The sequence below is a fragment of the Lampris incognitus genome, chromosome 5, assembly GCF_029633865.1.
Source record: "Lampris incognitus isolate fLamInc1 chromosome 5, fLamInc1.hap2, whole genome shotgun sequence".
Taxonomy (NCBI): Eukaryota; Metazoa; Chordata; class Actinopteri; order Lampriformes; family Lampridae; genus Lampris; species Lampris incognitus.
Window position 1 is genome coordinate 21,279,127 of NC_079215.1, and position 52,283 is coordinate 21,331,409.

General features: G+C 45.4%; 3 protein-coding genes across 4 annotated transcripts; all 3 read right to left on the reverse strand.

Moving 5' to 3' along the window:
* Window positions 1–14,527: 14,527 nt before the first annotated feature.
* LOC130112900 (nucleoredoxin-like protein 1) lies at window positions 14,528–17,764 on the reverse strand. Its single transcript, XM_056280423.1, has 3 exons — window positions 17,529–17,764; window positions 15,034–15,123; window positions 14,528–14,900 (listed from the first exon to the last, which is right to left on the reverse strand). Exons 1-3 carry the CDS (start codon window positions 17,762–17,764, stop codon window positions 14,528–14,530), a joined length of 699 nt encoding a protein of 232 aa, XP_056136398.1.
* Window positions 17,765–22,474: 4,710 nt separating this feature from the next.
* Window positions 22,475–24,941, reverse strand: LOC130113468 (nucleoredoxin-like protein 1). Its single transcript, XM_056281081.1, has 3 exons — window positions 24,706–24,941; window positions 24,460–24,549; window positions 22,475–22,888 (listed from the first exon to the last, which is right to left on the reverse strand). The coding sequence occupies exons 1-3, from the start codon at window positions 24,939–24,941 to the stop codon at window positions 22,519–22,521; spliced, it is 696 nt and encodes a 231-aa protein (XP_056137056.1). The 3' UTR covers window positions 22,475–22,518.
* A 4,203-nt stretch (window positions 24,942–29,144) lies between these two features.
* On the reverse strand, window positions 29,145–37,482 carry LOC130112821 (procollagen galactosyltransferase 1-like). Of its 2 annotated transcripts, none has more exons than XM_056280317.1 (12): window positions 37,185–37,479; window positions 34,855–34,965; window positions 34,627–34,744; window positions 32,368–32,502; window positions 32,011–32,215; window positions 31,736–31,855; window positions 31,471–31,547; window positions 31,267–31,373; window positions 30,352–30,484; window positions 29,888–30,015; window positions 29,554–29,760; window positions 29,145–29,426 (listed from the first exon to the last, which is right to left on the reverse strand). In XM_056280317.1, the coding sequence occupies exons 1-12, from the start codon at window positions 37,400–37,402 to the stop codon at window positions 29,156–29,158; spliced, it is 1,830 nt and encodes a 609-aa protein (XP_056136292.1). In that variant the 5' UTR covers window positions 37,403–37,479; the 3' UTR covers window positions 29,145–29,155. The 2 variants fall into 2 exon arrangements, with proteins under 2 accessions (XP_056136292.1, XP_056136293.1); XM_056280318.1 differs by having other exon boundaries at window positions 29,265–29,421; window positions 37,185–37,482.
* Window positions 37,483–52,283: the final 14,801 nt, after the last annotated feature.

The following is a 52,283-nucleotide window of genomic DNA, read 5'->3' on the forward strand; positions in this document are numbered from 1 at the left end:
CTCCCCTCACCACCACACTCACTCTCTCTCTCTCTCTCTCTCTCTTCTCTCTCTCTCCTCTCTCACTCTCTCTCTCTCTCTCTCTCTCTCTCTCTCTCTCTCTCTCTCCTCATCTCTCTCTCTCTCTCTCTTCTCTCCTCTCCTCTCCTCTCCTCTACTCTCTCTCTCTCTCTCCTCTCTCTCTCTCTCTTCTCTCTCTCTCTCTCTCCTCTCTCTCTCTCTCTCTCTCTCTTCCTCTCTCTCTCTCTCTCTACTCTCCTGCCTTTCTTCTACTCGTCTTTGCCCGGTGCCTGGAATGAAATATTCAGCAGGGAAAATGCCTCTCCTCTCGTGTGCGGGCGATACTACGACGAGGCAGTCAGTAGATGTCAACCGACAACCGTCGGCCGTCCTCCTCTGGAGCTGGCCGGCTGTGTGTACTCCGATATTATAAGGATGGACTTCACGCCCTCTCCCGCTGTCCCCCTCTCGGCTCGTTGGCTCCCCCGTTGTGTGTGTGCGTGTGCGTGTGTGCGTGCGTGTGTGTGTGTGTGTGTGTGTGTGTGTGTGTGTGTGTGTGTGTGTGTGTGTGTGTGTGTGACTGTACGTCACGTTGGTATCATCATTCCCACGTATTTTAAGCCCAGCGATGATGTGGGCTTTATATAGGGCCTGTGTGTAATTCCCCAAAAAAATAAAAAATATGAGGGAGGAATTAAAAAATACGCTCACGAAAACCGTCTCGACTGATCTGTTTCCCCTCCGTTGATTTGTGAAATTGCCAAGGCGGCTTAGTTGTTATTTGCCATGTCGGTCATATGCCCCCAACATCGCTCAGTTGCATCCTTTGGCGAAAAAAAGACGTCGACGACAGCGGCCGACGGAGCATCCTTGAGGAATCATGACGAGGAGCGGCCGAACGTCCGTCTGAGGGAAAACCCGCCGCCGCCTGAACAGGCGCTAGGCTAGCTGGCGGAAAGGTGATTAGGAGCAAAACGAAAATAAACCGACCATTAAGAGAAATGGTTTCCCGCTCACGGCCTCGCCTCGCATCCGTCGCTCTGTCGATTCTCCTGGCGCTCTCTCCCCTCTCTCGCTCTCTCTCTCTCCCTCTCTCCCCCTCCATCCGTTCGTCCGCTTGTTGCGCGTTCTGCCGCTCGAGAACGCGCAACGTGTGTATGTGCGCGCACGCGCACGCGCGTTCGTGTGTTTGATAGCTAGGGCGAAGGAAGGGGAAGGGAGGGGAAGCAAAGGGGAGGGGGAGGGGAGGGGGGAGCAAAGGGAGGGAGGGGGCTTTCAAATACATGTTGTACCTTTGTCTGAGTGAGCAGCGCTAACCTGCCGTAGAATAATACGGCTTTATTCTCCGCCCTGCCTCTGCTTTACATGCTTTTGCCTCGGCATTTCATTTCCTCCTCCGACACCGAGATGAGGGCCACACATCATTTGTTGCCTGCCACCCGCCAATCCACCCCCCCCAAAAAAGAGATTTTGTGTCGGTTTTGGACACATGTCGTGACTAGCTTACCATAAAGGGGGGGCTGATAACAGATTTCACTGTCCATCCATCCATCCATCCATTATCCAAACCGCTTATCCTGCTCTCAGGGTGGCGGGGTGCTGGAGCCTATCCCAGCAGCCATTGGGCGGAAGGCGGGGGGACACACTGAGACAGGCCGCCAGGCCATCACAGGGCACTCCGTGGTCGAGTCTATGTAATTTCAAGATTTCACTGTATTTGTTAAAAAAAGTTATTCGCATTGTCGTTTTTTGGAAACAACTCGTTTGCCCTTAACAGTAGGGTACAAAATCATTGATATGTGTGACAGAATCCTAGAACCACCTTGGTCGTACACACGGTTGACAAATTATTTAATCGCTCAAAAATGTCACAACACATACAGCATGATCCCCTACTGGATTGTAATGCTGACCAATTCCAAGATCACAAAAAGGAGACGTAGAAGAACGCAGCTTTTCAGACAGAGAGAGCGAGAGACGGACAGACATACAGACAGAAAGACCGATGAGGATTGCATTTGGTTTACTTGTCGATGCAGAGAATTCTCCATATGTGAAATGTCTGAAATGTCTTCGCATTGCACATGTGAAGTGTGGAAAGGCTGATATAACGTGGCACAGAGCCAAGTTACTATATCAGCATCTAAAGGGAAAAGAAACAGATAAAATAAAGTAGAGAGGAGGCACGTGTTTTCTCATACTTCAAACAATTTGATTATTTTTTCCTCTGATGTCTGGATATCCATCCATCCATTATCCAAACCGCTTATCCTGCTCTCAGGGTCGCGGGGATGCTGGAGCCTATCCCAGCAGTCATTGGGCGGCAGGCGGGAGACACCCTGGGCAGGCCGCCTGGCATCACATGGCTATTCTCTCTCTTGGGTACCCAAAAACAAGGGACAATTCAACAAACAGTTTCTTTCTTCTTTCTTTCTTTTTTTTTGAGGTATTACACAAAGCCATTGATATCACATTAATGCTTATGACACAACCAGTGCACATCATATAACACAAAACAAAACCCATTAAAGTGAATATCATGGCTAAACAGAAACTGGTTAATGGGGGCTATTTTAAACCCTTGATTTAACACCACATGCAATAGTGACAAGATTTGAGTGACTCAAAGACATGAAAAGACGGCCTGCAGAGTTGCTTTAACAAACTGTTTTGGGTTGATTGTTGTTGGGGGTATCTGCATATTGTTAAACTGGAGCTATGTTGGTCCAAGTAAAACCCGCTGTTCATGTATTAGCTATATCTAAGCTAGTTACATAACTTCTGCTGTTTAAAGTTTGGGGTATACTGACTATTTGGTAAAATCCTTGGTTATTGTTTGGCTAAGGTCACACGTGCGAATGCAGGTGAATGACCATCTTTTTTCCCCCTCCATTCTTTGTTGAACACATTTTCATATACAACGGTTACAAACAAAGACATAGACAATAGAAAGCAAAAATAAAAAGGAGACAAAAATAAACCAAAAAGATTACATTTTACAATGCCATAGTTTGTGTTATATGCAGCATATTAAATTTGCCTGGTAACTTAAAAGTCTTAATAGCGTTTTTGTTTTTGAGATTAAATAAAATGGTGCTATTTGTTTAAATTTATTAATAAAGTGCAGGAAATTTGGCTTGGTTCCTGGCCATTTTTTTCTTTGAATATGGAATTTCTAAAATAATAACTAGTCGTTTGATATACAGCATGTTGTTTCCAGTCTTATCTTTACTAAGATATAGCATTACATCAACTATATCTGTTTCAATATTCCTCTTAAGTCTCTTTTTTAGAAAGTTGGCTACATCAATCCAGAACATTCCTGAAAGAATAGATGGGTAATATCTCTCTTTTTCTTGTCCACAAAAATCACACTTATAATCAATACCTAGTTTAAATCTTTCTAACACAAGCTTTTTCGGGATAAAGTCTATGCAATATCTTGAAAGGCACTTCCCTAAATTTGTTATTGATACAGTATTTATCACAAATTGTCCATGCTTTCTTCCACCGTATATCGTTAAATAATGAGGACCAAAAATATCTAGATGATGGGACAGTGACACCACTAAGTGTTTTCTTACTATTTTTGTTAGAGCACTTCTCTTTCAATATATTGGTTTCACCAATATAAATATTTTCCACACAATCTTCAAAATGAAAAGGTATGTCTACCGCACCAGAGTTTCATAAAAGTATAAAGACACTTTCTGGTATAGCATCGAAAACAATAGCATACTCCTTTGGTTTTATGGGTATTTTGAATTTATCAAGAAATTCTTTATACGATAATAAATAACCATTTTGAATAAGTAATTGGTCAGTATTCCATTATTAAACCATGTGTGATAGAAAATAGTCCTATTTTTTACATCGGATGTCTTTATTGTTCAATATGAAGTACCTATGGGGCGAAAGGTTATGTTTGTAAGCTAATAAGCAAGCTGTCAGTGCTTGCCGGTGAAATTTTGCCAACTTAATAGGGATTTTATCAACAGAAAAGTCACATTTTAGTAGGAATTTGATACCACCAACGGGATCAAACAGGTAATTAGGGAACATATTCCAAATAATCCACTTAACTTCAAATTAATTATTAAGAGAGCTAAAATCTAGAACTTCCAGACGTCCACAGTCTTTGGTGTTACAAAGGACTTCTTTTTTTAAATAATGAAACTTATTCCTCTAAATGAAATTTAAAGCACCTTGTCTAAGTCCTTAATAACATTCTGTGGAACATCAACTGACAAAGCATTAAATACAGATCTGGATCTTCCTTCTGCTTTGGATAATAGTACCCGACCATATAAAGATGAGTCTCTCACTAACCAGTGATTAAATTTCGTCTAAATGTTTTTTGACAATTGGTTTAAAATTCAAATTACTCCTTTGTTGTTCATCTTTGCATATTATCACTCCAAGGTATGTTACCATATCTTCGACTGGAATTCCATGTATGTGTGTCATATCGCATTCTTTAAGTGAAAACAAGACTAATATTCATTTTTAAACCCAAGACCACACTAAATTCTTCAATACATGCCACTGCTTTTTTGATCTAATTTTTAAAAATAATGTAGTTTCATCAGCGAGTTGACTTAATTTTAATTGTTTCCCTAACACTGAAATGCCCAAAAATGTATTCTTCTTAATGTGCATTGCCATTACTTGTGTTACTAACAAAAATAAAAAAGGTGAGATCGGGCATCCCTGTCTTATACTTCAACCGATGTTAAGTCTTTGAGCGGTTCCATGAGATAGCTTCACTTGGCTGTTATATCCGTACATAAAGTCTGCATTGCTTTTAGAAAAAAAAATTGCCGAAACCAAAAAAGCGAATAACTTCAAAAATAAAGGCATGTTCGACTGTATTTAAATCTTTGTACAAATCAATAAATAAAATGAAACCATCATCAGGGATAAGGTAACTATAATCAGTCAAAGCTAGTACTAATCTGACATTATTGCCGATATGTCTCCGCTGCATGAATCCAGATTTTTCTTCATCAATTATCTTGTGTAGCCCTTTCTTCAGTCTTTTTGCGAAGATTAATGCAAATACTTTGGCATCATTATTTAATAAACTAATTGGTCTCCAATTATCTAACTATAATTTATCTTTATTGGGTTTTGGAATAAGTGTAATTACTCCTTGTTTTAATGATGCTGGGAGTTCACCAATTTCAATTGATTCTTCAAACATAGCAAGCAGAAAAGGAGCTAGCGCTGTACTGAATTATTTATAAAACTCACCGATCAACTCGTCAGAGCCTGGTGGTTTATTTTCTTTAAGGCTTTCTTTTTTTAATACAATTAGTTATTTCAAATAAAACCCGGCCACTGAGGATGCACAAGCCAGTGCATTCTTAGTACCGGTCCCAAGCCCAGATAAATGGGGAGGGTTGCGTCAGGAAGGGCATCCGGCATAAAATCTTTTCCAAATCAAATATGCGGATCATAAATAAGAGTTCCATACCGGATCGGTCGGGGCCCGGGTTATCAACGACCACCACCAGTACTGTTAACCAGCAGGATGCCGGTGGAAACTATGCTACTGTTGGGCGAAGGAGAAGGAGAGGGGGTAGGCATGTCCAGAAGCAGCGAGAGAGGAGGAACGGTACGAGTGTGGAGGTGAGAGTCGGAACTTTGAATGTTGGCACTATGACTGGTAAAGGGAGAGAGCTGGCTGATATGATGGAAAGAAGAAAGGTAGGCATACTATGTGTGCAAGAGACCAGGTGGAAGGGGAGTAAGGCCAGGAGTATTGGAGGTGGGTTTAAACTCTTCTACCATGGTACGAATGGGAGGAGAAATGGGGTGGGGGTAATTCCGAAGGAAGAGTATGTCAAGAGTGTGCTGGAGGTGAAGAGAGTGTCAGACAGAGTGATGAGTATGAAGATGGACATCGAAGGTGTATTGCTGAATGTTATCAGCGCATATGCCCCGCAAGTTGGGTGTGAGATGTAAGAGAAAGAATTCTGGAGTGAGTTGGATGCAGGATGTGACGCACACGGAAATCCGTTTGTTGCCCCCCCCCTTTATTGGTTGTAGTCCGTTTGAGTGATTGTCTGTTTTGCGACGGGAAAGTGTACGCTGAAGTCCAGAGAAAGATGAATAAATATTTTCATTTAATTATCTCACTTATACATTTTATCATAGTTTTATGGACGAATACGAAAGAAGAACATGACGTACAAGTTATATTTGTCTACCGCAAAGGTGAGTTAATGTTACTGGTGTGGTGACCCACATCTATATATCGAGAGACATTCACCTAAGAGGACGGTGTACCTTTAAGGGAAGAGGCGAGGCGTCAGATAATGCACTTCCGCTTCCGGTTCACAGTCAGTTCAGTGTCGTTGTCGAACGTATGACATGCAAAGTTGGAGCTAGTAAACTACCTCGACTACGTCTACTCTCACGTCTCCTGTCTCGTTGTTTTCTAACTCCACATTGGTGACCCCGACGTGATCTAACTACTAATACGAGTATGTCTGACAACGACGACGCCGGTGCTAACAACATGGCTATTGCTAACGCTAGCATTTACACCGCTACTGTGAAGCTACCCGACTTTTGGCAGCATAATCCACGGCCGTGGTTTCAACATGTGGAAGCCCAGTTCCAGCTGAGAGGGATAACGCAGGATGCAACGCAGTACTTCCACGTAGTGGCGGCGTTAGACGCATCGACAACGGCGCGAGCAATGACGCTGTTGGAAGCTCCGCCAGCTGCTGGCAAGTACGATGCTATAAAGACATTCCTCCTGAAACTATTTGAACTGTCGGAGCTGGAGAAGGCAGACCGTTTACTGTCCCCGAATGGCAAACCGTCTGAGTTAATGGAAAAAATGCTGTCTGTGCTGGGATCGGCTGATCCGGCCTTTCTTTTCACACACATTTTTCTGAGGCAGCTCCCCGCACCTGTACGCACAGCACTGGCCAGTTCTCCTCTCGCCGCCTCCAAGGACTACCGTTCTCTGGCTGCTGAAGCAGACAGGGTTTTCCTGGCCAACCGGCAACAGTTTGTGCATGCCCTGCTACCCCACCAGACCGCCCCACCACCACCTGTGTACGACTATATGGACACCGCGGCTGCGGTGACAGCCCGCCACCAACCTGACGACGGGCTCTGTTATTACCATGCCAGGTTTGGGGCAAAAGCAAAACGGTGTCGCAAACCATGCTATTACAGGGTTCAGGGAAACGCCAAGGCCGGCGCTCGTTAACGGCTATGGGCGCCGGCCGTGACTGCAAGCTGTTGTTCATCAGAGACTCCTTGTCGGGCCGGCGGCTGCTGGTTGACTCTGGCGCTCAACGCAGCATACTACCAGCACAAGCTGTGGACACGATGACCGACAGTCACGGCCCCCAGATGGACGCCGCCAACGGCACGTCCATTCGGACGTACGGTATCAGACATGTAGACGTGTGTTTTGGCGGCCGACGTTTCGGCTGGGACTTTGTGATGGCTGCTGTATCCACCCCGCTCCTAGGTGCGGATTTCCTCTGTGCTTTCAACCTGCTGGTGGATGTTAAAAACTGTCGCGTGATTGATGCCGTCTCTTTTGCGTCATACCCCTGCACGCTTGGGGGCGCTGGAGCGCTGTGCCTCGCTAACACACTCTCCACCGGGGATCCATACCAACGCCTGCTCGCAAATTTCCCCGAGCTCACCACACCCACCTTCTCCTCGGCGGTGGCCAAGCACGGCGTGGAACATCATATCACCACAGTGGGCCCCCCAGTTTACGCCCGGGCCCGACGCCTCGACTCGGCCAAGCTCGCAATAGCCAGGGAGGAGTTTTCGACTATGGAGCGCCTCGGCATTGTCCGCCGTTCTGACAGCCCGTGGGCTTCCCCTCTTCACATGGTTACTAAGGCCGACGGGGGTTGGCGCCCGTGCGGGGACTACCGTCGCCTAAACAATGCCACGACCCCCGACCGGTACCCCATACCGCACATACAAGATTTCTCTACCCATCTGGCGGGCGCTGCCATCTATTCCAAAATCGACTTAGTGCGGGGGTATCACCAAGTGCCGGTCCACCCACTGGATGTCCCAAAAACGGCTGTCATCACACCCTTTGGGCTCTTTGAGTTTTTACGTATGCCTTTCGGCCTTAAAGGGGCGGCGCAGACGTTTCAGCGCCTTATGGATTCTGTGCTCCGCGACATGCCATTTTTGTTTGTGTACTTAGACGACATCCTCGTGGCCAGCGCGTCGGCGGAGGAACACATGACGCACCTCACACAGCTGTTCGACAGGCTCAGCGAACACGGCCTCATCATCAACCCAGCTAAGTGTCAGTTCGGGGAGTCGTCCATCACCTTCCTCGGGCACCACATCACTCCACAGGGGGCCGTTCCCCTCCCTGCCAGGGTTGAGGCTGTCACCATGTTCCCCCGCCCCCGCACTGTACAGTCGCTGCAGGAATTCCTGGGCATGGTGAACTTTTATAACCGTTTCCTGCCCCGTGCCGCCCACATCATGCGTCCCCTGTATGAGGCCCTGCGGGGTAAGAAGTCTAAGGACGAGCTGGACTGGTCTTCGGGGATGGACGAGGCTTTTGTGGCCGCCAAGACCGCGCTGGCCAACGCTGCGCTGCTAGCTCACCCGTCGCCTGCCGCCCCCATAGCCCTTACAACGGATGCCTCCGACTACGCCGTGGGGGCCGTGTGTGAGCAGTGGGTGGAGGGGGGCTGGCAGCCGTTGGCGTTCTTCAGTAAACAACTCCGTGAGAGCGAGCGCAAATACAGCACCTTTGATAGGGAACGACTGGGTCTCTTCCTCGCAACCAGACACTTTAGGTTCCTATTGGAGGGCCGACAGTTCACCGCTTTCGTGGACCACAAACCGCTGACGTTCTGTATGGCCAAAACCTCAGAACCGTGGTCTGGGCGTCAGCAGCGCCATCTCGCGGCGGTTTCCGAGTTTACCACGGACATACAACACGTGTCGGGCAAGGATAACTTCGTCGCCGACTGCCTTTCACGGGCAGTTGTTAACGCCGTTCACTTGGGACTCGACTACGCCGCTATGGCAGCGGACCAAGCCAAGGACGCGACCGTTCAAGACTACCGGTCGACCCCTACGGCGCTACGGCTGGAGGAAGTGACGTTCGACGCGGCCAACACCACCCTCCTCTGTGACATCTCCACCGGTCAACCGCGCCCCCTGGTGCCTACTTCCTGGCGGCGCCGAGTTTTCGACACCGTCCATGGCCTTTCCCACCCGGGAGTGAAGGCCTCGACCAAGCTGGTGAGCGTCAAGTTCGTTTGGCCTGGGCTCCGTAAGGATGTTAGAGCCTGGGCCGGCTCGTGTGTGGCGTGCCAACGCGCCAAGGTGCACCGCCATACCAAGGCCCCTTTGGCGCCGTTTGTGGTTCCAGAGAGGCGGTTTGACCACGTCAATGTTGACCTGGTGGGTCCCCTGCCCCCCTCCCGTGGTTATACGTTCCTCCTCACTATTGTGGACAGGGCCACCAGGTGGCCAGAGGCTATTCCCTTGTCCTCCACGACGGCAGCAGAGGTAGCGCGGGCGTTCATCGGCTGCTGGGTGGCCCGTTTCGGCACGCCTGGTGACATCACGAGCGACCGGGGCTCCCAGTTTACCTCGGAGCTCTGGACGGCGGTCGCTGAGCACCTGGGGATGAAGATCCACCGCACTACGGCGTACAACCCGCAGAGCAACGGACTTTGTGAGCGGTTCCATCGGGACATGAAAGCCGCTCTGCGGGCAAGCCTCACTGGCTACGACTGGATGGACCGGCTCCCGTGGGTCATGCTCGGCCTGCGTTCGGCCCCGAAGGAAGACCTCCAGACCTCCTCCGCTGAGCTGGTGTATGGCCAGCCCCTGCGGGTTCCGGGGGAGTTTCTTCCGGATGCTACGGCTCCCTGGTCGGCCGCCTCTCACCTCAGTGCGTCCCGGAGCGCTGCCGGTGCCTTCGCTCCCGTTCCGATGTCTCAACACTGCCTCCCCCGGTCCTACGTCCCCAAGGATCTGCCATCAGCGAGGTATGTCTTCATTAGGCACGACAGCCATCGGTCCCCGCTGCAGCCCCCATACGACGGGCCCTTCCGCGTCCTGGAGGCGGGGGATAAGAACTTTGTGGTGGACATGGGGGGCAGGCCGGAGCGGGTCGCTATAGACCGTCTCAAGCCCGCTCACTTGGACATTGGGGAGCCAATGCAATTGGCCCTACCCCCGCGGCGGGGGCGCCCTCCTAGGTCGGCCCCGGCACCTGCCTCTGTTCCTGCTTCGGCCCCGCCTATGGCCCGGGTTTCGGCCCCATCTGTTTCCCCTCCTGTGAAGCGCAGCCGTTATGGCCGCAGGGTCCGCCCTCCGACTCGTCACCTGTTTTCCCCGTGACTTTGCACTATGTCATTGACTGTTCTGTTGTAGAGTCTATTTTTATGTTCATGACTTGCACTTTTGCTGTTTTGCATTGTTTTGTTTACGTGAATTCTGGGGGGGCCTGTGTGGTGACCCACATCTATATATCGAGAGACATTCACCTAAGAGGACGGTGTACCTTTAAGGGAAGAGGCGAGGCGTCAGATAATGCACTTCCGCTTCCGGTTCACAGTCAGTTCAGTGTCGTTGTCGAACGTATGACATGCAAAGTTGGAGCTAGTAAACTACCTCGACTACGTCTACTCTCACGTCTCCTGTCTCGTTGTTTTCTAACTCCACACTGGTAAATTTTCTATTTATTTGCGTTCAACCTCCCGACTCACAGCTAGCCAGGCAGCATTTCTCATGGGGGCAGTTTGTAGTTTTCACGGGCAATGTTGTACGATACCGACTGGCCCAGCAGACCCAGCAACAACCAAACTCTCCTCCATCTTGGCTCTCTAAGAAAAATGCAGCCAATTACAGCCAAGTGGGGACAACCACACAAACTTCTTTGCTATTGGTTGAAGCTGCGGATTCGCAGGTCAACGTTCATCAAAGCTGAACTCCACGCGAAGCGAAGTGGCAAATTGCTTTCGCCATCGGAAGCGAATTTGCCACTTCGCTCGCATAGAATGGAAGTGAACGGGAGGCGAACATTCGCCAATGTTAGTTTCGCGCATGTGTGACTGTCAGGGGCGTCGTGGGGGGGGCACCTAGTGTAATGGTTATGAAGTTGCTGTGTTTGAAATGCAGTGTCTAGTTCTAATTAACATCCCATGGTGTTTTGGGAAGGTACACTGGAGGTTACGTTTTGCAGTGTTTCCTTATTTCGCCAGGTTTGGTCGTCGGCCTGTAATCTGCTGATCTGTTGTTGATTGCTAATGCCTTGTTCAGACCTGTGGGGGGGATGGGGTGTTGCCTGCAGTCGGCCATTAGAATATCGGACTTGGCTGCAGCAACATCGTGCCCGTGTGTTGTTTCTTTCTATCCCCCCTTACAGGTAAGAACGATAGTTGTGATGTGTTTCACGGTGGGTATATGTTTCCTATGCTACAAGGAACACGCAGGGAGTAAAATATCCGTGTCTGCAGTAACTTTAGCATCGGAACGTAGTTTGGCTAATCTGGAGATGTTGCCCTGCTGTAGCATGCTAGCTGTAGCTTGTTAGCTCGCTACCTTACATAGGCAGCAGTGCAGTAGAAACGTAATGGTCGCCATTTAGTGAGGAAGTATCTCATGACAAAGCGTGTTTGCTCTGCATTCATTTTACATGATATGGTTACAATAGTAATGCTAAAGTGTTGCAGTTTACGAAATATATCAGTTGAATGTGTGAATGCAAAAGTACTCTTATTCGTGTAACCGGTTATTTTTTCGCCCGGTGCGGGATTCGATACGGGATGTACTGCACTACAAGGCGACGTCACTAACCGCTTGACTAAAGGGTCAGACCCATTAGCTGGGGACTAACGTGTCTTATTAGTATAGTAGTTTACAGTCGTCACCCTCTCGCGGAAGCGCGCCCTCGCGCTTTGTCATTCCCGCGCTCCGAAGAGACTTCTGAGGATCTGCACGCTTCCGGATCCCACCGCTGCCACCAATGTAACCGGTTATTTTCTTGCCCGGTGCGGGATTCGATACGAGGTGTACTGCACCACAAGGCGACATCACTAACCGCTTGACTAAAGGGTCAGGGTTAAATGCATAACAGTAGTATCTAGTATTGGAATAATGCACACATATTAAGCTGTTTATTTTAAAGGTGCAATAGGTAATTTTCTAAGTCCGTTCAAGGTGATGATTCAAAGTCAGTTTAAAGCTATTGTAAAGATATTCCTTTTCTAATACTGTTTTAAGATGCTGTAAAGATATTCTGGTTAAATGTCTAATGCAGATATTTTTCTGATTTATATCCAATGTGTTTTCTGTGTTGTTTAAGGTAACATGAAGACAATATTGGTATTTTTCATTGTGACAGTTGGCAATGCTATATTTTTATAATTGTGTACTTTCTTATAGGGACAATGCAATGTTTATTGAGAAGCTTTGTGAAAATGTAAATATGAATGTTTTGGAAAATGCATTACAATATCGGACTTGGCTGCAGCAACATCGTGTCCGTGTGTTGTTTCTTTCTATCCCCCTTACAGGGGCGTAACACTAGCAGGGCTCAGAAGGGGGGGGCTCGGGAAGCCTGGAATTAAAAGTTTGTTTTGGTTTGCAAATTTATATTTCTAACTAATTAGTGTCACAACTTCGGTTAAAAATGGCTCAAGACATCGGTTGAGGTACTTAAAGAAAATAGTGGAGGCTTTCTGAGGCCACTCTCCCCCCTCTCTGAGGCCCCTCTCACCCCTTACAGAAGGTGCAAAGTGGTTTAGTCCGCCCCTCACGAGCATCTCTCAATGCAGCTCATCTAGTCCTTATTATGTTCAGTCAATGACCACACCGGGAGCCACGTTTATAACTTATACTTAACCAACATCAACTCGCGACACTTTACACCTTGCTGTAACTCACACTGCCCCCTGCTTTTCTTAAAGGCACAGTAACTGCTGGCGCTTAACCATACAAGTCAGACTCGGGCATAACACTACCTAACCAGATATAGCAGTCCTGTCGTGGGTGACTGCTGATACAAGCAAAGATCAGATCAACGATGTCCCAGGAGAGGCTGAACAGCCTGGCTCTACTCTCAGTTGAAAGCCGATTAACAAAACAATTGGACTTTAAAGATCTAATCAATGACTTTGCAAACAAGTCCCGTCAGTGGACATTTACTGTGGAATAAACATCATGGGTGTACCCTAACATGCGTCAAAGTTTGAAGTGATACTATACATTTTTTCAATCACTGCAAGATAATTAAGTTAGGTTAAGTTATGTTAAAACAGATTAATGTGCTGTGATTGTAAATAATATACAGTATGCTAGAATTTTAAAAAGTGGTGCATGAGAGACAAAAGAGGAAAGGGGCCCAGAGACTGCTTATGTATAGGGCCCAGAATTTTGTGCTACACCCCTGGTGACCATAGCCTTATTAAGAAAGACCCAAAAGCGTATGTTTTTTAGCACTGGTTTATTTGTGCTGTTGTTTGGCTTCATAGAGCTAATTTCCGGTTTCCTTCTTGCATTGCGCTTTATTTTTGGTTCATGGGCCCAGAGCATCGCGCATTACTTTTTTTTATGTAAACAGTTTTTTTATTATGAAAAAACATGCATAACACCCATCTTTCTTTTTTTACATATTTACACAGATTTATACTTAATCATCATAACAAGAAGGAAACTCAAGATACAAGACATTCAACTAAAGTTTAAAACACAGATAGACAAGACAGAAAAATAGTGAGGTAACCTGTAGGCTCTGGCATGGCTTAAGCCTACAACCCCCCCCCCCCACCAAATCAAAGAAATCCAATTCAAAACCCACAGATCGACAAGACAGTACAATAGTGAAGTAACCTACAGGCTTTTACATGGCTTTCATCCCACAGGCCCCCCACCAAATCGAAGTAATAAAATATTTACACACATATAGACAAGACAGACATATTGAGGTAACCTGTAAGATTTGCCATGACTTCCAGCCTACAGACTTCCCATCAAATCAAGGAAATCAAACAAAAAATACACATATACCATCCCCAATATGTCTTACCCCACACACTACACCATTTAACCAAAATCTAACATCAGCCTTCCTTCTTCCCCAATCACAATAAAAGTGCTCCCCTCCACAAATCCACTAATTACCTCTTCTTCCCTGACATAACTATACAACATATTAACATCTTTCTATTATACTCTTAAAAACATTCCACACCTCAGTTCTCTTCTTTTCGCTTTACTGACTGTTTTGTGTGTATTGTTGCTTTTACTACACGTAAATGTATTAAAACTAGGCTACATAAATTCTGGTTGATTAAAGTCCGGATTTGATGTTAATATTTTTCTTTGACCTTTACCTGTGAGAAGAACTTCACTGGCTCAATATGTAGAGGGGTGTTTACTCAGGAGCATTACATGATTGAACGTTTGGGACATTCAATCTTCATCAGAATGCTGCATGTCTATGGATGACCGTGTCAACCCAAACACGGTTCTCCTGCCCACTGTTGTCTCCCCATCACCACGGCGTTCCTCCTCCACTGTCATCATCAGCACCTGCTCCTTCATTCCTTTCCACCTGCTCCTCCTCCTCCTCTCCACCCATATTCCACCTCTTATGCGTTCTCATCTTCTTTCTCTTTTTGCCATCCTCTAGCTTGTACTTGAGCCGTCTCAAAGGGTCGCTGAGGCTGCGCATGGTGTTCTCGTCAAAGTCCTCATTGATCATGAAGTTCCTGTCTATGAGCTCCGCTGCTTCCTGCCAGTTGCAGTAGCAGTCCGGTCCGAGGCGGCAAATCTCGTCCACTGCGTTTGGGTTGAGGACTGAACAGTCGGGACGCAGGACCACCACTGTTGGCAGCTCCTCCACATTGAACGCTGCCCGTAGCTCCCTGGGAGAATAGTCACGGGGAGACAGGTACACACGTGAGCGTGTATAACGGAGCTAATGTTGTCAGACAGTATTTGCATTATGTTCAACCACTACCCAGTCATGCGCCCAGCTCACTAGTTACTCCCACCCACTTCCTATAGGGGTCCTCGTAGGCCAGGAACAGGCATTTCTTAGGCAGCTCCTTCAGGAAGCTCTCCTGCTGCTCCTCTGACTGATCTAAACTGAAAAAGGAAGAAGAGAAGATGAAGGGGGTTTTATGCCTGAAACCATGTGTGCTTGTTTCTGTGTGTGTGTGTGTGTGTGTGTGTGTGTGTGTGTGTGTGTGTGTGTGTGTGTGTGTGTGTGTGTGTGTGTGTGTGTGTGTGTGTGTGTGTGTGTGTGTGTGTGTGTTACAATTTGTGAATATATTTGCATGTTTGTGGGATAGCCCAGACAAAGACATGCATGCTAGGGTTAACACTTCTGTCTGTGCCCCTGGCCAAGGCAATGGAAAGAAGAACTGCAGTTGGTCCCTGAGCGCTGCAGCTGCCCACTGCTCCTGTATAATAGGATGGATTAAATGCAGAGAACAAATTTCATTTTAACCTGTACAATGGCAAAATAAAGTGTGTGTGTGTGGGGGGGGGGGTGAAAGGGGGTGGTTGGCAGCAGACGCAGCACAAGATGTTGCAGCTGCACTTAACGTCTGTTTATTTACAGAGGCCACCACCATTAGGAATCAAAGAAATTATAATAGAACTGGCTTAGCAAGTGAGGAATAACTCAACTCAATATAAATGCTAACTCAAAAACAAGGCACATCTAAAGAGAAACAGGGCCTGACTCTCTTCTCTGTCCCAAAATAGACATGTTACTATTGAGACAGTCAACTACTGAGCTGCATCATAGAAGGTGCACCCACACCACATGATAGGAGTGTATCTTTTACTCATATAAGCACAGGTAAACAATTACCTGAGGTAAATACAGGTAAGCAATATCTGGTTTTCCTTCACAGCTTATCAGTTGATCAGTACGGATTAGAGTTTGTAATAATATAAAAGTATCTCGAAACTTGCATTAAAATCAAATTAGCCTTGCCACCTTATTGTCTAACGGGAACTTCAGCATGACCTTCTACCCAAAGTCTGCAAATCTGGTGAATGGATGCATGCATGAGTTAAAGAAAGGGTAATAAATGATCATTTAGATAAGTTTGTGTTTGTCTGTCAGTAATGAAAGTTGACTAGAAACCGTGTGATGTAAAATTTAATAAAACAATAATAATAAACACAAAGAAATGCAGAATGGTTGTAACATGGTTGGATTACTCAAGTTAAAAAATAAGAAAGTCATAGCTAGCAACAATATGCAAAACACTTAAATAACTGCAGACTGTACTGATGAGAATATGTCCCTGACAAAGACTGACCATGCAACTGACTTTGTCACAGTGTATGTGATTATATGTATGACTAAGAGCGTGAAATAGTCTTTCAACAAGATTTGTAAAATGACTAGTAGCGCTTTCCACTATGAATCATCTAATGCTATTATTGATGTGTCATTGCTTCCTCAGACAATTTTTTTCCAGTATCCACTCATTAACCCTACTTGTACTTGATTTCCTATGCTGTTATGGCAATGACATATCTGTTATACTGATATGAGGCAATCTAAATCTACTTTGTATTTTGTTTATCCTATTTACCACTTTTTGATCCAAGTCACTTACTCTAAATACACTTGACATGACATGTAGTCCTGGTTGTGATAGGATTACTATTTAGCGCTCCAGTTGGCAACACTCGAATGCTGACTCTCCTGTCAGCAGAGGTGTGGACTCGGGTCAGGATGAGATAAGAGATAAGATGTACTTTATTAATTCCCGTGGGGAAATGCCTCTCTGCATTTAACCCGCCCCAACACACACTGTAGATAGGAGCAGTGGGCAGACGTCATGCAGTGCCCGTGGACCAACTCCAGTTCTTCTTGCCATGCCTTGGCCAGGAGCACAGACAGGTGTATTAACCCTAACATGCATGTCTTTTTCATCGCTGTGAGTTTGACTCAAGTCTTGACTCGAGTCATAAATTTGATGACTTCAGACTTGACTTGGAAAAAATAAGAAATACTTAAACTTGAATCGGACTTGAGTAGAGCTATGACTCCTAACTTACTTTGGATTTGTAACTAAATGACTAAGTGACTTGTTCTAAAGTCAGTTCCACCCAACAGAAAGAAAACTGGCACAATCATAAATCATAATTGCGCAGTCCTATGGGATTTCAGTGTTTATTTGAAAAAAGCTCTTGAATATTTTGTCTTACAAGGGAAAAAACATGTTGGTTTAGGAAATTCAAATGAATTTAAATTTGATTAAAGTTGGTTTGGGATTTGGAAAATCAACCTAAAGGACTTTTGACTTGACTGGTCCTGATCAGTGTAACTTGTGACTTGACTTGAGACTCAACCATCACTGTGGACATGACTTGGACTTCAGAGTCAAGACTTGAGACTTAGCTGTTACTTGCAAACCAATGACTTGGTCCCACCCCTGCTTACAAGTCGCCATAGATAAAAGCATCTGCCAAATGAGAAAATGTAAATGTATTGTGAGATGTTTCCGTGTATGCATTTCCTTTACCTAATGTAGAGGAGAACTAATTGGGCAGAGCGGTCTACATAGAATTCATCTGTCAGGCGTTTGAAGAAGTCATGAAGAGTAGGGGCAAACTTCTGGCAGCTCTCACATGCAGCAGATGCAAAGAGAAGCATTAGGATACGGTTCTGCAGGCGCAAAACAATCTCTCTTTCAGTGTCCAGCTCATCCTGGTCCTTGTTGTTCTTCACCAGAACCCGACCAAGGAACAGATCCACCATGACTAAGGAGGCTGAGTACTTGCTGCTGTAGAAAAAGGACAGGAGATGATGTGGACATCGAGATATACATCAAGAGGTAAGCACTTGATAGCAATACAGTAATGAAAATTAGGATAACCAGTCAATCCACCCTCTTCAATCTCATCCCTGACGTTGACTTCTCCAGTCCACCTCTGTCTACATAAACCTGCTTGAAATCCTTCATTCCCAGCATGCTTTTCTCCAGTTGAAGATGATCTCATATCCAACCTTGTCCACACAATGCATTCCCCACCCCCACCCCCTACACAAATTGTCCTCAGACCAGGACAACAAAGCCAACAGCAAAACTCTCCCCCTCTGCCAGAAAGGTGAGGAAGGCAAGGCAGTGATGCTATCAGCCCCAGGGGGCTTAAATAGTTTTTGCCAGGCCCCATGTAGAGGTTTTCTAGCTCTTTTTCAACCTTCCACCATTGGAAAACTTTTTTCCTTCTTTAGTTCACCTCTACTGCTTGGTTGAGATGTTCAGTAAAAGGTTAAACATGCAGTCATTGAGGGAAACTTCCTATAATGACTACAGGGCCAGTGCCCCGGGTACCTCAAATCTATGCTGAAACCACTTCCAGTTTGCCTACATTGAATAATCCTCATCTTGAACAACAGTCCTCATATTCCTGTTCCACAGGACTCACTCCCATTTCAATGCCATCAAACATCCCTCTCTGCTCAGGGAATATCTTGACACGGTGCAAGTGGACTACGCCTTGCCTACTTGGATTACCTCACTTGCAAGGCTGACATTTGTGTACTGCCAGGGCAGGGTGTCTAATAGCACTGTAAGGAAACCCTGCTGCCATCTTACCTTTTCACAAGAGGAGAAAAGATCCCAGTTACCCTCACAGCTAAGAAAAACTTGATTGTAAAAAGCACACACAATTGTTTCACCTCCGAGTTGTTTACTATTTCCATGTACCTTGCAAGTGGGTGATTTTGTGCCGATACACCTATCTATTTCTAACCCCACATTTTCACCCTATGCACCCCCATCTTTACAGTCAACCCTGAGTCTCCCCATCTCCAGAAGCTCTTGGATGGATCTTCAATTATGAAGTGAATCAATGCGAGTAAAGGAGATAGGAGTATAGAAATGTGATGGAAAGTTTTGTTGTGCCGTGAGAACCATCTGCAGCTCAAAATCAGCAAAACAAATGAGCTGGTAGTGGACTTAAGCCAATTGAGAGCAGCTAGTAGGCTGCTGTTTGCTGTTGTGTGCTTCGGGAAGTGACATCGATGCCAGGAATGACAAGTTGATGTAGAGACTAATTGAAAAGGCTGGGTCTGTTATAGGGTTGAGCCCTGACAGTCTTAAGGAGGTGGCAGATGGGAGGATGGGGTCTGAACTGAACACCTTGAGCAATTCCTCTTATCCTCCTTATCCTCTCCATGTAGAGTTGATACAGCAACAGAGTACCTTCAGTTCATGGCTCATGCCCTGCAAAAACTACCACAGCATCCTTCAATCACTTTTTTTTTTGTGCCATACAATTGTACAATCATTTCCTTCAGAGTTGTCCCAGCTTCAGTCAACTATCTGGGAGCGTGATAACAACGTGCTAAAGACTGTTTTGTTGCCATGCTTTATCCGCTCTTGATTTACTAGTACAACACACCCACATCCATGCAAATAACTAGCATACAATTCTGAAAGTATCATTGTATGAGCCGGTGCATGCCTGTTGTATTCCTGTTGGCTACTTCTTTGGAAAATTAGAAACTGCTCCATATTTCTTATAGTTCTGTACATAGCTTTGCATTGTTCACCTTACCAAGTGTTAATATTCATCCATTTCTACTTAAATCTGTCTGTGTGAATATCTGTGATTAATATTTTCATATTATTAGTTTATGTACACGTTATATTAAACATCTTTGTATAGCTACTCTACTATAGTCTGAAGGTCAGAGTGGTTGGTCAAACACCTTAGCATTGTTTTCAGCTGTATGTGGTAAGTCTGAATGTGGTTTGTGGTTTAATCCACGTGTAGCCAAGTGATACCCTCAGCTGTGTCGGTAACCTAACACCTCAAATAAATTTGATCTCACCACGAGGCTGCAAACCTAACAAGTCGACAATTTTCCAAGAGGTGTTTTTTTTTTTACCTTTTCACTTTCTGTTCCTGGGCCCTTGTTGCATCTCTCCCCCAGCTTGTGAGGTTTTATCACCTGTACTCGCTAAATGTCGCTCCTTGTCTCTCAGACTCTTTTTTCCACTCTGTCGTTCCTCTGTCTGCTCTTTTCCCCCTCCTTCATATAGGGTTGGGGGGGGGGCAAAGGGATTAGGGAAAGAGGGCAGGGGAGGAAGGACATACAGAGGCTAATTGGAGTGAGTCATATGTCTGTGTGTGTGTGTGTGTGTGTGTGTGTGTGAGAGAGAGAGAGAGAGAGAGAGAGAGAGAGAGAGAGAGAGAGAGAGAGAGAGAGACAGACAGATGGAGGGAGAGAGACAGACAGACAGACAGATGGGTACAGTGAGACAATGAGAGCGTATACCTGTGAGTTGACTAGAGACTGAGTGTGAGAGAGTTATAACGCACAACCACTGTCAGAAAATAAAAAGTATATATTTTTTAAATGTGTGTGAGAGAGAGAGAAAGAGAGAGAGAGAGAGACCAGGACCAGTGTGTCCTTTCAGACACATAATTCACTTCGAATAAAAGCTAGGTTGTAGGTCACAGTGAGAGAAAGGGCACAACTCAAATGTCAAAAGCTTTTAGACGAGTGACAGGCAACTAACTGGATGACCATGGCCCACACGCTGCAGGGTTTTATACGTCTGGTGGTGCCCGAATTTAATTTAACTGTCATTTTGCCATTTTCCACTTGTGATTTTATGGTCTATTTATGCCTATCAAAGATGTGTCATTCAATATACGCAACATGAAAAATGTTATGACTCTTAACACACAACCAATTTTGGAAAAACTACTTTTGCTAAAATATGACTGGCAGGGGTTTGGTTTAGACATCACTTTCAGAGGCAGGTAGAATTAGGTGTGGCTCATCTGGATGAGTTGCCGCTGTAATCGGTTAAACGCTCCACATTTAAGGTAAAGCTGCGTAGAGTTACGCAGAGCCGACGCTGTTGCCTATGCAAGTGGCCTACGCAGTTGTCGGCGTTCATACTTGCGCGCTGGTGTGTCCGCTTCGCTCTGCAGTTACACTGCCAAGTTGGCGGTGGCGTTGCTAAGCCACTGTGTTGAGTTTCTCATAGACAGCAGAAGTTTCTTCGTGCGCTTCAAACAATGGCGACTGAAACTGACAGGATCATGCTGGATGGAGTTGGCGCTAATAAACGTTGAACAACAGTTACTTTTGCTGAAACTCATGCAAAGCAGAAAAGACAAGAGGACGTCGGAGGAGTTGGGAATGTACAGCCATTGAACCATGGCTACTGTTTGGTGTAGAAGGAGCAGAAGAAGAAGAAGAAGAAGAAGAAGCAGCCGGAAATGGGTAGGAGGAAGTGCGACGCTACCAAGCGGGCCAATCACAATTGTTGCGGTCTGTGCAGCCGCGACATTTTTTTTTTAAATGTCCCCCCTTTTTCTCCCCAGTTATATCTGACCAATTACCCCGCTCTTTTTGAGCCGTCCCGGTCGCTGCTCCACCCCCTCTGCCAATCCGGGGGGGGGGGTGCCCCGACCGACCAAAGGAGGCGCTAGTGCAGCGACCAGGACTAATACCCACATCCGACTTCCCAGCCGCAGACACGGCCAGTTGTGTCTGTAGAGACGCCCGACCAAGCCGGAGGCCGCGACATTGTAGTTACATTTTCGGAGAGGTGCACGTCAGGCCCTGGCGTCGATTCTACGCAGAAGCATAAATCAGGCTTAAATCGGCAGATTCGCTCTGTCAAAAGGAAATTTTTTGACTGAACGATCGCTCTATACAGTAAAGACTGCACGCTTTATTGCGCTAAGTGTGTCTTTCTGGCCACAGTGCCTGAATCTGGTCACAGTGACATTCTGCTTTATGATTGGCTCATATATATAATGGAACCAGGCCCCGCGTGTCCTTCAGACTCAATTCACCTCGACGCTAAAAGCTGGGTTGTAGGTCGCAGGGAGAGAAAAGGGCATGATCCAAATGCCAAAGCTTTTAGACAAGTGATACGGGCACATGGGTGACCATGGCCCACTGTTAAAATTTTAGGTATATGTTTATTGATAGATGCCAGTGCCAGACTAAAACTTAACTGTCATTTAGTGATTTTTGTATGGTCTATTAATGCCTGTCGAATATGCATTATGCAACGTGCACAGGATGAAAAATGATAGAACTGACGTTTAATCGTGACTGATAGCAAACACTCAAATTCTGCTGCATTTCAAAAGGATGGAAAGTGATTTTATTCCTTAGTTGGCAATATGACAGTAAAATACTTTGAATAATTCTATCAAAATAAATGAATCTTAGGAATGATCTTTCATCCAAAACAGAAGCTGCATTTTGGAATCACACTCTCCTACAAATTACCACTGTGAGCCGACCTCAAAGTTTTATTACATTTCAAGCACACTTGGTGTATATGCCATCACAGGCATTTTATATATGTTCCCTCAAAACTCCTCTGTAAATAACACAAGTACTTGTCTCATGTTTCAGCAGTTATAAATCAGTATTTGAAGAGGTCTGACTCTAAGTACTGAGACAATTTAAGCATGACTGAATTTTACATTTATATATGAAAATGCCCCCCACCCTCTTTTTTTCCCTCTTTATCTTTTCCGCCGCAGCCCTACATCTTTGCTCTTCGCGTCCGACTCTCCGTCTTGCTCTTTCTCCTCTTCAAAAGCACCCTTCTCTTTATTCCACAATTTCCACCATCTTTTTTTCCGCTTGTCATCCACAGTCTTGTACTTGAGTCTTCGCACGGGGTCCGTCGCACTGCGTAGATTCAGGTTATCAAACTCCTCATTCAGCATGAAGCTCCTCTCAACAAGCCCTGCTGATTCCTGCCAATTGTGGAAGCAGTCTGAACCCCAGCGACAGATATCCTTCACCGCATTTGGAGAGAGGACAGAACAGTCGGGGCGAAGGACAACCACCGTTGGCAGATCCTTCACCTTAAATTTGGCCTGCAATTCTCTGAAAAAGAGCAAAGCAAGAGAATCACACACACATGAACCCAATTGTGCACGCGTGAGTAAGCACACACACACACACAGATACATGTGCACACACGTGCATACACACACACATGCACACACACACGCATAATCAAATGAGCAGGCTAGACAAACATCAATGCAAATATTAAGTAGATAAGCAAATAAATCTGAATTCATTTTCCATATTACAAGATACAAGATATGTGATATGTGATATGTGTACAACAGTTACAAGACATGTGATACCATCCATTGACCAGGCAGGTTATTTTTGTCTTGACCGATACAGCTTGTTTTAAATTGCTTTAGACAGAATCATAAACATGTCCTGCACACATGCTCTCATAGGTTATGTTATGTATAGTTGAGACCGGGGCAAGTTATCCAAATTTATACCCTCTCTGAAATGTATCAGTCAGAATATGGCACTTGTTCCTGTCAGATTAAAGAATAGTCTCATGCACAAACTTTTTTTTTCTAATTTTTAATTTTCATTTAGAAATGAAGTTCATTGAACTCCATATTTAGAACATGTGCACATGTGACAACTTGCCCCATCTGTGGGTAAATTGTAACGTTCTCCAAGTTGAGCTGTAACATTGAATTTCTCATCAGATAACAAGGCCGACTCGGTCTCAACGCTGAGTCGTGTGTCCGGTTGTTTTATCGCACACGCTGCACTCGGGCCTCCTTTCGGTGGGCTATTTGAAAATGGCTCCATGCCGACAAGGGAGATTGAGAGATTTTATCTCCGGTAAACCCGTCACACTTTACAGACTTATTATTTTTAAGAGAGACCCCTTTGCTTTCCATTCCTGATAAAAAGCCTTTTGGTAGGTTTGGCCTGTTTTTGTTTTGTTTTTTCTTTGTTTACATTCTCAGGGCCTCCATCATCGGTGTGTCTGTGTGAATGACCCATTTGCACGATCGTCTTTTTTTAACAGCTCCTAGTTATGGAGAGAATTCTTCATCCAAGAATACAGTGATCTCAATCCCATGTAAACAGGAAGTTGATGTTAGAAGTGGTAATCACACAAATTACCTTAAGATCTGGCTATTGACCTTCTGACTTTTGAGTGAGGAGCAATGCGACTGCTTAATCATGAGACGAAAAAAATGCACTGCCTTCAGCTACATATTTACAAACACACACACACACACACGTTTGTTCTTTTGTTCTTGTGAGAAGATTAATTATCAAGCCCCTAACCCTAGCATCAATCAGAGCTACGTGTCTTTACTTTAACCCTAACTCTAAAATAGACCCTTAGAGAAGTGAGGACAGTGTAAAATGACCTCATTTTGCAAAAGTATCCTCACTTTTATGGTTAAAAATTCAAAGTGGGCCTCAAAAATATAGCTGAACAAGAGCACACACACACACACACACACACACACACACACACACACACACACACACACACACACACACACACACACACACACACACACACACACTGCACTCTGTATGTGACATCTGTTTATCTCGCTCTCTCTCCCTCTCTTCCCCCTCCATCCCACCTCCCTTTTCCAGGGATTTCTACCCACTTCCTGTATGAGTCCTCGTAGGCCAAGAACAAACTCTTTTTGTGCAGCTCTTTCAAGAAGCTCCCCTGCTTTTCCTCTGATTCGTCCAAACTGAGGGAAAAAAAGATGAAGGAAACAAACTTTGAGTGATAACACAGTATTTAGAGTATCTGTGTGTGTGTGTGTGTGTGTGTGTGCGCGCGCGTGTGCGTGCGCTCGTGCACACATGTACAACTGAGAGAACAGAATAGAGGAACAGAAACAGACCTGATGTAGATGAGGGCAACCAAAGCTGGGTTTTCTATGTAGAATGGGTCCTTCAGGCGCTTGAAGAAATCATTCAAAGTCGGGACAAACTCCTGGCACCTCTCACACTCAGCAGAGGCAAAGAATAGCATGAGGATGCGATTCTCCAGGATCGCGATGATCTCACGTTCAGTGTTAAGTTCATCCTGGTCCCAGTTGTTTTTGACTAGAGCCCGGTCTAGGAACAGGTCCACCATGATTAAAGAATCACAGATCGGGAGGTGGCAGAGCTTTCTGCGGAAATTCAAACAGTATGATATGAATTAATTACAACACATTTGTTATTCATGCACAATATGCCCTGTTCTAGGTTTAACATGGTTTGTGCTGTCTGCAAGGGTGGGGGTGGGTAATGCTGTTTTGACCAACATGTTCCTAGTTGTATGGCGTTGATATGGTTTTAACAATAGGCTTATTTTTTTCTTTTTTTTTTTACTGATCCTCTTTGACCAGTATTTCCTACAAGTAAATGCGAGAGCAGCCAAGTCTGAGGCTAGATGAAGGCCTCCAGCTCCACTGACAAATAATATCCACAACGGTAAAGATTATTTTGACAGTAGCCGGGATCGTTATGTACGCCGAACAAATAACAGACACGGAGTCATTTATCATTTCCAAGATGGCCGCCGCGCGCGCCGCATTGTTAAACAGCACGCTAGCATAACAGCTTCGTCTCGGTTCCCCACACAGAGCGAGGAGACAGGTGTTTATACACAGCGGACGGTTCTATTTTCAAAGGGCCATAATAACATACAGTGCAGCAGCATACCTGTTATTTGAATAAGAAACAACGCAGGGAATGAACATGGGATTTGCTTTTGCTTTAGTCGTAGCAATATAGCGTTGACAGTTACTGTGAAATCTTTCAGTTCACTCCTTTTGAGGCTGGTTTAAACTGATCGTCCGTGGTGACACAGACGCGTTGCCTTGTTTTGCTTGTGGTTATCGAGCTTGCCAGTCGTTGCTTGACGTGACAGTTTAATAACAAAGTGACTGACCTCACCTTTAACGTGCGGCTCCGGCGACGCGGACTTCAACGTGCTGCGTCTCTCCCCTCATTGCATTGGCCTGGTTTCCCGGCTTTCTTCCTCACGACGTCATCTTCAGTCTCGCCTCTTGTCAAGTTCTGTGACGGCGCTTCTTTACATCCCAAAACTCTCCCTCTTGTTGTCATATGGCTGCGGTTGGCGTTGAAACATATATGTTGAGGCGGAGAGAGAGCTTGTCTACTTATGTAAGTACCAACCGTAACAATCCCATTAGCTAATTGAAGGGAGGCAGAGAAGGAAAGGTAAGGCCGAGAAAATGGGGACAAATTGGATTGTGATACTGGGTGAGCGATATAGATCTGGTTAGGAGAAAGAGAAAGTAAAACAGAGGGAAAGAGTAGAGACAGAGGGGGGGGATCTCGTGTGAGGATATTGAATTAGGCTGGGCTATGGAAACCAACTTTAACTACTTTGATGTTAGAGCTTATAAACCACCCAAAATCACAATAACGACCATTTCTCCTCCAAGGTAATATTTGTTGGTACATAATCTAAAATAGACGAGACACAAAAATAAAAATTGAGTGTGTAATGGTTCTAGTAAATCGTACTTATCCTTGCTACAGGTTAGAGGTGGGCTAAATATAGGAGGAGGAGGGAAGGTCTAATAGGATTAGTCTGAGCCACACAGAGACATGTGACAACACGTGAATGCATGCATATATAGATGCAAGAACTGCCCTGGCATAGAAATGTACATTTGATATGCATCATATGTGTATATGAATTTATCATATGTGCGTGTGTGTGTATGTGTGTGTATAGCTGGGATAAGTGGCTTGGATAATGGATGGATGGATATATATAAATACGTATATATATCAATCCATCCATCCATCCATCCATTATCTGAACCGCTTATCCTGCTCTCAGGGTCGCGGGGATGCTGGAGCCTATTCCAGCAGTCATTGGGTGGCAGGCGGGGAGACACCCTGGACAGGCCGCCAGGCCATCACAGGGCCCACACACACACATATACACACAGTCATACCTAGGGACAATTTAGTATGGCCGAATCACCTGACTTACATGTCTTTGGACTGTGGGAAGAAACCGCTGCACCCAGAGGAAACCCACGCAGACATGGGGAGAACATGCAAACTCCACACAGAGGACGACCCCCAAGGTTGGACTATCCCGAGGCTCGAACCCAGGACCTTCTTGCTGTGAGGCAACCGCGCTAACCACTGCGTCATCCCATATACATATGTATATATATATATATATATATATATATATATATATACACACACACACACAGACACACGTGTGTCAGTGTATTACACATGCATGTATGTACATTTGTACAAATGCACTAATTACATAATATTCCTCTTTTCTATATAACATGACTTTCTAAGAACACTGGGAAAAGGCATCTAGTAGCAATGATTTCCCTGCATGAAAGCTGTAAAAACACACACACACGTTTTCAAATCAGCATCGAGCAGTATCCTCTAGGTGTAACAAGAAGTTACATGTAGTCCAATCAGAAAATTTCTGTTTAATATATTAAGGGTGTGAAACGTTAGGTGCAAACCTAATTATTAATATTCCCTAGCGCACAAACAGTGTGGACGACAAAGGTGGGCTGTGACGGCACATAACTTTAAGGACAACATGAAAGGGAGTCATTTGCAAGCAGGCACATAAATGAATGGCCTAAAGTTGGATGAGGAAATTGTCCATATCCTTGTTTAAACAAAACATCCATCCATCCATTATCTGAACCGCTTATCCTGTTCTCAGGGTCACGGGAGCCTATCCCAGCAGTCATTGGGCGGCAGGCAGGGAGACACCCTGGACAGGCCGCCAGTCCATCACAGGGCTGACACCCACACAAACACACACACACGCACACACACATACACACAGTCATATCTAGGGACAATTTAGTATGGCCGATTCATCTGACTTACATGTCTTTGGACTGTGGGAGGAAACCGGAGCCCCCAGAAGAAACCCACGCCGACACGGGGAGAACATGCAAACTCCACACAGAGGAAGACCCGGGATGACCCACCAAGGCTTGATTACCCTGGGACTCGAACCAGGACCTTCTTGCCATCAGGCGACCACGCTAACCACTGCGCCACCATGCCGCCCCGAAACAACAGCTTTGAGCCAAATGAGAAGGCAACACGGGGTGCTCATTTTAGCGTCTCAGGCATCATGACCCTTGTGAGGCAGTAATTTGAAAAGCGTTATTTCCATTATGTACTTCTAAATGAGCCGGGTAAGTCTCGTACGACACCCTGCTTCTGTCCAATCCTGCTCTTGACTGAGCTGAATTAAATGGTACACTACACAGCCCAACAACTCTTTCATCATGAGCGATTCATCTTTATTCTTTGGTAAAAAGGCACGGTGTTTAAATGCAGAAGGAAGACACAGACATATTAAAGTTAAAACAATTCAGGAAAGCAGACGACTAAATAGATTTGGATTTCCCACACCATTTTTGGTTTTGTTTGGTTTAACCCAAATTAACAGAGAATGCCCATATATTGCAGCACGTTTATGATGAAAAGAACATGTTTCAGGGAGAACTAAAAATCAGTATGACATTAAACCTTTGCAGTGTCTGTGAATGCCGGTATTGGTTGTATCACAACACATTGTCATAACAAAATCCATGGCAGAGAGCAGAGAGTCCCTTATGTTAACTGTTAACATAGCAATGGCATGGCTGATGTCGAATGAAGATCAGTTACTTAAAAGAGAATGACAAAATTTCAACCCAAAAATATTTTCCAGTCTCTGTATATAATAAGGTGGACATTTGGTCATGAATATATAAAACTGTATGGGACGTGGCATCTATTTTGAGCCATTTACCAGTCTTATAGAAACATTTAGAGGACATCGAAAGAAAGCATTTTCAAAAATATATTTGTGTCATTAAAAACAAAAAAAACAGCGGGGAATGTAGATTTGGGATGGTTCAAGGCAAAATATGACTAAAACAACATATAACTGACAGTGGACCAGGCCATAATCGAAGGCTGTGCAGTAAAAGCAATAAATTAAACAAGCTGCTAACTGACTCTTCAAGAGTTAACTGTACGTCAAACCTTCTCTCATTAGAAGTTGGAAGAAAAGTGAAAGAGGGGTGAGAAATGTACCAGGAGATACCCCCCCCCCCATTTGCTGCCTTGTCCCTCTTCTGCCACAGTCCCTCCTCCCTGTCCCCAATCTCCCTAAATGGTTCAATATTCCCTCCTTCTCATCCATCTTCCCTGCTATCACAGTTTTTCCCATCTCCCCCTGACTCCCATCTCTGCATGATGGAGATCTCCCTTCTGTTACCTCAGTCTACATCCTCACCCACCCCCCCACCCTGATCCCCAATGCCCCGCCGGTCACAGCTCATCCCGCCCACTCCAGTCCTCCAGTTCTGACTGCAGTACATCTGAGTTCTGGGCTTCAGAGCTCAGTTCCCCCTGCTCCTGGGTTTTCCTGGACTTGGCGCGGTCCCAGTCAGTGCGGATGGTCTCGTTGTCCCAGACCACGGAGGTCTCTGTGTCGCTGATGTAGCCCGCATCCCCGGTGTAATGCGTCGGATACACCAGAAGCGGCTCGGCGGAGAATGCGTGCAGATCCCGCTTCTTAAAGTGCCTCATGTACTCTGAACTGGTGAGCAAGGATGTGATTAGATACACAAAGAAGACAATGGACTGAAATGACAGAGGAAGCTGAGAAAAATAATGTAATTGGAGAGGGGGGGGCAGAAGACGTGAATAAAAGACAGTGTACTCACACAGGATGCTTGTTGTACATGACAGGAAGGAACTCATCAACAGGAAGCATCTTGTTGAGAGGCTCTGCCATAAGAAGCTTTTGGGCACCTTGTAATGACATCATATAGCCCAGTGTCCAATAGGAATAGTCGGCCTCCACTAGATTATGTATATTTGGGACAGATTTCTCCGGGCGGTCCACCTGCATGCGCTTCCGCCCAATATAACTGTATTATATGTATCAGAGGGACAACAAACACAGCCAGAGAGATAGACAAGAACAGAAATATCACAAATACGGAAACAACATCCGGCTTAAGCTCTGCTGATCACTAAGTGTGTTTTACAACTCACATGAGGTCCCAATCCAGTTTGTGCGTCTCCACCTCATGTAGCAGAGTTTGGAGACGTCGTTTAAAGAACACCTCAAAACGAAGGTCATCCTCGATTACCAGGGAGGTCTTGAGACCACGCGCTACAATCTGCAGACACACAAAACCACTTAGGTGTATTGAATGTACTACCGTGTGTTTTAGCTAACGATTTTAGCTCAGACAAAGGATCTATGGAAAGTATATCGCTTTAGAAATAAGCTCTTTTACTTATTTCACTGAGGAGTTAAACTGTCAGTCTTCTCTTTGTGCAATGACAAGGTGATCACAGGCCTTAATTGGCAAAAAGTTTGTTTATTCCTTAAAGAATATGAGCAAGTGCCATTTTACTACCACCAGCCTATCTTCAACGATGCATGGATAAATGGTCTTATAATCTTCCAGGTCATTCCTTAGGGAGAGGTAGGCCTAGCCTGAGTATCTCACCTCCTTCCAGATATTGTAATGGGAGAGGAAGCAGCCCAACTCTCCCTTGGTGAGAGGCCGACCATGGTACGGGTCCTTGTAACCTGGTAGCATCTGGATTCCCATGGACTCGACATCGCTTTTGTTCAGAGCCCTGAGAAAACAGAAGAGAAATTAAGAGAGAAATGACTAGAGTGTGTTTGATTGGCATATCGGCGCCCGCTGTTCTCACTTACCAATCTTACCAATTAATACGTAAACAGACCTGTTTAGCCTTCAATCCTTTTGATCACTATCATTCACAACCATGCCTCCAGTTGTTTAACCAATGACATCTTGTCTCATAGAATGGACTCATGAGCAATAGATGGGCTTGACTTAATTGACACACTAAGAACTTCGCTAAATATAGCTGATATTCAGACTTACACGCCGACATAAGTCCTGGGAAAGAAGGCGAGAAACTTGTACCTGTTTGCCATGGTGAAAAGTGTATTGGTAGCCTTTAGTAGGTCAGAAACCAGCTTGTATAAGATATCTTTTGTTCTGAATATAAAAGTCCACCTTAGGGGGAAAAGGACCATCCCCTCTGTCCTACACATGGGTCATCAACATACTTGCAAGTATACAGGTAAGTTGCTATTAAAGATGCAAGTTTCTTTTTTTTTGTAATTGTTAAAAACTTGTTCATTTTCATCAGTTGTGAACAGCAGTCTATTTAAACTTTCATATAACATACATAATAACGGGCTAGCAAAAGTCAAAAAAATCAAAACTCAGACTAGTTTTAAAAATCTGTAGGTTTAGATGAAATGGGATTTAGAAACCATACCGTCGTGCACATCCTGCTTGAGTATTTTGTCACTGTTGTTTTCTGCTTATTGCTGCTTTTATGTATTAAGAGTGAAAGCGAGAGAGTGATGATGGGAAACCTACTTGCCGTCCACAGCAGCAGTGACCTTACAGCTGAGTCCTAGCTCGTACAGTGTTCTTAGCATGCGTTCTCGTCTGTCAGTTCTCCGCACAAGGTTTATCATAAATACCTGGTGACACACAAACACAAATTAAGTCTAATTCATGCTCACGATAACCGCGAGCGTGTGTGTATGTGGGAGTGTGCGCGCCTGTGCTCGGGCGTGCCTCATCAAAGCCCATCTTGTCGAGTTTCTTTGGAGGAACTGACAGGTAGCCGGAGGGCTTCAATGGAGGATTTTTCACTGTGAAAGAGAAAAAGGGGGGTGTGTCAAAAATAGGAAGTAAAAAAAGCACTGAAACACCCCTTTGCTAAACCAACGATTTCTAATCACATTTGGTAATAAGCCCAAAGATGTAAGCAAGAGTGTAAATCCCAGTACAGAAAAGGGACACTGGGGACGGTGCTGGTCTTCTCAATTACGTTTCTTACCCATGACCTCCAACTGAGTGTGCAGAAAGCTCTCCGCCTCATCTTGTAATGTATTATGGGAGCGCACAGGGACTGGGAAATACCCATAGGTTTCTTTATTGCATACATACATCTGCACATCTGGGAGAGAAAAGCACAGCAAGGGGCAAAGTATGTACTAAGTATTAACACAAATACAAACATACAGACACACACACCCCCACAGTACTATCAGACATACAATTGGCAATTCAGATATGAAGTAGCTGCCTCTTTCTGTTCCTTCTGTTACTCACCTGCCACACGTGCCGAGTAAGCAAAGATAATGACGTCATCCAGGGCCCAGTTGTACTCTGGGTGTGGGGGATAAAAGGCCAGCTGACGGGAGGCCTCTTTACGTAGGTCCACCAGGTAGGTGGAGTGGACCATAGGCACGGCGAAGCAGCCTCGCCGCTCATGCTTACGGATTGGCATATAGGCTGGTGTGCGCCTGTAGTAACCCTGCAGGTAAAAAAAACCCCAAAACAAAACCCTAAGGTATTACAGATGGATAGAAGCCGCAATTTATTTTACCGTATCACTATTGTGTGTATGCATGTGTTCCTTGAGTGTTTGACTCATGCTCGTGCGAAGTGAGCCGCTCGAAAGAATACCTGGGAGGTCATGCCGCACCAATAGTTGGAGTAAGCAGCTCGAGAGTCCAACATTGGCGCTACAACGGTCTTGTTCTCTCTCATCAATTTCCACAACACATCCTGATTGGTGAGTAGGTTGTCACAGTCAACCAACTAAAACAAAAGACAATGGCAAATATATTAAAAAAGAAAAAGAAAAAAAAACAAACAAGTTATGCACATTTGTGAATGTGAGCAAACGAACACATAACGCACAAATGCATACAATGTAAAATTGTGCAGCTAACCAGCGGTTGAGTGGCACGGTAGCAGGATTTGACCCAAAGTACTGTCAGCACAGTTAAACTATTCCTTGTCGTTTTACAACATGTTATTTGGCGTCACCCGTGCCAGCAGGCTGTATTTATATATCAACTGTAGGTTCTCCTTTACACTGGTGTTTAAGAACACTTCTGTTCCTTGTCCAGAAAACAAGGGTTTTCTTAGTAGTGGCTGATGTTAACTTTTAACCCTGTCTGCATGCGTTTGCCGATGCGCCAAGCCAAGCGAAATGTTCTTTAGTCTGTATTTATCTGTAACTGCTGTCTTTTTAGTATGTGGACTACATGCACTGTAGACTACATGCACTGTATTCTGCGTGCATGCACTTGCCTATATGGCAGAGTAGTACAAAAGTATGTTTATACTGGCCTTTCGTGTTTTATCTCGTTTTGAAGGTCTCTTAACACAATTTATTATGGAAGAGCATTGTTTTTTTTGTTTGTTTTTTTTTTCTCTTTTTCTCCCCAGTTGTACCTGGCCAATTACCCCACTCTTCCGAGCCATCCCGGTGGCTGCTCCACTCCCTCTGCCGATCCGGGGAGGGCTGCCGACTACCACATGCCTCCTCCGATACACATGGAGTCGCCAGCCGCTTCTTTTCACCTGACAGTGAGGAGTTTCACCAGGGGGACGTAGCGCGTGGGAGGATCACGCTTTTACCCCCAGTTCCCCCTCCCCCTCGAACAGGCACCCCGACCGACCAGAGGAGGCGCTAGTGCAGCGACCAGGACACATACCCACATCCGGCTTCCCACCCGCAGACACGGCTAATTGTGTCTGTAGGGACGCCCGACCAAGCTGGAGGTAACACGGGGATTCGAACCGGCGATCCCCACGTTGGTAGGCAATGGAATAGACCGCCGCGCCACCCGGACACCCCTGGAAGAGCATTGTTAATGCTTGATATATCTGCTGTGCCGAGATGCCATAGTGGCATTTTGAAAGGTACTCATCAAAAAGACAGTCCATGAACAGAGGATGGCGGAGTGAAGCCTTTGCTGTGTTTTGGGAAATGTATACAGGCTCGTCTCTATCATCGCTTAATAATTCAGTCTTTTTTTTTCTAACCATCACATCCAGATCTGGTTTGCCCTCCAAATTTTCCCACATTTTGTTTTCATCTTCAGAAGCATTGTCATGGCCACAGCCAAGCCCTAGTGTTTTTCCCTGTTCGCCGCCTTCCTTGCGTTTCCCCTGTTTGTCGCTCTGTGTGTCCCTGGCATGGGCGTATCTCCCTCTACCCTCTTGTTGCTTGCTCCGCCAACGCACCTGCCACTCATTCCTCATCAGCTCACCTGCCTGCCATCCGCTCGTCTACCTCATAGTATAAGTACCCGGCTCTCACTCCCAGACTTCGCCAGATCGTTGTGGCAGCTTCTGAGGTAGTAGTGACCCAGCCCACAGTATTGTGACCACTGCTCTAATTCACGCCTGTCTGGCCACCATGCCTACTCACTGGATGGTCTGCCTGCCTGTCTGGACACCTCACCTATTCCCTAGCCTCACCTGCTGACTTGTCTACCTACCTGCCTCACCTACTGCCTTGCCTGCCTGCCCGCCTCGCCTACTTGCTGGCCCGCTTACCTGCCAGCCTGCCTTTCCAGCTTGCCGGTGCACCCCCGGGCTCGTCTTCATCTGGCCCTGCGCACTCCCTCGTCCGCTGGTCTGGCGTTGCCATTGCCATTCCCTCTCCTACTCCTGTCTGGCCTTCCTCAATAAATCCCCCTTTTTTCCCCATTTACCATATTTCCGTGTCCGAGTCTTGCATTTGGGTCCATGAGTCTTGCCATAACAAGCAAATTCATTAGGTAATTTGTACTACAGCGGAACAATCAGCTGCCAAGAGGCCTGTCTTGATAATGCTGATAGACCAAATCCTTAGAAAGATGAATGACTGAAAATAACCATTATTAAGCATTTTAAGATGCTGAGTAAGAGACACTCCGGGCAACCTACCAGTAAGTAGTCAGCCCAAATCTCACGGGCCGTGGCCAGGGCTGCTTGACGAAGCTTCATAACATGTTCATAACGAAGATTAGTCCAGTGCTTTGGCCCCGCCTCATCTTCATATTCACTAAGGTGGGTACACACAGATTCATTAAATATGTTGATTGCACACACACACACAAACACAGTGGCACACACACACACACACACACACACACACACACAGCCAAAGAGTACCTGGGTTCCTCTTGAGGTCTCCATTCCACATAGTGGTAAAAGTTCTCCACCTTGATAAGCCAATCTCTCAGGATGGCTGTGGTGTTATCTGTATTGTGATCTGTTGCCACCCTGTGGTGGGAACAGATCACACAGCAGAGAAAAAGAAAGATAATTTAAGTAAGAGACAGAGGCAGACAAAATATCAGAGTCAGACACCAAAAACAGGCAGGCAAGTAGAGCGAGACAGAGAGAGAGAGAGCGAGAGTAAGGAAAGAGACAAGTAGGGAAATAGTACTTTTTCTAAATAGTGAGGAGTTGTTTCGGCCTATCATCCCTTTCGTGAGCTTCCTTGTCATTAAAGCATGGCTGCACATGACTAATGCTAGGCATGGATAGACAAGGACAAAGACGGAGGGGAAAAAAAAAAGGAGTCAGGATTTGGGACAATGATAGTGATGTCTGTATTACCATAACAGTACTGTCAGTTTGTATAGTCAAATACCATGTGTGTCTGTGTCAGGCGGAGGGAGAGAAAGAGAGAGAGGGAGGGAGAGCATGTAAAACTGATATATAAAGGTGAAATATTTATTTCCAACGCTGTGATGTATCGAGTGACAGCTGGCGTGCTGCAGGTATTAGTTTCACATCCACCTGGGATTTGTTCACACAGCAACGATGGACCAACACCTACATGCGACCAACCCCCTCGATCCCTCTTCTCTCTTTTTCTCAGAGGCAGTTTGAACCACTTTGGTTCTGCAGGATTGGCCCCGGTGAGTGGAAAAGGGCTTGTAAAGAATAAATACCTGGCATTGCTGGCATGCCAATACAATAGCCATTATTAAAGGACAAGAGATATACTAGCTGGGGAGAAAGATGTCAGATAAGGATGCAAATGTATTAACTGATAATCGCAAAGACAGACCCTCAGGTCTGCATGTCCCTGCAGACTGCACAAGCGCACAACACATAAAAGTGTGTGTGTGTGTGTGTGTCCACTTCCGTGTCAATCAATTTTACCTGACTCCTCTGATAATTGCAGGCATCAGCAAGTGGCTAGAGCAGTGAAATAACCACAGCTATTCATGTCACTTTCTGTCCTTAACATACTTAAAATGTTCAACAACCAAAGCTTTTAAATTTGAGCATGAATACAACAGAATGTAATGCGCGTGCATGCACGCGCGCACACACACACACACACCAGAGCCCCTCTTTCTATCAGATGTAAGATTTATGGACTGATTACCCACCCCCCACCCTCTCTCTCTCTCTCCCTCTCCCTCTGCGTGTTATATTTTCAGGTAGGAACAGATCTACCTCAACATGGTTTCAGCTAAGCTCATGACACGCCCCCTGGAGGCTATCCGGTATCAGCTGATCGAGTAACAAAGACACTGGCACGTCGCAATATATTCAACACGTTCCTCCAAAACTTACACACACACACACACACACACAATATCAAGACTGCGTGTCGCTATGAGCATCCACTAAACATAGGTCCGTCTGTTTGGCTACTTGAAATTTTCAAAAACAGATATTGCCACGCAGGAGTAAATGGCACACCATTGACGAAAGGAGAAAACGAGTCAGAAAGTTGGAACAACTGGAGCTCTGCGTGCGAGGCGCGAGCCGTCCAGGTGTTGGGGTGAACGCATGATCGCTGAGGGTGATAGAAGACGGTATTAGAGTAGAAAGATGGTAAAGAACCTTCTACAGAGCTTTCTCTAATGGTGAGGGACGATAATGATACTGGGCGACTACTGAGGCACTGGCATTGACGGCTGGGCACTAACAACGCACGACGCAGCCAATGGCTCGGTCCGCTTTACTTTCTCGAGTTTTCTTCCATGTTTCGTGTCAGGAGCTATGAGACGGGAAGCTGCGGAAGGGAAGAGGGAGGGGGAAAATTGAAGAGGGGAGGGGAAGGAGAAGAAGAAGAAGGGGTGATGAGAGAGAGGGTTGTGTGACTGAATGGAACTTTTTGGACACGTCTCTGCTAGCGGGCCATGCCTCTCTTATTTCGGGCCCATGCCTTTAACGCCCACCACTCTGCTTTATTTCACCGTGTACCCCCTCCAATAACTTGACTTTTGGAGACAAAAACAAAACTTTAATGTTTCTTTCTTGAGTTCTCAGTCCATAATAGCTATGCAGTGTGTGTGCGTGTGTGTGTGTGTGTGTGTGTGTGTGTGTGTGTTAACAAGCGCGCACGTGTAAAACATGAGAACACGCGCGCACACGCATATCCATAGAGAGAGGGGGGGTCGTCTTCACTCTAATCATACCCCATTTCCTAAACTGCCGTGGTAAAGCTTTACAGTTTAGTGATTGGCGTTACTCACCATAGAGCGATTCGGTCCTTCGGGTAGTTGAGGCGCTCGATGGTGCCGAGGAACAGCGGCAGAGAGTGAGCCGAGTTGCGGCAGATGAGCCCTACCAGGACCCGCGGAGCGAGAAGCGGAGACTCGGGACTCCACCGCTCCTCGGGAAAATACCCCCGGCTCCAACCCGGCAGAAAGATCAATATGAGGACCGGCAGCAGCGAGGTGACCCGGTGCATGGCAGGGGTAGGGGCCGTCGGGAGAGGCGTACTCTCAACTCAGCGCGACGAGCGACAAGAAGGGCGCAGGAGAACGTCAGGGGGACCCCCTTCAGCGGTGTTTGGCCGACTCCTAAAACGACTAAATTTAAAGGGCAAGTCAGGACTGATTTAAAGGGAACTCGGTCCTGTTAAAAAAAAAAAGACCGTAAACCACATCAACTCTGTCTCATTTATATAGTCTTTTTTTAAGCAAAAAAAAAATAATTAACGGTCTATTTCTATGAAAAGCTGTGTATTTCAGTAAACCCTTTCTCAAGCTTTTTTCTTCTTCTTCCAGAAATAGCTTTATTAAAGCGCGGTAAAACTCGGGGTTTTGCCCTCCCCTTTAAGAGCAACTCCGTTGGAAGCTGCCGCAAAACAATAGGGGCGTGTTCATGTTCGTCATACCTCAAGGAGAAATGACAGTTAAATACCGATTAATAACGATCAAGTATTGATTAATGAAACATTTAAAGACTGAAGATATTTAATCAGTTGCAAATTATATTAGGGTTATTTGTCTTGGGAAACAAAACAAGGTTAGAAGGTTCCGCCTAGTGTTATTTCCCCTGAAATAACAGTTTTTATGATTTTTTAAACGTCAATATTTTTATTTTATTTATTATTTACTTTTTTGCTTTTACTTTTAGTAAGCACTGGTGAGATTTGTGTCGTAAGGTTGTTATGCTGGGTTGTTGCACAATTACTTCATTGGATATCTGTTGAATAACTTCCATCTCTTCATGTGGCTGAATCGCAGGATTCAGGTTAGGGTGAGCTTGCACAATTTAGGTCCCTTGCAGAGAAGATCGATATCTGTGCCATACTATACTGCAATGCACTTTGACAGTTTGTCATTCATAGCTGAAGGAGATGGATGTATTCGCCTGCATCAGGTAGTGTCGGTGTGGGATCCTCTGTTTGCATGTGGGCCACAGCCAGAGTTTCGTCTTGCTTAGATGCAGTACTTGGCATGAGTGTTGCAGATCCAGACGCAGAGCCCCCTGAGGCATGGCAGCACTTTGGAAGGCAGTCACAAGAAGGCCGCAGATCTTGGGGCATGAATTCAGAAAGACTGAAACCAGACCTCTTGGAGAAATTGTCGGTACAAGCAGGGAGAGGTGCACGTTGCTGGGGAAGGGGGTATTTCATTATTTTAGCAAAACAGAGACAGAAAAACACATGGATTATGGTTATGTGCAGTGACGGCTGATGGTGATATTGGGTGGGTGGGCTAACAAATGCATTACACCCATCAATAGTTCACACTGCATCAACAGCAGCATCACATCCGAGATACCAAGTTACAGCAATGTCACTATATACCTTGATATATAGCAAGTGCTCCACAACAGCAGTACAGAGAAGTATGGCCTGATGCCAAAATCTCTCTCTCTCTCTCTCTCTCTCTCTCTCTCACACACACACACACACACACACACACACACACACACACACGTCTCCTAATTTTGTTGGATAAATGTTTCAAATCCACAATTCCTTATTGTGTCCAAGTCGTGTCTCCTCCAAAAAGCAAGCGTGGGAAACAGAAAAGTTAATTCTTAGCTGCACTTGCCGTTAGCCAGTCTTTTCATTGAAACTGAGCAACACAAATTTGCGATTCTGTCATTTCTCCTTTTGTGTTATTTGAACAATGTTTGTACGCCGTTTCCCCAGACCTTTCACTTCCAATTTTCCCTCCAAAGAGATCGATGAAAATGGATGATAAAGCAAATATCCGCCTCGTTCATGCTAACGCCTGCGCTAACCTCCCCCTCCCCACTCTTCCTAGCCGTCCCGGTCGCTGCTCCACCCCCTCTGATACCCCTCCACATGCCTTCTCTGATACATGTGGAGTCACCAGCCGCTTCTTTTCACTTGACAGTGAGGAGTTTCTCCAGGGGGGCGTAGCACGTGGGAGGATCACGCTATTCCCCCCCAGTTCCCCCTGCTCCCCAAGCAGGCGCCCTGACCGAGCAGAGGAGGCGCTAGTGCAGCGACCCGGGCACACACCCACAGCCGGCTTCCTACCCGCAGACACAGCCAATTGTGTCTGTAGAGACGCCCGTCCAAGCCGGAGGCAACACGGGGATTTGAACTGGGATCCCCGTGTTGGTAGGCAACGAAATAGACCGCCACGCCATCCAGACGCCCCTTCCCTCCCCACTCTTGCACAAGTAGCACCTCGCTGTACCATCACTCTGTACGTCCATTGTCATTGGTCAAACATCAGCGGCCTGAGGGCTGAATGAAGTTAGCCCAAATGGTCAGCAAAGCAAGGGGGCGTGTCACGACGCCTGTCACTCACTGTGAAGATGAATGGAAGTTGATGCTACTGTGTTTGGGCTGTAAAAAAATAAGCCCATTTAGACATATCCCGTGTTTTTCTTGAGTCTATTTGGGGCTGTTGCGGCTCTAGGTTCCACCAAAATTTAAAACAATCTCTTCTAAGGTCTTGTTAACAACAATTTTCGGTAACACTTTAATATGGGGAACATAAAAAAACTTAATTACTAGTGAATTAGTAATGATCAAGATGTGACTTTAGTATGGGGAACATATTCTAAGTAACAAAAACTTAATTTACAGTAATTTAACACTATTAACACTTGTAGTTTTGTGTTTTGTTATGTAAGAATGGACCATATTCATTAAGTGTTAGTAAGGGAGAATAACTCTTCTTGTGGTACTACCACCTTTATAAAGTCCATACTAAGCAAAGCATATTGAGATGGTACTACTAATAAGCAATAATTCTGAGGTTATAGAGGGAAAACTCATAGTTAATGGCTTACTGGTTGTATAATAAGGCCATGCAGAATAAGGCATTAATGAGTACGTAATAATGACCAATTAAGAGCCAATATGTTGCTAATTTGCATGCTAATAAGCAACTAATTAATGGTGACTACATTCCCCATACTAAAGTGTTACCCAATTTTCTCATCTTTATTGTAAAAGATAGGAAATGCTTAGCTCTGTTCGCCGATTTATACCATCTGTCCCTGGTTATGTGTGTTATTTAGGATGAGTCAAGATGAGCTTACTGATTATCCATCATCTATGCCTAGACATGCCTTCATTATCCCACCAAACAAAGTAGTGCTAATAGTCACACAATGTACATCTATTTTCCATAGCCGTTTGTATGAGAGGTCAAATTTATAATTACACTTAAAATAGATCAACATGTGAATTTAGGTCTTTCAAGGACTCTTGAGACATGGGCCAGGAATTGGGACAAGTGCACAGCTACTTTCCGGAAATTATTCACAAAGTTCAACAGACTCTGTATCTGATTGGGTATGAGAGGCGACACCGTCTCTCAGGATGCACTGGAGGATAATGTCAGAGCGAATGAAAAGTGGTAGTGCATCACACCGGGTCAGATCCTGCAAACAGGAGATGGAGGTGTAAAAATAAGACAAACACACACACACACACACACACACACACACACACACACACACACACACACACACACACACACACACACACACACACACACACACATACCTGTTTTCCCACACCCTGTGTGAATGTTGGCAATGTTAGCTGCAGGACACACTCCAGAATTAGTTGAAAGTGACAAGGTAATAGTTCCTCATCCAGTTGCTGTGCAGAAATGCAGTGTGTGTGTGTGTGTGTGTGTGTGTGTGTGTGTGTGTGTGTGTGTGTGTGTGTGTGTGTGTGTGTGTGTGTGTGTGTGTGTGTGTGTGTGTGTGTGTGTGTGTGTGTGTGTGTGTGTGTACATAAAGTATTTGTGCATTTGAGTGTGTCACAGAGAGTTGAATCAGTTCATCTGGATACAACATTCATTGAGAGAGAAACGTTTCATCACCCATCTAAGTGACCTCTTCAGTCTCAGCTGACTGCAGGTACCCCCACCCCTTTTTAAACAGCATAGTTGCATAATGACTGAAAACAACCATCGGTTTCATATGCAAACTGACGTGACTGAAGAGGTCACTTAGATGAGTGATGAACCGTTTCTCCGAATAAACGCTGTGTCCAGATGAACTGATTCAACTCTCTGTGATTTCCTTACCTGGGTTACGGAGCATACATTAAGACAGTTGAGTGTATTTGTGAGTAAGAGAAGGACAGAAACAGTGATAGACAATTGATTATTGGAGTATAGGCATCACAGTATTTTGCAAATTCTGCAAATCACTCAGGGTTTTTTTTTTTTTTTTTTAACTCAGGCATCACATACCTTTGCCAGTCTGTCTCTGACCCTATATAAGACGACACTTAGCTGGGACTGGTCAAGAGAGACCCTGGACTATCGTGAAATCAACCTCCGGAACACCACAGCACATTCATCCGCCGCCTGAAAGACAGAGAATAGAGGAGATGACTATACGAGAGATTGACACAATGTTTTGTTGTTATATTTTTTCTTTCTTCCATTGCATCTACGTATGTATATTTTGCAAAGCTACCTTGTGGAGAGCATTCTGAGGTTTGAGCAGAAGAAGCCACCAGGTTCCACGGCGGACACCCCCCCCCCATGTGTCTTTAAGCCATGCCTCTCCTCTTCAGTCCATCTCTAGCATGGCCAGGCACTGCCATATGCTGGCTTCATCATGATCAAGCCAGCCAAGTCAAGTCAATGTCATTTGTACAGTCCAATATCACAAATTACAAATTTGCCTCAAGGGGCTTTACAGCATCCTGTCCTTAGACCCTCGCATTGGATAAGGAACAACTCCCTTAAAAAAAAAAAAACCTTTAACGGGGAGAAAAATAATAGGAGAAACTTCAGGGAGAGCAACAGAGGAGGGATCTCTCTCCCAAGACTGACAACGTGCAATGGATGTTGCGTGTACACAATTTACAGAATACAACATTGAAAGAGGATAACAGAATTATAATGGCGTTATAAAATATATGAAGAACATGATGAGGAAGATGCCAAGCAGTGTCCAGACGCCACCGGAACAGCCCAGGACCCAAGCCATGCCACCAGCATCACCGTGTAAATTATATTGAAAAAAATAATAATTAGCCACACATCTTAGTTAGAGAAGAATATAACATTAAAACAGGATAACAAAATTATGTGGATTTATAAGATATATAAAACTAAAATGTGATGAGAAAGATGCCAAGCAGTGTCCAGGTGGCGACCATCGTCACCATGGAGACCTGGGAGGAGGACCGACTGCACGTGCACACAAGGGAGACTCGCCATTCACACACACCGAAGACGAGAAAGGAGAAGACATCATTCAGTGAGAGAGAGAGAAAAGACGTGTGAGAGAGGAGAACAGTTTGCAAGTCAATAATCTCGCCGGCAGAACGGTGCTTGATAAATTCATTGAGACAGAAACCAACCCGCCTTGCAGTACAGGATGTGAGGCACTCAACTTAAAGGCAACTGTAGGTGGGCTAAGGCAAAAAGGTGAGTTTAAAGTTTGGATTTAAAGGACTCAACAGACAGATCAAGGCAACTCAGAGTTATCATCACCTAGGATATAAACATTTTATGCATGTGTTGTGGCTAGGCAGCCAACTGCATCAAGTGTCTTCGGCATTACAAGCATCAAAATAACGTTTTCCCCTCTGCTGTTGCTTTGTGGAAGGCATGGAGTATCTACAAATGCATGCTTACCATTTTTGAAAGGTTGGTAGTCAGTGCAACATTATGTTAGTAACTAGAAGAACCCCGCTACAATGTAGCGGTTTGGTTATCCACCCGTCTAAATCTCCCTCCTCTTCATCCTGCCAGCTAACCGCCTTCCCCCTGCCCTTAAACCCCCCCCCACTCCAACTCCCTCCCCCCAAATGCTCAGAATCACCTGAAATGCCGAGAAAAGTGGTTTTAGCCATTTTTAGAAAATGCATACTTTGCATAATTATGCATAATTATTTTAATTTTCTGCTATTTTTCTGGTCCTCTCTGGAACAATACCTACCACCTCCCAAAAAAATTATATAGGATCATAAGTGCATTTTTGCAAAAATGCATTTATTTTGCATAATGCCAAAACATTTGTCTCAGAAATTTTTTTTATATAGGTGAAAAAAATCAAAGATGCTCAGAATCATCTGAAATGCCGAGAAAAGTGGTTTTTAGCCATTTTTAGAAATTTCATATTTTGCATAATTATGCATAATTTTAATTTTCTGGGATTTTTCCCTTACTCTCTGAGACAATACCTACCACCTCCAAAAAGAATTCGGATCATAAATGCTTTAGTTTTCGGTGCCGCTATCTACACTAACTAACACACACACACACACACACACACACACACACACACACACACACACACACACACACACTAACACCACACACACACACTCCCGAAAATATATGAGTAGATAATGCAATGCTGGATAACGAGGGACCAACATCAAGTTGAAAAATTACATTTTTGAACTAGTATTTTCATAATCGCTTCACCCATCAGGAAACACGTACCTCTTTAATTGACGTGTCTGCACAACCGTGGTCTACGACGTCATCACATATAGCCAGGAAGTTTTACCGAGTAGAGGCAAATGCACTACAGATTGGTGCAGCCACTTCCTCCAGAGGGTGGTCGAGTCTCGGCATGATTACTATACATGCAGGGGGGACCGTAATATCAGTCCACACATGTCCTCTTGTGAGGGAGAGGCAGAGCAGCAAATATAAGGATGATAGACAATCTTGTCATCTGCTTTCCTCTGCGAAAACACACACACACACACACACACACACACACACACACACACACACACACACACACACACACACACACACACACACACACACACCTGTGACAGTGTGAGTGATGGGGGCGTGCAGCGGGGTGGCCTGTCTCAGTACTGCTGAGAGTTGGCATTTTTCCAGATCAGAGGGATGGCGGGACAGCTCGTTTTCCAGAACTCGTAAGTCTCTCCCTGCCAGTACATGGCCTTTCCAACAGCAAACCCTGTGTAGTGCCTCCTCGTGGCGACACACGGTAACAGTACACCCTGGACCCTGGCTGAAATACAAGGGACTTGGAGGAGGCCTGGCCCCGGTGTGTGGATATTCCCTGATGCCCATGAACCAGCCCCCAGCTATGGGTTAGATAGTGCCACTGCCTAGTGGATACCACGGGAGAGGATAGGCTACGGGAGTAAACCCCTACAGAAAATCGGCGTCTACAGTGCTGTTGTTTTTTGTTTTTCTTGCCCTTTTGTATCTGTTTAAGTGGTAAGTGGGAGAGTACTGCTGGCATCGTGTGTGGCTGCCGCTTCTCCCTCTCATAGCCTCCCTTCCCATCCACCCCTGTATGTCTCTGTTTATCTGTTGTCTTGTTTCACCCCGTTTATTGTAAAGCGATTTTGAGCGTTGGAAAAGTGCCATATAAGATTGATTTATTATTATTATTATTATAACTGCCACTTTTGCCTTTATTTGATGTCCTGCTATCCTGTAGACTTCAGACAGCACTACACACACACACACACACACACACACACACACACACACACAACATAAATAGGCAAAGAGAAAAAAAAATGTGTTGCATTTATCCATACATTGTGCATGTTCTTCACACATATATGATGATGATGATGATGATGATGATGATGATGATGATGATGATGACACATACATGAATATTATCTAGCTATGAAGAAATTGAAATGGTGTATAATATTCAGTTTGAAATGTTTCCTCCCTCTGATCCAGGCCTATGCCCTCCTATTGTGAGGTCCAATACTGAACTGGTTCTCTCAGATATGGCATCATTTCCTCCCTCTCCGTATACTCGCCAACACCCGTGACGTCAAATGAAAACAGAGAAGGTGGAAGCAGAGTGGAAGATAAGGAAACAAGGAGTTTCACGGGCTCAGGAAAACAACGCAGTTTAGTGTTCATTCATCCATCCATCCATCCATTATCTGAACCGCTTATCCTGCTCTCAGGGCCGCGGGGATGCTGGAGCCTATTCCAGCAGTCATTGGGCAGCAGGCGGGGAGACACCCTGGACAGGCCGCCAGGCCATCACAGGGCCGACACACACACACACACCCATTCATACCTAGGGACAATTTAGTAGGGCCAATTCACCTGACCTACATGTCTTTGGACTGTGGGAGGAAACTGGAGCCCCCGGAGGAAACCCACGCAGACACGGGGAGAACATGCAAACTCCACACAGAGGATGACCCGGGATGACCCACCAAGGTTGGACTACCCCAGGGCTGGCTCGAACCCAGGACCTTCTTGCTGTGAGGTGACCGTGCTAACCACTGCGCCACCGTGCCGCCCGTTTAGTGTTCAGTAACCCTAAAAACAAGGAGGAAAGTCTGCTCTGATTAACTTAAGGGGCTCTTTAAAACATCTCATGTCAATAATCCCATGAAAACACCACAGAAGTAGTGGAAATGCCAGTCCCGTGTGCCCGGGGGTTGCTCACCTCTTCCTCGTTGCCCATTGAGAGGACCGCTCTTTGATCGCTACCCCCTGGCTGCTTCAAGGAAGACACAGCATCCAAAAAGGCCCCAGCTAGGTTCCAGGGCTGCATCCCACCACAGCACTAACAAGCAAAAAACGTACAAATGAAAGAAAAAAACAACAACAAAAGAACACAAAACAGCCCCGGGGGAGGTTTAGCGTGCCAAGGTTCAGCATAAAAGTATGTTTCCATTGCCTACCAACACGGGGATCGTCGGTTCGAATCCCCATGTTACCTACGGCTTGGTCGGGTGTCCCTACAGACACCATTGGCCGTGTCTGCGGGTGGGAAGCCGGATGTGGGTATGTGTCCTGGTCGCTGCACTAGCACCTCCTCTGGCCGGTCGGGGCGCCTGTTCAGGGGGGAGGGGGAACTGGGAGGAATAGCGTGATCCTCCCACGCGCTACGTCCCCCGCGGCGAAACTCCTCACTGTCAGGTGAAAAGAGGCGGCTGGTGACTCCACATGTATCGAAGGAGGTATGTGGTGGTCTGCAGCCCTCCCCGGATCGGCAGAGGGGGTGGAGCAGCGACCGGGACGGCTAGGAAGAGTTGGGTAATTGGCCAAGTACGATTGGGGAGAAAAGGGTGTAAAAATCAAAAAGAAAAAAAAAACTATGAAACATTTCTGTAGGACTCTTGATTCAAAATACACACACACACACACACAACACACAGCACATGTGTCGGCATTTCCTACAGCACCCTCCAACTCTCTGCAGACACATTAAAAGTGATGGTTTAATAGTCTGCCCTTGATGTGTTTGCACATGTTATCCACAGTGCTCTTGTACGGAGTTGCGGATCTGATAGCCTGAGAGTATCAGCTCTCTCTAAGAGCCCCAGCCACTGCTGAACACCTGCCAGCATAGGTGCACGCACCGTATGCACACACATGCCTATACATGCACACATTACACAAAAACATCAACACACATTTCAGCACGTACGCAGATGCACAGACATATTATGCACGAAACATGTTCACACAAACACACGTGCACAAACACACACAGGAGTGCATACATACACACACACAAACATGAGCCACAAACACACTCGTACACATTATTATGCGCGCGTGCACTCACGCAAACACACACACAATTTATCAGTGTACTATGAATTAACTATTTGCAGGTCATTGTGTATACTACTAATTTGCTACTCGTTAAGTACCCGTTTTGAGTTACGACTCTTAGAGCTAAAATTGTTGGTGACCTGTAGGTGGCGATGTTCCCAAATCCCATCCAGATACTCGGGCGAAGTTCTCTCTCCAGCAGGATCATACTGCGGGGAACAGCATCCTGAAGCACATTGTCCATCTTTATTAAAGATACACTTTCAGGAGCATGGTTGAACTCATCCTTTTTCTTTTCTTTTTCTTTCTAGAAAAATGCATCAGAAAAGAAATAAAACACTGTGGTGTGACTTTCTTACCAATTGTTGAATCACATGGCATTGCCCAACCGGTTCCACGTTTGTATCTCTGGAGCTCTAGCAGACTTAAATTAGAGGCCATGGAAGTTCATTTTTTTGGTGGATGGTAAATTCCTGGGTTCGAACCCCCCGGGTTTTCCAATCTTGGGGGTCGTCATCTGTGTGGAGTTTGCATGTTCTCCCCGTGTCTGTGTGGGTTTCCTCCTGGTGCTCCGGTTTCCTCCCACAGTCCAAAGACATGTAGGTCAGGTGAATCAGCCATATTAAATTGTCCCCAGGTGTGAATGTGTTGGCCCTGTGATGGACTGGTGGCCTGTCCAGGGTGTCTCCCCGCCTGCCACTCAATGAATGCTGGGATAGGCTCCAGCATCCCACAACCCGAATTCGGATAAGAGGCTTTGATAATAGGTAGATGGTGAATCAATATGTTGCAATTTCAAGATTCAAAAACTTTACTGTCATTGTGCCAAGCACAGGGAAATTGCAGTTGTGTCAACCTCAGGATGGTGCATACATACAAGAGATAAGAAATATAGAATCTCAGCAATAAAAAGTACAGAGTCTGTACAACATAAGTGCAAAATATAAGCAGTGTGAATTATAAAATACAATCAGTCAATCAATTTGCATTTTATGTAGCGCTTTTCTAGCTGCAACAGCACACACACACACACACGATAAAATACAACTTACGAGGTGCAAATACATCATCAGCAAAAATGCAGTAAAGTGGCTTAAAGTGACATGTGAGTAAATATTGCAAATATTGCACGTGCCCAATGGTGGCAGCACATCAGTCTCGCTGAACGGAGGAGATGTCTGAGTTCGTTAGTGCCACGACGTTTGAAAATAAGCTGTTTTTCTGTGTCTTTGTGTATGTGCGGATTGATCTGAAGCGCCTACCTGACGGGAGAGGCTCAAACAGATGGTGTCCAGGGTGTTTAATATCTTATGTGAAGTTATTAGCACTCCTCACACAGAGTGCTGTGAAGATGTTCTAGTGAAAGCAGCTCAGTGCCAACAATGTCCTGTGCTGTTTCTACAACACGATGGGGGGCTTTTTTGTCAGCTTCGGTGCAGCTGCTGTACCAGGCTGTCATGCAGTTTGTTAGGGTGCTCTCGATTGAGCATCTATAAAAGTTGACAAGCAGCTTTTGGGAGAGGTTGGCTCTCCTTAGCCTCCTAAGAAAATAAAGGCCTTGTTATGCCTTACTCACCACTGCTGAGGTGTTGTCAGCCCAGGAGACATCCTCTGTGATGGTGACTCCCAGGAACCTGGAGCTGGGGACTCTCTCTGCAGCCTCTGTGTTGATGTGGACATGACTGTTGGTGATCTTCTAAGAGGTCCTAAAGTCCACGATAATCTCCTTGGTCTTTTTGGTGTTTAAGATCAGGTTGGTGTTAGCACACCACGTTGTCAGGTTCTGAACCTCCTCCCTGTATGCTGCTTCGTCGTTGTCTGATATGAGCCCAATGACTGTCGTATCATCCACAAACTTAACAATAGTATTTGAGTTGTGGATGGGTTGGCAGTCATGTGTGAACAGTGCACAAAGAAGGGGGCTCAGCACACAACCCTGGAGGACGCCTGTGCTCAGGATGAGGGTGGAGGATGTCTGCTTACCCGGTGTTACAGTCTGGGGGCAGTTGATGGGGAAGTCCAGTATCCAATTGCATATGGAAGGAGTTAATCCTACTTTGTCGACCAGCTTGTTTTGTATGATGGTGTTAAACGCCGCGCTGTAATCAACAAAGAGCATCCTGACGTAGGTGTTGGGTCTTTCCAGGTGAGAGAAGGCTGTATTTAGAGCCACACAGATGGCGTCCTCAGTCTGTTTGCCCGGTAGGCAAACTGGTGTTGGTCTAGATCAGCTGGGACAGTGTCTTTGATGTGGGTCACAGTCGTTCAAAGTATTTTGAAATGACAGGGGTGAGAGCGACAGGTCAATAGTCACTGGGACATGTTGCCACAGGTTTTTTGGGGACAGACACAATGGTGCTGGATTTGAGGCATGCGGGAACCGTGGATAAGGATAGAGGGGGGGTTGAAAATGTGTGTGAATACCTCTGCTAGCTGGTCAGCACAGGCCTGGAGTACACACCCTTGTACACCATCAGTACCCACTGCTTTCCATGTGTTGATGCTGTTGAGGGTTCACCGCATCTCTGGAGTGTGTAGAACAAGGGTCTGTGGGTCTTCCAACAGTTTGAAACCGACTGGAGGTTGGTTACTGTCTTTGTCAAACCGAACAAAGTAGTTGTTAAGTTCCACCGCTAGGTTGGCAGTGTTGTTGGCTGGTGTATGCTGTGTGTTATTTACCCTTCTGTAATCTGTGATGGCCTGGATGCCTTGCCACATCCTCCGTGGGTTGGAGTTACTGTTGAAGCCCTCCTCTATTTGTAGTTTAGTTGTGTTTTGCAGATCTGATACCTCTCATAAGGTTTGCTCTGGCGATGCCGTAGGCCAAAGTGTCTCCTGGTTTAAAAGCCATGTCTTTTGCCCTGAGCAGCCGTTTGACGTCATTGTCCATCCATGGTTTCTCATTTGGGTACACTCGGATCCCTTTGCTAACAGTGATGTTGTCCATGCAGTAGTTAATGTATGATAGTACAGATGAAGTGTACCCCCTCCAGGTCTGTCTGATGCGCAAATATACTCCATTCTGTGTGTTCAAAACAGTCCTGGAGTTGAGAGATGGCTTCTCATGCCAAACTTTAACAGTCCTACTGGTCGGTTTAGCACTGACAGTAAGGGCTTTGTGTGCTGGGACAAGAAACGAAGAGAGGTGGTCTGACTGTCCGAGGTGGGGGTGGGGTATGGCCCTGTAGGCGTCCTTTATGCTAGTATAGACATGATCTAAAGGTGTTTTCCCCCCTGGTTGTGTATTTAATATGTTTGTAGTGAATTGTACTATATTGCTATCCATAGCTAAAGGAAACAAACAAACAAACAAACAAAAAAACTTGTGGTTGTTCTGTACGTGACATGAGAGGTACGAGTAAAGTTGACTGGAGTTGAAGTTAAAGTGTCCTAGCATTTGTTCCAGCTTATGAACAGACATAACATGGTGTCAGAAGAAAAACACTGAAGGACACGGCAAAGCATGGCACACTTACAACCACCGCCGAATTTAAGTTCACAAGGAAATCTCGTGAAGAATTAGAGAACGTGGCTATTAAAATGAGTAACACATTTGCCATCCCAGAGGGAGAGAGGAGCAACACGGCTGTGTGAAAACCAAAGTTCCAAGAGTATTGTGAGCCTATAGGAAGAACTGGCCTTATATTTGCCGCATATGTTTTTCACCCGTGCTCAAGGTCCATCCGAAACAATAGACTCCTACGTCACAGACCTGAAAAATAAAGCGAGAGAATGTGAACTTGGCGACCTACAAGATTCACTGATACGTGCCAGGGTTGTCTGTGGGATACGAGACGATCCGGTTAGAACCAGATTTGAGAGGAGCCAAGCTAACGCCTGTAAAAGCACTCAATGTGTGCCGTGCCAGTGAACTAACGTCTAGCCAGATGAAAGCGTTTCATGATGAAGTTGAAGTGCATAAAATTAGCACAGCAAAGGCAAGCAAAAAGGGCAGCTACACGATAGACTGACTACCCAACGCCCAGAGAGAGAAAAGGGGTCGACTGTGGCAGATGTGGCTATAAGTATGAACAAAGAAAATGCCCAGCCTTTGGACAAACATGCAAAAAAATGTGAAAAGAAAAATAATTTTTCGAAAATGTGCAGAGACAACATTCAACCTAAACACAGAAAAATGCATGTAGTGGAGCAGAGTCAGGACAGCGATGACATGTTCATTGGAACGATGAAAAGCATCAAAGCCATTGAAACTGCACAAAGTGACCAAGACAGATGGACTGAAGATCTTATCATAAATAAAAAGAAGGTCACATTCCGAACTGACACTGGAGCTGACTGTCATGTTTTGTGTGCCAAAACTTTTCAAACATTAGATCTCAAGAGGCAAATCTCATGAATCCAGCTGCAAACTCGTCACATATTCAAGCCACAATATGAGGCCATTGGGCAAAAGATCACTGACGTGTCAATACAAAGGTCAAAAACACAAAATTGACTGAAATAATAGAAAAGGATGAGAGAATCGAGCACAAAATTGAAGATGGTGAAAAGGTTGCACAACGTGGAGAAAGAACATAACATCCTGAAAATTTTCAAGCATCTCTTTTCTGGACTTGGCTGCTTACCAGGTGAGCACAGCATAAAGCTAGATCCTGAAGTAAGGCATTGCATATACATGCGCCTAGGACGATCCCAATGGCTCTCAGGGGCAGAGTAATTGAACATCTTCTCAAAATGGAGCAGTCAGGAGTAATTACAAAACAGTCTGAGCCAACACAGTGGGTGAACAGCATGGTGGTGGTGGTCACTCCCAAAAAGATCAGGATTTACATGGATCCTAAGGACCTGAACACAGCGATTAGGCAAGAGCACTATCCACTACTGACATTGGAAGGAGTGGTGTCACGCATGCCCAACATGAAATACTTTACTGTGTTTGATGCAAACCAAGGGTTTTATCAAATAAAACTGGATGAAGTCAGCTCTTAAACCATGTGCATTTAACGTACCCATTGGAAAGTACTGTTTTAAACAACTTCCCTTCAGCATCTCATCAGCAAGCGAGGTGTTTCAGAGAGCTGTGGTCCATATGATTGAAGGACTGGATGGAGTGGTTAACATCATTGATGACCTGCTGGTATGGGGAGACTCGCTGGAGCAACATGATCAGAGGTTGGTGAAGCTGTTACAGAGAGCAGAGGAATATAGCATGAAGTTGAACAAAAGCAAATGCAAATTAAGGTTAACAGAGGTCAAATACATAGGCCATGAACTCAGTGCAAATGGGCTGAAACCAGATTAAGATCCCTTCATTAATCCCCTTGGGGAAATTCAGTTACTGCAAATTAACCCATCCTAGCTGTGATCTGTGTCATT

Coding starts and splice junctions, on each gene's coding strand:
- LOC130112900 (XM_056280423.1), bottom strand. CDS start 17,764: ATGGTGGATCTGTTCCTTGGTCGGGTTCTGGTGAAGAACAACAAGGAC. Junction 15,124..17,528: donor TTAGTTCTCCTCTACATTAG/GTAAAGGAAATG, acceptor TTCCTTTTTCAG/TTTAGATCAGTCAGAGGAGC. Junction 14,901..15,033: donor TACGAGGACCCCTATAGGAA/GTGGGTGGGAGT, acceptor CTATTCTCCCAG/GGAGCTACGGGCAGCGTTCA.
- LOC130113468 (XM_056281081.1), bottom strand. CDS start 24,941: ATGGTGGACCTGTTCCTAGACCGGGCTCTAGTCAAAAACAACTGGGAC. Junction 24,550..24,705: donor GTTGCCCTCATCTACATCAG/GTCTGTTTCTGT, acceptor TTTTTCCCTCAG/TTTGGACGAATCAGAGGAAA. Junction 22,889..24,459: donor TACGAGGACTCATACAGGAA/GTGGGTAGAAAT, acceptor GCTCTTTTTCAG/AGAATTGCAGGCCAAATTTA.
- LOC130112821 (XM_056280317.1), bottom strand. CDS start 37,402: ATGCACCGGGTCACCTCGCTGCTGCCGGTCCTCATATTGATCTTTCTG. Junction 34,745..34,854: donor AGACCTCAAGAGGAACCCAG/GTACTCTTTGGC, acceptor TACCCACCTTAG/TGAATATGAAGATGAGGCGG. Junction 31,856..32,010: donor TTACTCGGCACGTGTGGCAG/GTGAGTAACAGA, acceptor TTTCTCTCCCAG/ATGTGCAGATGTATGTATGC.